Source organism: Humulus lupulus, chromosome 3 (assembly GCF_963169125.1).
Source record: "Humulus lupulus chromosome 3, drHumLupu1.1, whole genome shotgun sequence".
Taxonomy (NCBI): domain Eukaryota; kingdom Viridiplantae; phylum Streptophyta; class Magnoliopsida; order Rosales; family Cannabaceae; genus Humulus; species Humulus lupulus.
In genome coordinates this window covers 233,033,827-233,105,915 of record NC_084795.1, presented here as the reverse complement: position 1 = coordinate 233,105,915, position 72,089 = coordinate 233,033,827, and the positions used below count along the sequence as shown (strand labels likewise).

The 72,089-nt window shown below is 39.3% G+C and overlaps 2 protein-coding genes across 2 annotated transcripts; one reads left to right on the top strand and one right to left on the bottom strand.

The window, feature by feature from the left end:
- Positions 1–22,301: 22,301 nt before the first annotated feature.
- On the bottom strand, positions 22,302–22,889 carry LOC133821564 (dirigent protein 21-like). Its single transcript, XM_062253782.1, has one exon. The coding sequence runs from the start codon at positions 22,887–22,889 to the stop codon at positions 22,302–22,304; it is 588 nt and encodes a 195-aa protein (XP_062109766.1).
- A 426-nt stretch (positions 22,890–23,315) lies between these two features.
- LOC133823471 (uncharacterized) lies at positions 23,316–26,437 on the top strand. The gene is made up of 3 exons (XM_062256273.1): positions 23,316–23,533; positions 25,450–26,244; positions 26,352–26,437. The coding sequence occupies exons 1-3, from the start codon at positions 23,524–23,526 to the stop codon at positions 26,384–26,386; spliced, it is 840 nt and encodes a 279-aa protein (XP_062112257.1). The 5' UTR covers positions 23,316–23,523; the 3' UTR covers positions 26,387–26,437.
- Positions 26,438–72,089: the final 45,652 nt, after the last annotated feature.

Genomic DNA, 72,089 nt, shown 5'->3' with positions numbered 1-72,089 from the left:
TGTTGGGAAAGGATTTTGGAGGGTTTTGGCTTGAGGAAAACGGAGAAAAAACATGGTTTTCATGTCGAGTCGCGACCTTGTTCTTGGGGCGTCGTGGCTCTCTTGAACGCTGGGAGAAGGATGTGCCTTTGGGCCATTTGAGTCACGACGCGTGTTGAATTAGAGGAGAGCTTGAGCTCTCTGACTTGGGGCAGGTCGCAACTCCTTTGTTTTGAGCCGCAACACTTGAAGGGTTTTGAGCCCCAGGAGGGTTTTTGAGTGTGGGAACTCAAACCTAAGGGCTCGGGGTCGATCCTACTACCCAGTTTAGTAGAATTCCACATCCCGGAGGCTAGGACTCGGTTCATAAGCCTTTATTCACTCATTTTAACTAGATTCTCTAATTGTTGTGACTAGGTCATCGCTAGGGGCTCGGGACCAGGATCGTGCTAGAGGGTCATTCTTAATACACGTTGTAATCAGACATAAGGTAAGAAAACTGCACCCAATATGTGATATATGTGATTAGGGCTTGGTTCGATTGTTGATTATGAATAGGGCTTGGCCCCTAAGAATTAACGTGAATTAGGTTATGCTTGAATGCTTTGTATTTGAATAATTGTTTAATGAATGCTTGCCCATTTCGCATAGGTAGGGCTCGACCCCATTAAGGAACATGGTTATTACTGTGTTTGTGTTTGATTGGTTAAGATACCATAATTTAATGTATGCATACTTGTATTGTCTGAAGTATGCTCATCTGCATCTATATCTGTTTGTTTGGTTAACTAAATGTCTGATTAAAGACTTAACTTATGAGTCAAGGGCGGCAATTGCACGTTGCGCGCTGGTCAAGAGGCTTAGGCCCAAACAAGGACGTACTATTATTTTGGCCGACTCTATGGTCATTAGAAAACAAAGCACTTGGCTAACTCTATTGACAGTTACTTAGAGCCAAGGGCAAAGGCCCCAAGTGACTTTATGGTCATACAGCTTGGGCATAGGGCCCTGGGTTGACTCTATGGTCATATATTCAGGGAAGCGGGCCCCAGAACGATTCAATGATCATTTATTTGTAATTATATGCATGCAAGAGTAGGTTATTATTGCTGGGCGTGCTAGATATGTATTTGGAATCTGTATTTACTGTTCATGCACATGTTTAAGTTTTATTGCTAAGCCTTGGCTCACGGGTGCTATGTGGTGCAGGTAAGGGAAAGGGAAAGCTAGACCAGCCATGAGATTGAGAGCTTCGGTGGCGGCATGTACATAAGCGGCTACTAGTCCACCACGGCTGAGGATATCTCAGAGGAACTAGGGTTGTATCCCTTATTTTGCCGCTTAGGTCGGCTGGTTGTAACTTTTCATCTGTATATACCATTTTAAACATCTGTTTGTAACATTTTGGGATCCCATGTATGTATGAAACTTTTAAATGAGAAGTCAATGTTCCTTGACCAAAATTTTTAACCCTAACCCTTGACATTGACCTTAGTTACACGTTTATAACCAAATGACTTGATTAGCAAGTTTGACACTATTTAAAGTATATAGTGTAACGGTCCTGGATTAGGAGGACGTTACAACTTAGTATCAGAGCTACCAAGGTTTATGGGTTCCTGAAGATTGGCCGGGCATGCACACTCGCCACTAAAGACAAGCTCGACCTGGGGTTTGGTAACTACTTATGTGATTAATTGCTTAAATGTTTAAATAAATGCACATACCTTATTTTCATGCCTAATTAGGGAGCATGAGATATTCTAATAGGGTGTGGCCCTTGGCTATTGCATGAATGATAAAGAACATGCTTATTAGCACTGTTAATACTGGCAAAGATTAAAGAACATACTTATTAGCATTATTATATATGTATAAATGCTTGACCAGGCCTATTTATATCATTAATTTCTTATGAATACCATAAATGATTAATAACATTGTTATTTGCTGATGAATATCAGGAAGTGTTTATTAAAACTATGATTGAGTATATTTTGTGTTTGCGTGCTTATTAGCATTGCATCTGTTTGTTTTTTTGGTCTTGGACAGTCAAGTAGCAAGAGATATAGTTATTACTTACCGAACAGACGATTTGATCACTGTAGAGTGTAATAGTTATCAGTAGGCTTCCTCGAAGGTCAGAGAGATTGGCTACCCAAGAGAAAGAAGACATGGAAGAGAATGACCAAGGCAAGGCCCCACCGTCAGCTCAAGAAAACTGGCAACATGATCTTACTGATGTGCGAGCTAGGTTATAGAGACAGAAAGATGAGATTCGCCTCTGGAAACAACAACAGGTTCCAGCAGGGAACCTTTACTCCTCGGTACCGACAGTGTTACAGCCAGAGGTACCAGCAGCAGTACAGCCCCAAGCAGGGGGAGATAGATGGGAACCCCTATATGAGAGGTTTAGAAAACAGAACCCTCCAGTGTTTTAGGGCAGCTCAGACTCACTGAAGGCTGAATAGTGGATTACTATGATAACCACCATCCTTGATTTCATGAGGGTAGGTGGTAATGAGAGAGTAGCCTGCACCACTTACATGTTTCGGGAGGATGCCCGAATATGGTGGGATGTGGTATCCCAGGTCAGGGCAGTAAACATTATGGAATAAGAAGAATTCAGAACCTTGTTCATTGAGAAATACTACAACGACCCAGTTAAAGATGTGAAGGCTAAAGAGTTCAGTAAGTTGTTTCAGGGCAATATGTCAGTGGTTGATTATGCCTTGAAGTTTGACAGATTGGCAAAGTTTGATGGGGACGTGGTGCCCAATGATGGGACTAGGAGAGAGAGGTTTCTCCAGAGGCTACAACCTATGATAGCTCAAGATGTTCGTAGTACTACTGTGCCAGGGGTGACTACCTATGCACAAGCTGTGGAGAAGGCGCTTACAGTTGAGAGCGCAAATAACAAGATCTAGTGTAAGAATGTGACCAGAAGGGATTCTAGGAGGCCAGGACCTCCATTTGCGGGCTTTGGTATAGGCAGAGGCCCTAGTGACCAAAAGAGAAAGACTCCAGGTATAGTTTCAGCTCCAGGGCCAAATAGGAGGCCACGGGGCATACAAATAGACCGCCAGGGTGGCAGTGAGACCTGGCAAGCATTCCCAGAGTGTACTCGGTGTAGGAGGCACCATATTGGGGAATGTCGAGTGAAGGCTTGCTTCATTTGTAGGAGTGTGGGACACCTAAAGAAAGACTGCCCGAAAGCTAGAAAGGAAGAGCCCAAGAAGGTGGACAGCTTGACGCTAGCTCAGGTGTTCACCTTGACCCAGGCAGTGGCCGAGGCTAGTTACTCGGTGGTTACAGGTTAGCTTTCTAGTGTTGGGACCTTTTATACTGTTTTGGTTGACTCAGTGCTACACACTCTTTTGTATCTATTAAGATTCTGCTCGTGAGCATAATGGTATAAGCCTGCTTGACTGTGAGACTGACTGGTCGAAAGGATGATAAATGGATTTTGTAGACCATGTGACTTTTATCCTATGGGGTTTGGTACTATGATGCCTACTGGGAGTTAATGGTTTCCAGGAGATTAGTTAGTTCACTACCAGTGACAATGGATGGCAGGGAGTTGTCAGTTGACTTGGTAGAGTTGGTTATGACTGATTTTGATAAAATTCTGGGTATGGACTGGCTAGAGAAATATGGGCAATGATAGATTGCAAGAAGAAGATGGTAACCTTTGAGCCAGAGGGTGAAGACCCCTTTGTAATTGTTGACACTATGCATGGACCCCGTATACCTATGATATCAATACTTAGAGCAAGAAACCTATTACAGGGGTGATGCATATGGTTCTTAGCTAGCGTGGTGGATACCACTCAGGTAGTTCCAATAGGACAAGCATATACCATATTAGTTTGTGAGTTTCTGGATGTGTTTCCAGACAATCTGCTAGGGTTACATCCACACAGGGAGATAGAATTTGTGACTTAATTGGCGCCAGGGACAGAGCCAGTGTCTATGAGACCTTATAGGATGGCTCCAGTAGAGCTGAAGGAACTAAAGGTTCAACTACAAGAGTTACTAGACTTGGGTTTTATCAGGCCCAATATCTCGCCATGGGGCGCACCAGTTCTCTTCGTGAAGAAGAAAGATTGTTCTCTGGGGATGTGTATCGATTATAGAGAATTGAACAAGTTGACTGTCAAGAACAAGTATCCTCTACCAAGGATTGATGATCTATTTGATCAGTTCCAGGGTAGGAGGTTATTATCTAAGATAGATCTTTGATCTGGTTATAACCAGCTAAGGATCAAAGAGGAGGATATACCGAAGAAGCTTTTCGCACCAGGTACGGGCATTATGACTTTTTGGTGATGTCATTTTGGATTGTCTAATGCCCTAGCATCATTTATGGATCTGATGAACAGAGTGTTCAAATAGTACCTGGATCAGTTTGTGATCGTCTTTATTGATGATATATTAGTATACTCTCAGTCAGAGATAGAGCACGAGCAGCATCAGAGATTGGTACTGCAGAGGTGGAAGGAGCATTGGCTGTATGCAAAATTCAAGAAGTGCATGTTTTGGTTGCCACAAGTGACTTTCTTGGGTCACATAGTTAGTAAGGATGGAATTATGGTGGATCTAGGAAAGATTAAGGCGGTCAGATATTGGGCAAGGCCGAAGAATGCTTCAGAGATCAGAAGTTTCTTGGGATTGGCAGGTTATTGCAGACGCTTTGTGGAGGGGTTTCCAAGATTGCATCACCAATGACAGAGTTGACACGCAAGAATCAGAGATTCATATAGTCAGACAGGAGTGAGGACAGTTTCGAGAGACTGGAGAAGAATTTGATCACCACTCCAGATTTGAGTCTTCCTACAGGTGAGGACAAGTTTATGGTTTATTGTGATGCCTCAAGGCAGGTCCTAGGTTGTGTTCTTATGCAAATAGGGAAGGTGATTGCCTATGCATCACATCACCTGAAATATTATAAGTAGAGGTACCCTACACATTTTCTAGATATTGCAGCAATGGTTTTTGCACTGAAGGTGTGGCGACATTACGTATATGGTGAGAAATATAAGATATAAACAAATCACAAGATTTGAAATTCTTCTTCGCCCAGAAGGATTTGAACATGAGGCAGAGATGTTGGTTAGAGCTGGTGAAGGATTATGATTATGAGATCCTCTATCACCCAGGAAAAGCCAACGTGGTAGCAGATGCCTTAAGCCGGAAGGGTTCGGGACAATTGTGTAGTGTTAGGTAGATATCCAGGGAGTTGGGTGAGGATATGACTAGAGCAGGTATTGAGCCAGTGGTGGGCCAGTTAGCCAACATCACCATGCAATCTACTCTTTTGGAGAGGATCAAGGAGAAGCAGTTGAGCGACCCATAGTTGGAAAAGATGAGAAGGGACGTCCTAGCTGGAGTAACTAAGACTATACAGTGTCAGACATGAGCTTATTCAGATACAGGGATCAGATCTGCGTTTCGATGGACACTGGGATCAGATGAGAGATTTTGTATGAATCTCATACTACCCCTTATTCTTTTACATCCAGGCACCACGATGATGTACCAGGATCTGAAAGTTTTATATTGTTGGTCAGGGATGAAGAGGGACATGACTGAGTAAGTTGCAAGGCACTTGACCTATCAGTAGGTAAAGGCAGAGCATAAAAAACCAGCAAGGTTGTTACAGCTTCTAGATATCCTAGAGTGGAAGTGGGAGGACATCACAATGGATTTCGTGATAGGATTGCCCAGGACAGTGGGTCAGCACGATTCAGTTTGGGTCATCGTGGATCTGTACACGAAATTAGCTCACTTTTTATAAATGAGGACGAATTACACTATTGAACAGTATGCAGATCTCTATGTGAGAGAGATAGTACGCCTTCATAGGAGTCCGAGGTCTATCGTGTCTAATAGGGACCCTATCTATAGTTCCATGTTTTGGGGAAGTTTATAGAAGGTGATGGGTATAGAACTGAAGTTCAGTACAACTTATCATCCTCAGACCTATGGTCAGTCTTAGAGGACTATCCAGATACTAGAGGACATGCTAAGAGCATGTGTATTGGACTTTGAAGGGTCCTGGAGTAAATATTGGCCTTTGATAGAGTTTTCCTATGATAACATCTACCAGTCGACTATTTGAGTGGCACCGTATGAGATTTTGTGTGGTAGGAAGTGCATATCGCCCATTCACTGGGAAGAGATGGGTGAGAGGAAATATTTGGCTCCTGAAGCAGTTCAGAGGACCACTGAGCCTATTGAAAATATTAGAGCTCGGACGCTCGCATCTCAAAGTAGACAGAAGAGTTATTCAACCCAAATCGGAGGAACGTGGAGTTCCAAGTAGGAGACTATGTCTTCCATAGGGTTTCACCACTGAGAGGGGTGAAGAGATTTGGGAAGAATGGCAAGCTGAGCCCTAGGTTTCTTGGACAATTTGAGATCCTAGAGAGGATAGATCAGGTGGCCTATAGGTTGGCCTTATCCCATGCACTGTCTAGTGTGCACAATGTATTTCATATTTTCATGTTGAGGAAGTATATATCAGATGGGACTCATGTATTATGTTATGAGGATCTAGAACTGGAGACGGATTTGTCCTAGGAGGACCAGCCAGTTCAGATTTTAGATAAGGACAAGGTCCTGAGGAACAAGACTATACATTTAGTTATGGTGTTATGGAGGAACAACAAGGACGAGGAAGTGACCTGGGAGATGGAGGAAGATGTGCAGAATCACTATCCCGAGCTATTTAGGTAAAATTTCAACAAGGAGGGGATAGTTGTAACGTACCAAATTACCTAATAAGGCTTAGGGCCTTGATTAGGGGCCATGATAACAATTTATGGAAATTATATGTTAATATATATATGTATATATATATATATAAAAATGTGTGTAATTATGTGATTATGTGAGTTATATGATAATATGACTTGATATGCATGTTTAGGTGTATTAAATATGGATGTGGGCCCGTTTCTAATTAGAAGGACATTTTTCATAATTTGGCCCATTATGGGTATATTTGGAATATATGTGCAAATATGTGATATGTGTATCAAACCACATTATTATGTAGATATATTTGGGTTACTCGGCACGAGACGATCATAGGGAGCAAGTTAGAGGGAAAGTCACAACGAGACTTAATACCCGACTTAGGGTGAGTTATGGGGGAATTTTGGATATCTAGTTCATTACTGTGTTATCGGGCAACGAGAAAGAATATTCGAGGATATATTTGGAGTAAGTGAGATTAGGAGGGAATTCTACGAGTTTTGGCCATTTTGCCCTTGGGGGCGGTTTTGGTACCCCGAGCCTCGGGATTTGCTTAAGGTTACTTAGCATCTAATTAAACATCACAAACACTTAACATAACAAAAAACACTTTCTCCTTCTCTCTCTCTCTCGGCTACACACTCTCTCCCTCAAATTCTTTGGGAATTCTTGCGGCTTAAGGAGAATCGAGACTAGCTTAGGCTCAGGATTGCTTGGAGAAAGACATACCATCGACTAGGGAAAAAGAGGTAATGATTTCTAGCCCTAAATCTCTGTGTGTTTCTGGTTTTTAGTTAAGTTTTTGGGGTTTTAGAAACTCAATTATGAGTTGGGAATTTGATGGGGTTTTGGCCAAGATTTTGCTTGGGTTTTCATGGTGTTGGGCTACTGAATTGATTGGGGACTTTACTTTTGAGTTTAATCTATGTTGGGATAGGTTTTTTGAGGGTTTTGGCTTGAGGAAAATAGAGAAAAAATAGGGTTTTCATGTCGAGCTGCGACTCTGTTCTTGGGGCACCACGACTCTCTTGAATGCTGGGAGAACCAGGTACATTTAGGCCATTTGAGTTGCGGCGCATGTCAAATCAGAGGAGAGCTTGGGCTCTCTGACATGGTGTGGGCCACAACTCCTTTGTTTTGAGCCGCAATGCTTGAAGGGTTTTGATCCCCTAAGGATTTTTGAGGGCGGGAACTCAAACCTAAGGGCTGGGGTCGATCCTACTACCCAGTTTAGTAGAATTCGACGTCCTAGAGGCTAGGACTCGGTCCGAAATCCTTTATTCACTCGTTCTGACGAGATTCTCTATTGGTTGTGACTAGGTTATCGCTAGGGGCTCAGGACCAGGATCGTGCTCGAGGGTCATTCTTAATACACATTGCTATCAGACCTAAGGTAAGAAATCTACATCCAATACGTGATATATGTGATTAAGGCTTGGCCTGATTGTTGATTATAACTATGGATAGGGCTTGACCCCTAAGAATTAACGTGAATTAGTTTATGTTTGAATGCTCTGTATCTAAATAATTGTTTAATGAATGCTTGCCTTGTTGGCATAGGTAGGGCTCGACCCCATTAAGGAACACAATTATTACTGTGTTTGTGTTTGATTGGTTAAGATACCATGATTTGTATGTATGCATACTTGTATTGTTTGAAGTATGCTTATATACATCTGAATCTATTTGTATGGTTATTTGAATGTCTGATTAAAGCCTTGACTTATTATTCAAGGGTGACAATAGCGCACAACGCGCTGGACGAGAAGCTTAGGCCCAAACAGGGACGTACTACTACGTTGATCAACCCTATGGTCGTTGGAAAACAAAGCGATTGGCTAGCTCTATGGCAAGTTACTATGAGCTAAGGGCCAGGATCCCAGATGACTCTATGGTCACATAGCTAGGGTATAGGGCCTCGGGTTGACTCTATGGTCATCTATTCACGGCAGTGGGCCCCAGAATGATTCAATGATCATTTATTTGTAATTGTATGCATGCATGAGTAGGTTATTACTGGTAGGCATGCTATATATGTATTTGGAATCCATATTTACTGTTCATGAACATGTTTAAGTTTTCTTGCTGAGCCTTGGCTCATAGGTGTTATGTGGTACAGGTAATAGAAAAGAAAAACTAGACCAGCCATGAGTTGGAGAGCTTTGATTAAGGCGTGTACATAGGCAGATGCTCGTCCACCACGGCAGAGGATATCTCATAGGAACTTGGGTTGAATCCCTTATTTTTCCACTTAGGTCGGCTGGTTGTAACTTTTGATCTGTATATACCCTTTCAAACATTTGTTTATAATATTTTGGGATCACATGTTTGTATGATACTTTTAAATGAACAATCAATGTTCCTTGACCAAAATTTTTAACCCTAACCCTTGACATTAACCTTAGTTACACACTTTTTACCAAACGACTTGATTAGTAAGTCTGAAACTATTTAAAGTACACAATGTAATAGTCTTGGATTAGGAGGACATTACAATAGTCATTTAGTTTAAGTATAAATTTAGATTAATAATATTTTTAGTTAGGTTAAATTAATTTCAAATTTTGATATTTGTAAAATTAGGTTAATTTGTCAAAATGAGATTTTTAATAAAGATAGGTTAATTTTTCGAATTGGAATTAAATTTGAGAATTGAGATGTGAAATTAAGAAATTGAGAATTTGAGAAATTAATAGTTAGGTTAATTTTTTGTTATGAGAATTTAGAAATTGATAATTATTAAATTTTTTAATAAAGCTATGTTAATTTATGTGAATTGAGAAACTTATAGTTGTATGATTTTTTTTTATAAATAATTATGTAATTATTTATAATTGTTAATGTTTAATTGTGGTTAGGTTTGGCTTATTTTGTGGTTGATTAGATTTGGTGGTGATCCCATTTGACGGCTAAGCATTTTTCTTGGACGATGTAATTCATTGATACTTTAATAGTATATATATATTTATTGAAAGATATAGTTATATTAGTGAAAATAGGTTCTAGGACTGTGTGTTGTGGTGATATAATGTTCGAATTATGCATCTTGATTGATTGTTTGATATTTGTGTATTATATATGATGTGTATATGTACTTTTTGAAATTGGGAAATATTGTAAAAATAAGGGAAAATGAAGCCAATTTTTTCTCAAGATAAATTCATTGCTGGTTATGCATTTTTTTTATATTGATTGATACTTATGCATGTTGATTGATTGTTTGATTTTTGTGTATTATGTGATGTCTATATGTATTTTTTATCTTTGTTACTTTAACATTTTTTTTATATTAACTTATTAATTAAGGTCTATTATATTTGGTATAGTGCCTTGGATTCATATGAGCTACAGAGGGGACAACTTGCAAGAAGAGCAAAACTCTGCCACCCTTTGGTAATAAATTTTAATTACAACTTAGAAGTTTTCATGTAAACATATATATATATATTTATATTTATATAATTGAAGTGTTTTTTGTTATGTTTAATAGTGATGACAGCAGGATGATGACATCAAGTGTGAGTATTGAATAATGAAGTTCGCAAGTGACTTCGTTTCAGAGCCTAACTCAAAGAACAACTTGAGTCGTCACGTAAGTATTGTTTAATTTATTAGTTATTATATAGTTTAAATTCTCTTTTATTATAAAATCATATATAAGTTTATTCTAAATGGAAAATCAACATACAAAATAAACACTATCTAGTTACACATTGTTTCATCATCACCTTAATAATCTTAAAAAGATTAGAAACTCATAACTAGAATAGAAATTACAAAACAAGGAGAATACATACTTCAAAAATGATCTTAAAAAACACTAAAATGGAGGAGAGAATGGTAGTAAAGATGATGGTAATAAAAAATTAAGCACTCAAAAAATGGTCTTGAAATTACATATTTATAGCCAAAATGAGAGTATTAAAATAATCAACTTAAATTAATTAAATTGACTAAATTAATTAAATAAAGTAAATATGACATGTAGAGGTAAATTCTAGGGGTGTAATGATGATTTTGTGGTGAAATATGTAGAAAAGTTGGGTAAAAAAATGATATTTTTAGACATAAGGGGGCATTAAGGCATTTGTTGGGCTCAAGAAGAACAAAGGGGCTTGTTGGCTGCTGCAAGTGGGTTGTGGCAGACGTGGGCCTGGCAGGGAAGCAACTGGGCCTGGCTGGGTGGCTGGTAGGTGGCCCAAGAAAGGTGGAAGAAGGCAGTTGTGGGCCTGGGCTGAGTGGAAGTAGGCAGGCGGGCCTGGAGTTGGCTGGGCAGGTGTGGCCCTGGAGCTGGTTGGGCAAGCGTGGGCCTGCGTGGCAGCTGGGCTAGGACACCATTTTGGGCTTAAAAATTGCACATATCTTGACTTTCAACGATGCCATTTTTTTTATCAAGAAGGAAATGAGCTTTAATAAACAACCAACCAATACAATTGAACAGGCAATTCACCCGATACAATCCAAGCAAAACTATACAAACAAAGAAAGGAACAAACTAACCACCCAATCTAATTACATTGTAATTTTTCCTATAAATCTCTGTTCCTGAGATGTTAACTTCCTATTTTTAACAATGAATAATCTGTATTGGATAATATTCATGATGTCACTAGCTATACAATCAGTTGTCCAAGTAAACCCATCAAACAAACATTCAGTTCCTCCAGATGTAATATATAACAGTAGCCAAAATCATATTGGTAATGGAGGAAATGATTCCAAGTCTTCTACTAGCAATCCAAACTGTCCAACCAGTAAACTCAACAGGCCAAGCTCTAAACCCCATCCAAGCAAATATTAATTCAACTACCTTCTTAGAAAGATAACACTCAAAGAAAAGATGAGTGTGACTCTCATTATGGAAACCACAAACAGGACATAACTGAGTTTCAAGAGGAATACAGTACCTGAGCATATTGTCTCGAGTAAGAAGTTGAGAGTTAACCACTTGCCAAAGTAAGAAAAGATACTTAGGGATAGATAGCCTGCACCAAACAACTTGATGATAGCCCACAGGCTGTTGGATGAGAGTACTATTATAGAGTTTAGATGCCTTAAAACTCCCTGTTACACTTGCAACATTCATGTAACGACCCAAAATCGCTAATAAAGCTTAAGGGCCTTGATTAGTGTGCCAGGAGGGCATTAATGGAATAATTGTGGTTTAAATGAGTAATAATATGTTTAGTAATGTTTATATGATAATTGATGATATTATGTGGTAATGTGATATGTATATATATGTGATAAATGTGAGAACCACATTATTATGTGGTAGATTTGTAGGGCACGACTCAAGACGATCCTAGGGTCAGATAGCGGGGGAGAAGTCACAACGGGGTTTAAGATGTGACTTTGGACAAGTCAGGGGTATTTTAGGTATCGGGTAGTGAATTGGACTATCGGGTCATGAAAATAAATATATGGAGATATATTTGAGGTTACGATGTCTAGGCGGGAATATTGGGGGATTTTTCCATTTTGGCCTCGGGGACGGTTCCGGCACCCCGAGCCTCGGGATTAACTTAACGAGTAAGACAGACATAAGGAAGCCTTTAGAAAATATAAACCGACCTTATTTTCTCAGCCTTACCTCTCTATTCTCTCTCAAGGAAAACAAGGGGAAGAAACACAGAAACTTAAAGAGAATTTGCTAGAATTCAGCTGGAGTTTGGAGGATTGAAGGGGGGTGATTTGGAGGCTTAGCTCAGGAGTAAATCAAGAACTAAAACATGGTTAAGGTAAGCTTTTAATCTTCTTCTCTGTGGTTAGAATTCTGGGTTTTGGTTAAGTGTTGAAGCAAACATGGTTTTGATGTCTTGAGGCAGAATTGAGGAGGAATCTTGGGGACTTAGCTTGGCTTTGGCTTGGTGAAGTGGTTCATCAGAAGAGGTAAGTTTCAACTCATGGTTTACAAGTTTTAAACTGGATTTGAATGGCTGGTTTGAGTGTTTATAGCTCTTGAGTTTCAGAAATTGAAAAGAGAAGATTAGTGTGTGTTAGGCTGTGTTTTCTGTGGAATTATGTTGTTTAAGTCATGCTAAAGGAGTTGGGATTAATTGGTTATGAGTTGGGGAGCTTTGGGATGGATTAAGGTGAGGTTTCAAGCTTAGAAATGATGGGTTTTCTGGGCATGAAGGGGAGGGCCGCGGCTCTGTTCTAGAGCGCTGTGGCCCTAGGATGAGAAAGGGCCAAGGAGGCTCGGCCATGGGAGGGTGCCGCGGCGCCCAAGGCAAGGGTTGCGACACGTGTCTTGTTCAGGATGGGTTTGGTTTTGTTTTGAGGCTAGGGCCACGCCTAAGCTTCAAGGGCCGCAGCCCTTGGTTGCACACATGAGTTTTGAGGGCTTTAGGCACGGGGAAACGGTCTAGTATGGTCGGGATTGGTTTCACCACCGTGCTTGGTGGAATTTGGATTCCCGGGAGTTAGTTTTGTAACTGGAAACGTATATCTGAGTATTAATGGAACCCTATACTTTGGTTGTGACTAGGTAATAAAGGCTTAGGCTCGGGAACAGATCGTGCTTGAGGGGCGTTGCTCGTAATTCAATAGCTGTATAGACTAAAGGTAAGAAAATTGCACCTGGTTGGATATATGTGACGGGACTAAGGGCTCCCTATTGTAAACGCTTGAAAAGATGGTATTACGCCATGCAAGCCATTTAGTGAACCAACGGCCTAAGGGTGCCAAGGGTTTCACTAGCGCACAGGGCGCGGCTCGGCCACTGGTAGCCGAGGACAGCTTATTATGCACTGAGCTCGGTTTAAGCGGGCCGGAGTTAGTGGGTTAGACAGAGGGTGCGACCTAAGTTGTCGACCCTGAATATTATGTGATATGAGTGTAATATGTGATAGATTGTATCTTGAATCTGAATGTATGTGCTGAATATCTGTTGTGGATTATCTGATGGGAATACATGCTTAATGAGTTAATTGTCTGTTATCATTGATTGAGTTGTATAAGATGTTTTCTTGCTGGGCCTTGGCTCACGGGTGCTACGTGGTGCAGGTAAAGGCAAGGGCAAGTTAGATCAGCCTTGATTGGAGAGCTCAGCGAGCAATGTACATAGCCAGGTGCCCGGCCGCCACGGTTGAGGTTTAGGCAGGGACGCGAGACCTGAAGACTGTGTATTTTGCCTTAATATGGCTAGTGATTACTCATGTACTTTTGGGAGTCTGTAAACTTATTTTAACTCTGTTTTCTTATGGGATATAGTGTTTATAATAGTTTATATATATGAAATGAGTCTTTTGAGACCAAAACCTTTTTAACCCTAGCTCTTACATGTTTAGTGACACGTTTTAAAAATAATGACTTGATTAGCAAGTCTTGCACCTTTATAAGTACACAGTGTAGCGGTCTTGGCTATCCAGGGCGTTACAATTCACCTCAGCTGGACTAAATTTTCCCCTCAAATGACAAAGCTTCCTCCAATACCAGCTGGCATCAGGCTTCAGCCTGTAATTCCAAATATTTGAGCCTTTCAAGTAGATTGAGTTAATCCATTTGACCCAAAGCAAATCATGCTTCTCAGAAATGGTCCAAATATATTTAGCTAAAATAGCTCGATTCCAGTTAGAACCATCCCTGAAACCGAGACCACCATTAGCCTTAGGGACAAACCTTCTTCCAAGAAGCAATGTGGTTCTTGCTTCCATTACCAGTGATTCCCCAGAGAAAATCACGGCAAAGTTTTTCAACTTCCTTAACAACACTTTGGGGAAGCACAAATATGCTCATCCAGTAATTACGAAGCCCAAACAAAACTGAATGTATAAGCTGAATTAGGCCAACAAAAGACAGGTTCCTACTAGCCCAAGTATGAAGTCGCACTGTGATCTTTTGGATAATAATGGCATAGTCTTCATGTTTCCACTTAGTTGGCCGCATAGGAACCCCTAGATACTTTAGAGGAAAGGTCCCTTTAGTAAGTTGAATCTCATGAGCTATAGTCTGTCTACCTGCTCCATTAACTCCTCCAAAAAAGATGTGGGATTTACTAGTATTAACATGGAGCCCTGTAGCAGCACTAAATTCCTCTAGAGCTACTTTGAACACTCTAACAATAGAAAGTGTCCCCTTGCAAAATAAAATCAAATCATCAGCAAAGCATAGACTAAGGAGATTGAGACTTTTACACATGGGGTGAAATCTGAAAGTGGAATCTTGAGCTGCCATTTGAAGCCTTCGGGTAAGATATTCCATGATTAGAACAAACAAAAGCGGAGACATAGGATCACCTTGACGCAGCCTTTTCTCTCCCTTGAGCCATTTTTTTTTCTCTTGTATTTTTTTTTTCAGCTTTTCTTTCCTTTCTTTCTCTTCAAGCACAAAAATGCAACATATTCCCTACACAAATTAAATCATAATCAAATGTTTTCAATTATAAATAAATCATATTAATTCTTTGAAAATATTTAATTGAAAATTAATTTAATTTAGCATTTAAGATCAACAAAAAGTGCATTTTTCTTTACTTCTAACAAAACTCAATAACTCAAATAATTAAACTACAACATTTTACAATAACATAACTATAAAATTACACAAAAATGTATAAAATTAAAATAAATCTAATAAATTCAAAATTACTTAAACACTTAATAAATTAATCAAAAACTTAAGAACTTAACACAAATTGACTTATAAATAGTGGTAAAATAACTCTATTTTGTAGAGTTATCAAGACCATTCCAAAACTCATCAGAGTTACGCTGTCTATTAGTTATCCAACTCTTATCAATCGTCATAACTGATTCCAGTGGAAAATAAATTATCACAATGTGATAATCATAAAAAACTACATTTATTTGCTAATAATTTTTTTATCACCAATACAGTAATTTTTTCAAATAAACTATTAAATCTTATGAATAAATTATTAAATTTTATGAATATATATTATCAAATTTTATGAATATATATTATTGTTAGTTGTGAATATATTATAAAGTTTCGTTATATAATCAAATATTTAATTATAATTATTATTATGTAATTTAATAATTATCAAATTATTAATATAATTTTCACCTTTTATTTTAAAAAAATAACAATAAATTTTTATTATTTTAATTTTAACATAATTACCTAATTTATCTACATAAAATTAATTAAATAAAAAAATATTTAATTATAAATTTATTAATTTACCATTCAAGATTATTATTTTAATTTCTACTTATTTTATAAAAAAATATTAATAAAGTTTTATACTTGTAAAATTATTATTTTAATTTACATTTTATAATTTTTTTAATTGCTTTAAAATTTATTAATTAAAAATTTAAATCACACTATTTTTAAAAAGAATTTTTAATACTTAGTTTTTCTAATTCTACAAAAATTTCGGCAGCATAACGGCTATAATCTAGTCTATCTCAAAATTTAAAATCTGCATAAAAACATATAAACTAGTCCAAGAACATACATAAAATTAAATACAATCATTTGAATTCACAAATAAACAACAAAAACATATTATAAACATATTCACAAATCAACATATTATTTATATAACCTAACTTATATATAATTCAAAACAAAAATTTTATTTAACCTAACATATATACAATTGAAAACAAAAAGAATTTTTCTTGGATTTCGACTACATACAACGACGACTTTGGAGTCTTCGCAATAGATGTCATCACTGTAGAGTCTTTTTCTTGTAGTATGATATGAGACATTGAATGTATACAAAGTCTTTCCAAGGGAGACGTTGTAGGTACCCTACAATGACTCCCAGGGGGAGACTTTGTAGACATTCAACGTCTACCCCTGGGAGTCATCTTAGGTTGTAAACTGTACACCCTACAATGACTCCCAAGGGGAGAAGTTGAATGTCTACAAAGTCTCCCCATGGGAGTCATTGAAGGGTCACCTATGATGACTCCTCCAACAATGTTTCCCCTTGAGGGAGACATCAAATGTCTACCATGTCTCCCCCATATAGCCATTAAACACCTATTTTGTTGTATTGGTGATATTTTTAAGTTTGTTGAATTGAACAAACTTTATAAACATGTCATGTTATCTCATTTTTTAGAGTGTAACGAGAAAAAATTTCATTTGTAAAGAATACGAGCTATTTTTGGGAGAGAGATTTCTTTGTACATGGTCAAGTGTACTTATTGTTTTTGCTTGCGTTCAAGGCATTGTAGTCCATAAAGTGTTGAAGTTCTCAAGTGGTGACAAGCTGTAATCTCTATAGTTGTTTCATAGTCAAGAGAATAACATCCCAAGGGGAGTTCAAAGAGGACGTAGACTCAAGTTTATTTGTGCTGAACCTCTAAAATTCTTGTCGTTGATTTTATTGTTTTTCTTGCTGATTTTATCTTTAATTTTTGCAAGTGTGTCTACTGGTTTGTTGCTTTTGTGTGTGTAGATGAAGCTAGTGTGAGACTAATATTATTACAACCCGTGCCCTAGGTAGTGACTAAACGACAATTTCATCTGTCTATATGGGTTAGTAGGGAATTCTCCTAAACATCCTAACCCAATAACCAAAGTAAGGAAAATATTTAGGAAAATTGATAATAATAATTTATTTTTTAAGATTTTATATTTTTCTTTAAATATTAAGATCAATTATATATATATATAATCTTACACCAAATCATAATAACTAACCAGAAATGAAAACAAGGAGAGTACAAGTATTTAAACTTAATCAAACATATAATGGGTTATACTAAATCCCCACAGTTATGTGACCACATATTAAGCATTTATTTAAATATAAGTATAAAATAAAATCCTAAACAGTGCCATCCATGCATCATTGTCAATAATCTAAAAAGATAGCACAAATAAATATAGACCAAATGCCTTATAATTCCTGATTAGTGGTGAAAAATACACATTTTTTAATTTTAATAGTTAAAATAAATTAAGTTTTAATTAATATTTTCATGGAATTAATATGATTTATTTTATAAATGAAAATATTTGATTATGATTTAATGTATTATTATTTTGTAGAATTAAAGTGTATTTTGGCACTTGGAAACAAAGAAAAAAGAAAATAATTAAATCTGAAAAAAAAAGAGAAGAGAAAATGGTATTTTTGAAGATCAAAGCCCAAGAAGGAAGCCCATTTTTTTGGCCCAAGCCCATCAGCAAGATCCCTCTTCCCCTTGCCCAGCCGTTAGGTGTCACCGCCACATCCCGCCACGTGTCCAGACACCCATTACCTCCTTTCATCCTTTGACCCACATAACTCCTCATGGCTTCATTCCTTCCCAGCCTGCAAGGCCCAAACACCTCCAAGGCCCAGTTCACCAAAGCCAAGTCTTCCTTTAGCCATGAGCCCAACCTCCTTCAGCATCTTAGCTCCAGCATAGCCCTCCAAGCCCAGTCTGAAACCGTTGACCCAGCCAGTCGCGCCACGTGTCTTCTTCCCATTGGCTGCGCCTGGTCAAAGCCCAATTCTGCCACCAGCCACTTTCAACCCATGTTTTGTGAGTATTGGGCCTTGCAAATTACCACTTTGAGCTTTAAAGCTCATCTTTTTTGGTGTTTTTGAAAAAGAGTATTTTGACCATACACCAAAATAACTAGGTTAATATTTATAATAAGATTTGATTTTTCAAAATTATATTTTATTATTAATATTTCAGATTTATTTTGTAAACCCCAAATTGTTGTTTAATTTCTTTTTAGTCCCTTTCTCCCTCTATAAATAGGGACTCTCATTTCATATTTTGTATGTAATTTTTAGGTAGCAAAACTCTACCAAATTTTAGTCTCATTTCTCATATTTTCTCTCTATAATTTCATGAGAATGTCTAGCATAATAGGCTAACCTTCTTAGGAAGGTTAGGATGATCTTATATGCACTATGAATTTGTTTGGTATTTTTGATTCACCATGTACTTAAAGTTTATATATTTGAGTGATTTATTTTCTTTCATCTCTACTTCTTCATCTTATTATCTATATTTATGTTTACTAATAGTATATAGATTTTGTCATGCACTTTCTATGTATTATCAAATTAGTAAAAATAATATAGATAATATCTTCATCATTTTCTCCATCTCATTCATATATATTTACTTTTGCTAAAATCTATATAGAATTAGTCATGCTCTTTCTATGTATTTTATAAATGGTAAAAGTAATATTTGTGTTAAGTTTTATGTCAAATCTTTTATTGCATTATTGTCAATGGTATAATGTCATTTTTAGATTTCTCATAAGATTTATCCCATCTTTTCATGGTAAAGAATAATAATCTCTTGAATACATTTTTGTTAAATATATTTGTGCTTCAATGTTAAATCTTCCAAATGAATAGTTGGGATGTGAACTATCCATTTGTGTAATTTTGTGAATCAAATATCCAAATAAATAAGTATGCATATTGGTGATTCTTGATCCTTCCTACTTGTTACCTATTGTTACATCACACATTATTCTATCCTTTATTTCTATTATTTAAATCTCAAAAACAACAAAAGTATCACTTCTTCTATTTTCCTCACATTATTTATCTCTAACATTTATTTATTGATTAACTTGTTTCTTTACCTCCTTGTGGAATCGACCGCCCATCTATACTACGGCTACCGCTAAGTGGAAGTCACGTTTGGGCGTTAAACAATTCCAAATTCAAATTTCAACATCTTTTACATTAGGAGAAAATGATAACTAAAATATTAGACCTAAGTCAATACCAAAGTTCTCTTCACATTTCTAGTTAGTCTCCTAATCCGTTGGAGGGTGTCCTAACTCACACTGGTAATCTCCTGAAATGGGGAAAAAATAAAAGAGTGGGCTAAAAAACTCAGTAGGAGTCTTATCTTTTATTCTCAAATGAACTTTAAAACCTGCATCGTTAGTATCTTTAGCAAAACTAGTATTTCTCATGAAATTTATTAATCTTTCTCACATAAAGAGCCAAACACGAAACTCGTCAAGTAGTCGTTACCCTGTGCCCAAATAATAAATCATAAGTGAAAACTAGGCACAATCCCCTTTACACCAAATTATACAATAAGGTGTATTAATCTATACTCTGCACAATGACCTGACTATAAGTTAAAAGATTGGAACCGGTAAGCCACTCCTCATAATTATGTATATCCATGACTGCGATGGTACCAATGCATATTAAGTTTAGTTAAATCTTTTATTTTCCTAACCATAAATACTCATTCTATAAAATATTAAGAAAAATACACTTTATGATTCATAATTATAGAGTAAAAATATTTTTATGTTTCTAGAAATTTTTTGATAGCATAACGATTGTTTTTTCATCATTCAAATTTTTTTAAAACTTGTAAATAGCTTCACAAAATACCTAAAACAGTCTAGTATAATCTAGGATACATTATAAACCACGATATTTAATAATTATATAGATAGCTAAGATATGGTTTATGAAATTTTCAAACTTTTAAAACTACTAGAAATAGTGTATTAAGAACTCCTACCTTGTATATATGGAATCCTAATATTTCAAATCAATTTTTGAAGCTCTTAAAGGTAATAGTGATTTCTCTTCCTCAAATGAAGTCTAACACCGCTGCCCAAATGAGTTTCTATGGTTAGGTACGAATTTAAAATGTCAAAACGATTCAATAACAATATCTAACATAAACTTTTACACTCAAAACTACATAATACTCACTTTGGGTGTACGGACATCGGTGGTGGTTGTAGTTACCGGCGAGTCATGGTGGTGGCCAGAATCAAACCCAACAATGTGAAGCCCTTGGGTCGATATACACGATAGTGAGGATGGCTGGAACTAAAGACCACTATTTTAATCATAAAATAACTCTAAATTCATAGTTTCCGGGGTGTTTTTCGGCGGGTCTCCACCCACTTTTTCGACTAGTTTTAAAGCGTCCCTTGGGTGAAAAGTATAGTTCTCGTGACAAGGATCATGTTCGTATTGTGCTTGGCCAATAAGTAGGGTCTTGAATGGCATTGGAATATGGCCTGAAATGGTGCATAGAACAACAAAACTCTAAGGATGGGCTCGCTTGTCGACGATGAAAGGATTGGTGGAGTGTGCGTGAGTCATCGGCGCTAATTGTAGAGGTTAGTGGTGGTTTCCGTGAGGTTGGAAGAAGAAGAAATAGGAGGAAAATAATAGATGGGGATGAGTAATGTGCAAGAGAAGGGAGAGAGAAGTTGAATATTCTAGATGGCTCTCTTTGCTAAATGGTCCCTCATTTAAATTAAAAGAAAATTGCATTTAAGTCCCTCATTTATTTAAATATTTGGGGCTTTATAAATACATATATCACATGTATATATTTTCAAAAGAGAATAATAAATATTATTTTTCACTACTAGAAATATAGGTTTTTACTTCAGTTTTTATAGTGAGCATACAAAAAAAGCGAAGTAAAAACCTTTTCAAACTCTTTTACTTCGCTTTTCAAATTGGCGCTCTGAAAAAAAATTACTTACTACTTCGCTTTTTTAAAAAAACGAAGTGAAAAATTCATAGTGGAGAGGGCCGTGTTTGTTTGCACAAGCCCTTATATTATGTTTAGAGATAGTAAAAATGCAAACAACTGGTCAAACCAAACGCGGCCCTTGTGCACTTTTAACTTCGGTTTTTAGGTAAAAACCGAAGTAGAAAGTGCCCTTTTACTTCGGTTCTTAGATAAAACCGAAGTAGAAAGTACACCTTTTACTTCGGTTTTCCCTAAAAACCGAAGTAGAAAGTGCCCAGGATGCTAGCGTATATACACTTTCTACTTCGGTTATTATGTAAAAACTGAAGTAGAAAGTGGGGATTCTACTTCGGTTTTTAGCTAGTTTTTACTTCGCTCCGAACTACTGCGGTTGCGAATTTTAGCAAAAACCGAGTAAATCAAGCTTAAAAACCGAAGTAAAAGCCCCTTTTCCTTGTTGTGTTTCTAGAAGATGAGCTCTGTAAGTTACTAAGAGCACTCGCAATAGATGAGCTAAACTAGCTAATTTTTGTAAAATACAGAGACGAATGGTAAAACTGAGTTTTCAATGGGTGAGCTAAATTTGATCCATTTTATACATTTTTGTTCTTAATGAACAGTATTAATCTACATGTATAGACAACTATTCATTAAGTCAAATTATTTTATTATTTTTTCTTTTTTTTTTTCTTTCTATATTAATTATATTTTATTTTATTTTGTTTCTTTCTCTTTCTTATTTTAATATTTTAATTAATAAATAAATAATATTTAAATGATGTAGAGAAAATATAAAAAAGAAATAGAGAAGTTGATATATGATGTATGATGTACTGTAAATATTTTATAAGATTTTAGTGATGTTTTTGAAAAAAATAGAGGAAAACATACATTGGTTCTAACAACCTATTGTGTAACACACGACACAACAATTAGAGGGAAGAGAGCATTATTATTACCACAATATTTAAATATAAATATATAGAAATCAATATGATCATTATTGGATGAGATATTACAATCCCATTGTTATGATCAAATAATTAAACATGAAAGAACAATCACATATATACATACATACATACATACATATACATGTCTGAATGTATACAGGCATGAATGTAAAGATATGACGAACTCTAACTAATAATGCAAGACATAGACATCGTACTCCACAATAGCATCAAAACTAGTGGCGTTGAACATATAAGTCTTTGCTAGAGCATAGCCTCTTGCGAACCTAAAAAGTCCAGTTCCACCGACGACAGGCATCTCCCTAAGGGCCCAAAGTATGGAGTTGTGTCCCAATATGCTAAGGCTACTACCATTATATTTCCCTTCCGTGAAAATATAGTTCAAAGTCATTAAAAGTCCCACATCGGACTGCGAAGTCGCCGCAACGATTCCTTGAGCTCTTCCCACCTGCTTCGAGGTTGGCTCCGGCCCCACCGTCAAAGGGTCATCTAACACCGCCACCATCCCGAAAAACGTTGACGAAGTGTTTGTCGTTGGTGCCTCCGCCACTTTAACGTTCGTCGGTTTTTTGCCACTGACTGTGTCGTGGAAGTAGAAGTGAAAATGGGTCAGCTTCTCCCGCTTAAACCCTTGACGTTTTCTCTGTACTACAGAGTTGTAGTACTCATCATTTGCGGTCGTCAGTATCAAGAAAGAGAAGAAAAACGTTAGCGAGATGAGTAGGTTGAGGGTGGTTGTTTGGAAAGCTTTGGCCATGTTGAAGATGATGAAAATAAAATAATGCTTTTGTAACATACTATGCTACTTATTATGATCAATGAATTTGTATGAATCATATGTATAGACTTGTGTAACATACTTTAGTATATAGAAAAATATCATCTAGCTAGGTGATATGTCCATTTTATGTAAAATTGAATAATAATACATGTTTTGCAACAAACAATAATGTAATTAAAAATGCAAAATCATGGAAGTTTGAAAGTGGTTACCATATAATATTAATTAACACTATTTTTTGTATGGTTTGTTAGAATATTATTTATTTGGTATATAAAATCAACTAATTGATTTAATATATTAAAGTCAATATTTAATTTATTGACAAAATATTCTAATTAATGGTCAACATTGTTTGTTACCTGATTTGTTGTTACCCGATTTTTCATATCCCAACTGATTGAGGAAATATCTCAATCTGTGGCAGAGACTCTGATGGTAGGTCTCACTCTATAAATATAGAGTACCGGTCCCCAAGCTCGCTGCTCATTCTGACTTTCAGTAACTCCATCTAAAAGAGTTAGTGAGAGCTTGGAAGCCCGTGTACTCGTTCTAACTTCTGTTCATTTTCTTTTGTAGATCTAAAGCTAGATCGAGGTTATCAATAGCAATGGCTGGAGGTATACAATATTCGATTCTTTTTTGCATATGTTCATTCATATATTAATTCCGCCTACATGTATATAGAATTGTTCATATGTCTACTTTCATATTAATTCTAACATTTGGTATCAGTCGCCAGTCTACATCTCTGCTTTGCTAATTTTATCTGCATGTATATTTATTTGATTTATATATGCCTTCATATTCATATTCATATATATATATATACATATATCTTCGGTTTTGGTTGGCCTACATTTAACAAAATTTCTTTTGGTAATTTTATTGTGTTTGTATTGTTTTGTGTTTACATATATGTTATATCTAACATATTTTGGCAATATAAACAAATTATACACATATATTTTTTTATGATTTATAGATGTGCCTATGTCTTCATCTATACACATATATTATATATTCGTGTATATAGTTTTATATATTGTTTGAGGGCCATATTCATAATTTTTATTTTTATTTTTATTTTGATAGAGAGTTTTAATGTCTCATATTTTTTGATTTTTTGTTTCAAAACTAATTTTCCACATAAGTACCATTAGAAATCCTTCAGATTATTTTTTCTAATGATCTATGTTTCCAAATCAAGTTTTGAGAATCCAAAATCAGTTTTGCAACCTTCATGTACCCGGTTATGGCCAAAAACAATTTTGATATTAAATTTCGATTTTTTGTTGTTGTTTAATCAATCTAACGTCATGAATCTCTTTAGACATGAATTTCGAACCAATTTGGACAATAAATTTTATCTTGCCAATTTAATTAAAACATATAATTTTGGTAAATTATATATTTGGAAATTAATTAAAATGTGCACTTACTTGATTTTGGTGTATGGTATATTTCTTTTATTCATGCAATATTAAATAATTGTGCTATTTTAAGAATGTAAGAAATTTTTACAATTAAGTTTGTGCAATTATTTTATTAATTCACGAAATCAGTAAATGATGTTATTGTCTTATTAAGCATGATTTTTTCTACCATTAAGTATATATATGGAATTATTGTATTTTCGTACATATAATTAATTATACTAATTTGTATGATTATTTTGTTCTCATTCATGCAAAATTTATTTTGAGTATAATTATCTTTAATTTTATATGTATGCCTTTATAATTTTAAATACATTATATATATTTCATTATTGTGCTAGATATATTTAGATTATATTCAAAACATTAAGATAGGTTGAATAATATTTAGCACATTAATCTCCATAAATTATTCATAAAATATTCATAAAACATTTAGGGTGAATAAAATTATGAATAATTCATAAACAATTTTGTGGTTGACATAAGAACGCATGAAACTGAGACAAATGCTCAATCTAGAACGGTTTTTAATGATCTTCGGACGACCACACTAGGAGCACTACTCTCTGTGATTGCCTATTATGTTATAACGAAATTGTTCTTAGGTCTTCCTAGAGCCTAAAACATAATGTCTAGTGAACCATATAATTTTACATAATTAGGGAGTAGCCACAGCATCTTTAATTATATAAAATTATATATTAATTTGAAAGGATCACATAATGGACAAAATTGTGATTGATTATATAAATATAACAATTTTACCCCACAGGGATTTTATTATATTTATATAATTAATTAGGATAATATATTAAATTAATTTTCTTAATTTACCCACAGGAGTTATGATAATTAATTTAATAGTTTTATCATAAAGTTTAATAAAGATAGAAGTTTCAAACCTTACTTTATCCCAAATAATTCATTTGAATAATCTATCATCCTTTACATCCAATTTTATTAAATTAAAAATTTAGCCCACAGGCAACTTTTGTTTAATAAAATTTCAATCTTCAGCATGTTATACATTGGTAAAACATGACTTCATTAAGCCTCAATCTTCTAAATCTAAGTTTGTAATCCTATTCATGCAGCTTCTTCATCATCCTCTAGTTTTGCTGAAATCCTTACCGAAATTCCTGAGCTTAGGGGTGATAATTTCAAAATCTGGAAGGAACGAGTTCTTCTTCATTTAGGCTGCGCCGACATGGACTACGCAATAAGGAAGGACGAACCTGCTGCAATCACTGCGACTAGCACTGCTGCTCAGATCGCACTATATGAGAAATGGGAGCGGTCCAATCGCCTCAGCATCATGTTCATCATGTCCAAGATCCCTCTGGGAATGCGTGGATCGGTGGAGCAACCTGAGAAAGTCAAAGACTTGATCAAACTGATCGATGAGCAGTTCGACACTTCGGACAAACCACTTTACAACAACCTCATCCACCAGTTCTCATCCACAAAACTCACCGGTGTCAAAGGAGTTAGAGAACATATTTCAAAGATGAGGGACATTTCTGCTCAACTGAAGAAACTCGATGTAGTCATTCCTGAAACCTTCCTGGTCCACTACATCCTTAACCATCTTCCACCTCAATATGGGCCTTTCAAAATTTCCTACAACACACATAAGGACAAATGGACTATCAATGAACTGATAACCATGTGTGCTCAAGAAGAAGCAAGGCTCCTGCAGGAACAAGGTGAAAGTGCTCACATGGCCACCCAAGGCAAGAAACGCAAACCATCCAAGAAGGACAAGGGGAAAAATAAAGTGCCTCCCCAAGGCGATATAAAGAAGGATTCCATCAAATGTTTTTTCTGCAAAAAGAAGGGACATGCGAAAAAGGAATGCGCCAAGTTCAAGAAATGGATGGACGACAAAGGTAATCCAATTTCATTCGTATGTTATGAATCTAATATGGCTAATGTTAATATTAACACATGGTGGATTGATTCTGGATCGACAATTCACATTTCAAATTCCTTGCAGGGTTTACAAAACCTAAGGAAGCCAGTGGGAAGTGAGCAAAGCATCTTATCTGGAAACAAGATGGGCTCACATGTGGAGGCTATAGGAATGTGCCATTTAGTTTTAAGTAGCGGTTTTGTTTTAAAGTTAGAAAAGACATTTTATGTACCAAGTTTCTCTAGAAACTTGATTTCCGTTTCAAGACTTGTACCTTTTGGTTTTTCCTTTACATTTTCAGACAAATCTTTTAATTTATATAATAAATCTGAATGTGTTGGAAATGGTATTTTGTCTGATGGTCTTTACTGCCTTAATTTACAAAACAATACCGCTTATAATACTATGCACGTTCACGCTGGCAATAAAAGATGTGTTATGAATGAGAATTCCTCTACATTATGGCACCGGAGATTGGGACATATCTCTATTGATAGAATTAGAAGGTTAGTAAATGATGGGGTACTCAATACCTTAGATTTTACTGATTTTAATACTTGTGTGGATTGCATTAAGGGAAAGCATACCTCCAAGTCTAAGAAAAGTGGTGTCCATAGGAGTTCTGACCTATTAGAAATCATACATACTGATATATGTAGTCCAGACATGGACTCATATGGTCAGAAATACTTCATCTCTTTCATAGATGATTACTCACGCTACATGTATATCTATTTACTTCATAACAAAAGCGAAGCGTTAGATGTCTTTAAGATATTTAAAGCTGAAGTAGAGAAACAATGCAACAAGCAAATTAATATAGTAAGATCAGATAGAGGTGGAGAATATTATGGTAGATACACTGAAGATGGACAAGCACCTGGTCCTTTTGCAAAGTTTCTTCAAGAAAATGGGATTGTTGCCCAATATACCATGCCCGGTACACCCGAGCAAAATGGTGTTGCAGAAAGGAGAAACCGAACATTGATGGACATGGTGCGAAGTATGCTTAGTAGCAACCCTAAAATTCCTAAATCCTTGTGGACTGAAGCTCTAAAGACATCCGTGTACATATTAAATCGAGTTCCAACCAAGGCAGTCTCCAAAACTCCTTTTGAATTATGGAAAGGTTGGAAACCGAGTTTGCAACATGTACGCATTTGGGGATGCCCATCTGAAGTTAGGGTATACAATCCACAAGAAAAGAAACTGGACCCAAGGACCATAAGTGGATACTTTATTGGTTACGCTGAAAGGTCTAAAGGTTACAAGTTTTATTGTCCATCTCATAGCACTAGGATTGTGGAATCAAGGAATGCAAAATTTCTTGAAAATGCCTTGATTAGTGGCAGTGATCAATCCAAGGACTTAGGTTCTGAGAAAGATCCTTTAGAACCCTCCACCTCAAGAGCAAGATTGATTGTGGTCGATAACACCCTTGCAGTCCAAATGGATGTTGAACCACCACAGCCAATTGTTGAAGATCCACAAGTCAATGATGAAGTTCAAATGGATCAAGTTGTTCAAGAGTTGCCTATAATTGTTGAACAACAAGCTGAACCACCCGCTCCTCAAGAGCCTGCTGGTGTAGCCTTAAGAAGATCCACTAGGACAATAAAATCGGCGATACCTAGTGACTACATTGTGTATTTGCAAGAATCTGACTACAATATTGGAGGCGAAAATGATCCAGAAACGTTTTCACAAGCTATGAATAGCAAAGAATCGGAACTGTGGTACAATGCCATGAATGAAGAAATGAATTCTATGAAAAGCAACGGAGTCTGGGATCTTGTTGAGTTGCCTAATGGGGCGAGGGCTATTGGGTGTAAATGGGTCTTCAAAACAAAGAAAGACTCATTAGGCAACATTGAGAGACACAAAACGAGACTCGTTGCTAAGGGATTCACTCAAAAAGAAGGAACTGACTACACGGAGACCTTTTCTCCGGTATCTAAGAAAGATTCCCTCAGAGTTATCCTGGCATTAGTTGCTCATTTCGATTTAGAGCTACAGCAGATGGATGTGAAAACTGCCTTCCTAAATGGTGACCTAGAGGAGGAGGTATACATGAAACAACCAGAAGGATTCTCCTCTAGTGATGGTGAGCATTTGGTGTGCAAGCTTAAGAAGTCCATCTATGGTTTAAAACAAGCGTCCCGCCAATGGTATTTAAAATTCCATGATGTCATCTCTTCTTTTGGATTTGAAGAGAATGTCATGGATCAATGTATATACCAGAAGATCAGTGGGAGTAAGATTTGTTTTCTTGTTTTATATGTGGATGATATTCTTCTTGCAACCAATGATAAGGGCATGCTACATGAGGTGAAGCAATTTCTCTCAAAGAACTTTGAGATGAAGGATATGGGTGATGCGTCTTATGTCATTGGCATTAAGATCCATCGAGATAGATTCAAATGTATCTTAGGTCTATCTCAAGAAACCTACATTAACAAAGTTTTAGAGAGATTTCGGATGAAAGATTGTTCACCAAGTGTTGCTCCTATCGTTAAGGGTGATAAATTAAATTTGAGCCAGTGTCCAAAGAATGATTTTGAAAAGGAAGAAATGAAGAACATCCCATATGCTTCTGCTGTTGGAAGCTTGATGTATGCTCAGGTGTGCACACGACCCGACATTGCCTTTGCTGTCGGAATGCTAGGAAGATTTCAGAGTAACCCGGGATTAGACCACTGGAAAGCTGCAAAGAAAGTTATGAGGTATCTTCAGGGTACTAAGGATTACAAACTCATGTTCAGACGAACCGACAACCTAGAAGTAGTTGGCTACTCAGATTCAGACTTTGCTGGTTGTACTGATTCACGTAAATCAACTTCTGGTTACGTGTTTATGTTTGCCGGTGGAGCTATATCATGGAGGAGTAACAAACAGACCTTGACTGCTACTTCTACTATGGAAGCCGAGTTCGTTTCGTGTTTTGAGGCTACATCGCATGGTGTATGGCTAAAGAGTTTCATTTCAGGCCTTAGAGTTGTAGATTCTATATCTAGGCCATTGAGAATGTTTTGCGACAATTCAGCTGCTGTATTCATGGCTAAGAACAACAAGAGTGGTAGTCGAAGCAAGCACATCGACATCAAGTACTTAGCCGTGAGAGAACGTGTTAAAGAAAATAAAGTGGTCATTCAACACATTAGCACTGAATTGATGATTGCTGATCCTATGACGAAAGGCTTGCCACCTCATAAATTCAAGGATCATGTAGTGAACATGGGACTTGGTTCCCTTATGTAAATTTATTGTACAAACTGAAGTTATTATCAATGAAACTCTCATTTTTGATATTTTCTCATATTTATGCGCATCTTAATTTTATTTGAGAAAATTTTACTTTCATAGGACCTGAATAAACATAAGGTTTATTCGTTTAAGTACATAGCCACATAAATTACATTGTTATGTAATAAATATATTGTAATACATGGAAGATAATACTCGTCATAAAAAGAGGACCTATCGCCATGATTCATGTGTTTATTATCTAACAGGGATGATCGTCGGGCTTAAGTAATAAATTAATTTAAATGCTGACCAAGTGGGAGAATGTTAGAATATTATTTATTTGGTATATAAAATCAACTAATTGATTTAATATATTAAAGTCAATATTTAATTTATTGACAAAATATTCTAATTAATGGTCAACATTGTTTGTTACCTGATTTGTTGTTACCCGATTTTTCATATCCCAACTGATTGAGGAAATATCTCAATCTGTGGCAGAGACTCTGATGGTAGGTCTCACTCTATAAATATAGAGTACCGGTCCCCAAGCTCGCTGCTCATTCTGACTTTCAGTAACTCCATCTAAAAGAGTTAGTGAGAGCTTGGAAGCCCGTGTACTCGTTCTAACTTCTGTTCATTTTCTTTTGTAGATCTAAAGCTAGATCGAGGTTATCAATAGCAATGGCTGGAGGTATACAATATTCGATTCTTTTTTGCATATGTTCATTCATATATTAATTCCGCCTACATGTATATAGAATTGTTTATATGTCTACTTTCATATTAATTCTAACATGGTTAATAATAAATGAGTAAAGATGTGTTGACCTGAAATATATCCCTAAATATTACACGGTGATGTGACAGTTTAGTCTAGCCAATCACATTTATTAAAACTGAGACCTAGTATTTTAAAAAATAGTTACGTCACTATATGTAATATGTGAGTATATAATTGAGGTGCACATATCATTACTCATAATAAATATTTACAATATTCTTGTATGTATATCGATTTATATAGTTCAAAGATATGATATTCGCTGTCATGTATTTATTCAATAATGTTTCAGTCATTCTGAAAGATAAAACAAATAACCACATTACATCAATCTCATTAATCGGCTCCGGACAGTGGTTCGACTCTTCTTTGTCCCTCCTCTCACGAAACTATTCGTATAGTGTATAATCCTTGATTTTGGACAAAAACACGTTTTTTTTTTATACCACTTACACTGAGCATTTCATTTTGTTGGAAAATTATTATTTGAGTCCTTTACAATTTTAGCTAAATAACGAATTTAATAATTTATTTTTAATGATAACATTCTATTTTAAAAAATATATCAAAATTAACCCAACACCTAAATTTATGTCAAACTTTTGTTTATATAAGACATTTTTACTTTTGGGTCAAAATCTCCCATAATAATAACTTTCTAAATTAAAAAAAAAATCGTTGAATTAAATGTTAATAATGATCTTTAGGATTACATATTCAGTTGACTTAATCAACTTGATGAATGTGTTCTTCTCTTAAATTGAAAGTATGAACCAAATAGGAGTACCTACGAAAAAGTTTTCCAATGCTTAAGTTAGTCTTTGGCTCACTCTTTAATAAGACTAACCAAAATGGAAAAATAAATCCATGGTCCAAAAAATGTGTACCTTCCCTACTATTTTTATAGAGAAATATATGAGAGTAAGGATAGAAAAATTTATTCTGATTGGTCCAGTTCAGTCACAAAGCATTTAATCTTCTTCTGTTATTATTAAACTTCTGCTCGCTCTTTATATTCTTGTTTTTTCTCTTATTTTTAATTAAACAACTTGTTAAATAAAAAATTTCCCTTATGAGCTTTATTCTACAACCGAGTTCTTTTGAAATCTTTTGTACAAATAAGATCTTCTGAGCTCTTTTCATCAATGAGCTCTTTTGAGCTCATATTTGTGGTCTTTCGAGCTCTTTTCTACAAATGAGCTCTTTTGAGTTCATATCTGCGATAGAGCCCTTCTGATATCTTTTCTACAAATAAGTTCTTCTAAGCTCTTTTCTTCGATGAACTTTTTTGAGCTCATATCTATGGATGAGCTTTTCTAAGCTCTTTCTACAATCAAAATCTTCTTATTTTACTTAACTAGGATTAACGATTTTTTAGGGAAAATTATCCCTTTACAATTGCCCCTTGTCTTTAGATATGATGCACTGAGCATCTTTCTGAAGACGATTTTTGACCTCTACAGTCTCCCACTTGAGTTTTTTTTCTCAAAATTTGTTCTAACGACTACATTACATTTAATAACTGCCATTCCTTTCTTTTCAATCTAATCACGCAAGAATTATCTCCCCATTTCCCAATCACCCCTCTATTTAATGTCTTTCTATAAATACTATCATTCATTTAAAAAAAAAAAAATTCTTTCGAAATTTTTGAAGTTTTCTTGCCCTAAATCATTCTCTTTCATCTTTTTCGTTTATGCTTTCTTGATCATTCATCTGAAATTCCTTCTTCAAATTATCACATTGATCTGGAGTGGCCCCCAAAAGTTCTTCAAAATCTTCGAAAGCCAAAACGCCAAAACCATTCGAAACAAGATACGTGAATGCATTTGAGGAGATTCAAAGGTGAGGTATAATTACGTCCGCTATTCTCATATGAATGCTCAGTGTCGATGATCTCAAGAGATGACGCACTGATGATATTTTTGCGCATGGGGAGATAGTAATCGAAGCAAAATATCTAGAGTTGCTTTGATTTCCTCTCCCACCCATTTTCATCAATATTTTGGCCATTTCCAAAATTCACATCATGCAATTAGTTCCCAATGCTGTGCAAATGATCTGTGGTGGTGCTATGTTTGGAATTCTGCACAAAATCAAAATCACGACCCATAATATTTTCTTTTGTTTGTTGAAAGCTATCGTTCCCCCTTCTGAATGTTAATTATTTTCCACCTTCTACCTCTCTCCTAAGAAGAATTGCTACTTCTTCAAAGATTTTCCCACAATGAACAGAGGTTGGGATGAGTTTCCTTGCGTTATTGGTTGGAATTTGTACGCACAATATGTTCCTTCTCACCTATTCGCTTTGCCCAAAACTTTTAGTTAAGGTTATTTCTACTTTTCAATGCCCTTTATTTCTTCGTTCCATTATTTTGACTTTTGATTTTCTATGTCATGTTTCTTCTTCAATTTACTTGAAATTTTTTGTTAGGGATGACATGGCCTACTAACTTCGAATGGTCCAATAAACGTGAGGGGTAGTTAACATCTCATGGCATTGTTCACGCGTCAAAAGATAATTTTATCAACATCAATCTAGTCTTCAACAACCACATGATGAATTACATGATCCTACTTTGTTTTCACTGTTGTATTGATAGGATCGCCACTTCTTTCTTGGTTGAATTTGATGTTCCTAAAGAATAAAACTTCTTTGACTGCTACAAGAAGTGTGTTAACTAGTTTTTTTGCTGACAACTTATAAACATAAAGCTTGATGAATTAGAGATTTAGACATAGACTTTTACGTGGTTCAGGTTGTGAATCAACCCTAGTTCACGATTCACTTGTATTTAAGATGCTAAGAACTTGCAAATGTCATGTTCTTGTGGAGGTTTTCATGCAGCGTATAGGCGTGCTCTAAAAATAAGAAATAGAATTTGGGATCCTTTACAAAGTGTGCCCTAGACCTATTTATAGATGGTTGGGGCATTTATTTCCCTAATGAGGGAACTATTACAAAAAATTTCTTTTAGAATACTTTTTTAGGGCACTCGCTTATATGCGAGCCCTAAAAATATCTCCTAGACTTTTTAGGACACTCAGTGAGAGTCCTTAAAAAAATACCTTTTAGGACACGCAGTTGGAGCCCTAATTACTAATGTGGATCCTAAAAGACTATGATGAAATTTGAGTTAGTGGAGACATTTAAGGGCACACTTTGAGTGTCCTAAAAGAGTATTTAGGGTGCTTAAAGTGGACCCTAAAAAAAATAAATAAATTAAAGTTTTATAAATAACTATTTTTTTTAAAAATCACTCATCTCCTTTTTTCTCTTTCTCCACGGACACCCCTCTCTCTCCCAAAGCTCTCTCTACGTCGTCTCTGCCAAGCTGAAAAACAGCCCTCACGTCGCCAACCATCGGAACACGCCATCCCAGTCAACACACCCTCCCTCGAAAACCCCAACCCTTGAAGACCAGTTTCTTACGCGTGGCCTAAGTCCTTAACAAGGTTTTTGAAGTTCTGCGATTTTGGATTTCTCCCAAAATTTTTGAGCACTTTTCGGGCCCTTCGAGCTACCACAAGTTGAACCACAACCATACTCCTTACTTCATGGGCTCCAAAAGCCACTAAAGAATCAGACTTAACGCTCACTAGAGTTAGAAGTCAATCTTCGTCAGAATCCATGGTGATTTCCGAATCTTCAAGCGTAGATCCGAGCTTTTCTAAGCTAATTAAAACAAAACCACCGCCACCACGAAATTTAGCATGGATTAGGCTTTAAAACCCAGTACTTTGGTTTCCGAACCACCATCTTTGAATGGTGGCGCCGCCACCGTTGCCTAAGCTCTGCTCTGGGTCTCGGTCGGCGACCACTTAGAGTGAACAAAGACTAATTTCAAGCTGCTTGGATCACCGTTCAACTTGTATTGTCACTCCGACACTATGTTATAAAATCTATCTCCGGTTGTTAGCTATTTTGAGTCTTAGAAATTAAATATGATTTGGATCTAAGTGTGCGTTACATACTATTTTGATGAGTCACTTTGTTATGTGAATTATCTTCTTGCCGTGGGTTTATATAGTATATATGTGTTTATTGCAGGATTTTAATTTTTGGGATATCCAATTTATAGTCGTTATTCTTTCGGATTTCTAGTAGAAATTAAGATTATATGTAAGATAACCCTCTAAGGATTTGTTCCTTGTGCGCATCAAAAATTGCAGTAATGGTAGCATTGTATACAATAATTTTTTTTCATATAAAAAAGTACATATGTGGATCCTTTTATATGCAATATGTTAATAAAAAAAATATGTATACATAAAATTGATACGAAATTATTTCTCTCTTGTAGCCTATCAAGAGTCCTTGAACTTTTTCGTATATAATTCGATCTTCCTAATCCTCGTTAGAGTACTCACACCAAGATCTTCCAAGGCGTTCTCTATACCTTAAGATGTGGGTGGGCACATAGAGAACGAGAATCAAATTTGTGAATCAAAAGTATTCTCAACATATGAAACTCTTGATTATAAGCTAGAGAGAAATAGATGTTTTTCTTTACTGAGAAAATGGTGATCACTTTTTCCGATACTTCAAAAACTACTTCTTAACCCATTTTCTATCATATAAAATATATATGCATTATAATAATAATAATAATAAAAATAAAATAGTGATCATTTTAATAATAAAAAAAAATGATAATTGAAGGCAAAGTCTTACATTCCATTTTAAAACCCTTTTCAAAATATTTTATTAATTAATTATATAATATAAAAAAAAACCAATAGTTTGCATGACACAAACCCTAATGGGTGTGTCATAGTGGGCGGCAGCAAAGGAACCCGACAATGGAGGAGGGCACGATCGGCCATTGGTGGCGGGCTCACGTGCCTTGGGGTGCGTGCGACAAGAGGAGGCCGAGAGGTAGTCGAACCAAAATGCACGCAAGTGGTGGACGGAGCACAAAGGCCGATCGCCTTGGGACTTGTGCACGGCCACGGACGGCAGAGGAGGGGGAAAACCCGACGATGGTGAAGTCTCCTCGGCCTACGGGCCATTGATTACAATATTTTTATAATTTAAAATACAATAAAATGAATTTTATAAAAAAACCTATGCTCCATAATGGCTTACAATTTTTGTATATCTAGAAAATTTAAGAACTTTTCCTGACCAAAAAGCATCATGAAAAACAACCCTTAAAAACATCAATAATTCATACATAAACATTCATCCATTCATATATTACACATAATATAAAAAATGCATATGATACGCACACAATAATTAACATACGCAAGGATTAAAGACCGCTCTAGTACCAATTGTAAGGAATTATTCCTAGTGCACAGCAAAAATTACGGTAATGGTAGCATTGTATACAAGAATATTTCATAGAAACAACTTTATATGTGGATCCTTTAATATGCAATATATTAATAAAAAAAATATCTATACATAAAATTGATATGAAATGATTTACCTCTAGTAGCCTATCAAGAGTCCTTGAATCTTTTCGTATATAATTCGATCTTCCTATCTTCGCTAGAGTACTCACACCAAGAGCTTCCATGACATTCTCTACACCTCAAGATGTGGGTGGGCACATAGAGAACAATAATCAAATTTGTGAATCAAAAGTATTCTCAACACATGAAACTCTTGATTATAGGCTAGAGAGAAATATAGGTTTTTCTTTTGCGAGAAAATGGTGATCACTTTTTCTGATACATCTAAAACTATTTCATTACCTATTTTATATCATATAGAATATATAGGCATTATTATCATAATAATAATAATAAAATAATCGTGATCATTTTAATAATAATAAAAATAAAAGATAATTGAAGACAAAGTCTTACATTCCATTTTCAAATCATTTTCAAAATGCTTTATTAATTAATGAAATAATATAAAAAACCAATAACTGATCACGATCAGTAGTGGTACACGCATAGGGTAGTCCACAATACCCTATGCATGTAACACTTCCTAAAATAAGGGGATTTTGATTTTTTTTATACATATTTATTTTAATCAATTAATAATTAGAAATTCAAATAAGGTGTCGTCTTTTTAAAAAAAAGATAACAACTCGAAATTCAAAATTCGAATTTGAATTTTCATTATCATCTTATTATTAATTAAATAAATATAATAATCAAAAGCAAATTTGACTATCCACATTTGTCCTTTCTCACTTTAATAAAATAATTTATTAAAATCAATTTCTTTTATTTCTATAATTTCGAAAATTGCATTAATGCAATAATAAATTGTGTAACTTCAATTATCACATAATTGTATATTTATCCCGAAGAATAAATATTATCTCAAATGACTCATTCACAGTTTGACCTTTGTATCAACTCTCACCTTGAATAATGTTGATAGAGCCGCCTCGACGACTTATAGACCAATAATTCGAAGCTCCAATAAATAATAGATTATTAACCAAAACTATTTTATTCAATAATCATATTTGTTAATCTCATTATTACTCCACTATAAATATGACACTGCACTCTTGAGAATTAAAGACATATATTTACTGAGTACTTTATTGTAACCGTAAAGTGTCCATTAATATAATCCTTACATACAAATTAATCATCTATTGATGATTCATAATTAAGTGGGAATAAAATTACTGTTTTACCCTTTTAATTATATCTTGTTTCCTAGTGTACCATTGATTTCACTAGTGAATGTTAATTTATAATCTGATTGTCAATAACCTTTTCTGTTCCAAAAGCCTACCCAACAGGGAACCATCATTCAATCTATAAGAAGGTACAAATTCCATATCTGTTAAGCTGTCCCCAACTGTAACGCCTTGGATAGCCAAGACCGCTACATTGTGTATTTATAAAGGTGCAGGACTTGATAATCAAGTCATTTAGTTAAAAACATGTTTCTAAAACCATTAATGAGCTAGGGTTAAAAGGTTTTGGTCTCAAAAGATACTTTTTCATATAATCAAATATTTTACACAAGGGATCCCAAAAGAAACAACGTTTAAAAAGGTAGTTTACAAAATTTCCAGAGTTCGAACAACCATTAGCCACTCTAAGGAAAAACAGACGTTTATAGTTCTCCTGTTCCTGTCTCCTTCTCAACCATGGTGGCTGAGCAGCTGATCATGTACATTCTGCTCTAAGAGCTCTCCGAATCAGGGCTGATCAAGCTTGCCCTTTCCTTTACCTGCACCATGAAGCACCCATGAGCCAAGGCCCAGCAAGAAAACATAACATTGCATAACAAACAATGATAACCATTGAATAACCTCTTTTAAGCATGTTCATACACTTAACATACCACATTAATCACATAGCACGTAGATATAACCAAGGATTCAACCAATCAACACTCAGCTATTCAGTATGACAAACCCACCAATCAATAATAACAATCAAATCACATGATAATCAGGGTTGACACCTTAGGTTGCATCCTCTGTTTACCCCACTGACTCCGGCCCGCTTAAACCGAGCTCAGTGCATAACAAGCTATCCTCAGCTACCAGTGGCCGAGCCGCGCCCTGTGTGCTAGTGTAAACTTCGGCACTCTTAGGCCGTTTGTTTACTATGTACATGGCATAATACCATCCTCTATAAAGCATACAAAACAGAGAACCCTTAGTCCCATTATAAATCCACAACTGGATGCAGTTTTCTTACCTTTAGTTTCCAAATGTACTGGTTACGTGAGATGCCTCTTGAGCAAGATCTGTTTCCCGAGCCCCAAGCTTATACCTAGTCACAACCAAGATAAGGAATACCATTAATAATTGTAAAAGGGCCTCTAAATAAGGTTCTAGTCTCCGAAACATCGAATTCCACCAAACACGGTAGTAGATTCAATCTCGAGCACCCTAGGTTAAATTCCCATGCTTAAAATCCAAAAACCCCTAATTTCCCTAAGGGTCGCGGCTCAAGCCTCCCATGTTGCGGCATGGCCCCCAAACAGAGCCCATCCAAGCTTAGAACCAGACACGGGCCGCGACCCTACATAGACAATGCCGCGGCCTGCCCTCCATCTCCAACACCCATCAACTTCAGAGGGCCGCGGCTCACCAAGAACTATGCCGTGGCCCGACTCTTTTGAACCCATAACAACCTCCATTTTTAACTCTCAAACTTCACTCAAAACCATCCAAAACCATCCCAATTATATAACACGACTATCACAAACATTCATGCATGATTTTAGAAGCTTAACCCAACAGAAACCTAATCTAAAAACTCATCAAAACTCCACTTTGATTTCTGAAACCCACACACTCAAGAACTCTAAAATCAGTCAAGAAAACACTGAAGTTCAGCCATTAAACCATAAATTCAAGCTTACCTTCTTTGATGAACTAGCTCTCTAAAAGATTTCTAAGCTAACACCTAGGTTCCAAGCTTCAATTCAATCCTTCAATGTGAAAACCCCTAACACCTCAAAACTCAGCCATAAACACAGAATTTAACCACCATGCATAAAGCTTTTAGCTTACCTTAATTCTGGTTGAACTCCTTAGTTGAACACTAGATTAATCCTCCAGAACTTCAGCTCAATCCACTGAATTCCAGCTAAGTTCGTCTAAGTTTTCTGTAGTGTTCTTTCGGAGAGAAAGGGAGAAAGAGGGAATGGTCAGTTTAACTTGTGTTCTACTATTTTCTATAGTTTCTTTAGTCTATCCTTATGCAATTAAGTTGATCCCGAGGCTCGGGGTGCCGAAAATGTCACCGAGGGCAAAATGGTAAAATTCCCCAGTATTCCCACCTAAGCTTCCTAACCTCAAATATATCTCAAATTATTTATTTCCATAACCCGATAACCTAAATAACCATTCTATACCTGAGATACTCCTTGACTTGCCCCAAGTCAAGTATTAAGCCCCGTTGTGACTTTCCCGCTAACTAGCTCCCTAGGATCGCCTCAAGTCGCATGCTGCAGATTTACCCACATAATAATGTGGTTCTCACAATTATAGCACATAATCACATTTACATTCATATAACCATACAAGCATGCTTATCATAAAATCATGCATTAAACTTAATAAATTCACACATAAACCAATTATGCCCTCCCGCCACACTAATCAAGGCCCTTAAGACTTATTAGTGATTTTGGGTCGTTACATGTCAAGACCCTCATTACTTCAGAGAACCTTAGGAAGGTCAGGTTGTTTCCTCCTACTATAGCCGATGTTCTGGATGACGAAGGTCCCGAGTCCGTGACCGCCATAGACTCACCGGGACCCATTCATATCGACGAGGTACCCTCTTCGCCTATGCTAGCTAGACAGGAGGGTGATGAGGTGGGTGCATTTGTCGCGTACTCATCGCTTGCTTCAGACGACTTTGATGAGACTACTTCGAACCTGAATCTCATTCAGAAGGTTCAACACTTTATCACCTTTATTTAACGATTCATTTGTGCTTAATATCCTTCTAACATTTGATATTCTTTTGCATGCTCAGATATGTTTGGTTTTGTTCATACCCAGTAGAGGTCGACTCCCACTGAGGCCAGTCCTCCTATTCGAGTGGCAAAAAAGGCCAGGATTGAGGCTGAATCAGTAATGGAGGTTCCTCTCGAGGTGTCTCCTTCGACTCCTTTGCTGTCTATTTAAGTCCATTATCTCAATCTCGATCCTCTCATACCAATATGAGATTGAGACCACATAGATGAATTTGAGAATTTTATGATATTTACTTAATATTATCAACAATAATACAGTACATAAGCTACATATGTACAATAATTCAATTCATTTCTTCATTTCATTAAATATATTATCAACTACAATCGCTTTAAGGACACTATTCTCAACAAGCCCTTGAATATGACTATGAATGCACTTTATGAATATGGCATGAAATAAATTGTTATCTAATTTATGATTTTTTTTCTCCATTTCCTTGTGTATAGTGTGTAACGCCCTACTTCCTTAGAGCCGTTACTAAGTGATTTTTAAGACAAAACAGTGTGCAATGAACTCGCTAACCGAGGTTTTGAGACAAAAGTGTGACTAATTAAAATTTAAGGCTGTAATCTTAGAAAATGCGTCGTTTCATTTAAAACTGCTAGTATTAAACATTTGGGATCCCAAAATAAGGTTTGAAAACTATTTACATCTTGAAATAAGTTTACAGTTGGTAAATCATAAAATCATAGATTATTACAACCATTTTCAAATAAACCCCCAACCAAAGCAGTCGGGCAGGCCAAACATGTACGCGTCGCTTCACGCTCTCCGTACTCATGGTTGGTTGACTCAGCCATTGCCCTTACCTGCAACACAGAGCACCCGTGAGCCGAAGCCCAGCAAGAAAACTCATGCAGAACATAACATATGCAAATATACAGTAAGTCATAACAGGTAACCCATAGAAAAACAAGTCAACCATTAGACTAAGCAAACATGGCCATGCCGCCCCAGAAACCTTACCAAAGCCCTGGGGTATCGGTTCTCACCGCGAGGATAACTCATGTATCCCTTGGGTCCCACCCTGAATATAAGCATCCCATGTGCTGTGTGTTACTTTCGGCCCCACGGCCATACCCGGCCTACGCCGCATTCGGCCCTTGCCGTTCATTTCATCATAATCACACATAGCATAAATCAAGCAACATTCAAACAAATGCTAATTCAATTAAATCTGCACCCTAACATGTAATGCAGTATAGGGCCACGCCCGGCAATCATCTCATCATGCAACATGCAATATAGGGACGTGCCCCGCAATCACACTATGGGCCCACGCCCCATCCTACGGGTGTTATAGTTTTCTTACCTGTATTTCGAGCCTCCTGATGCACTCACGCCGCGAGCACGGTCCTCTAGCACGAGCCTCTCTAATAACCTAGTCACAACACACAAGAAACATCCCTCAACACTAATCAAATCAAAGACCGCTTCCCGGGACCAATCCCGCACTCCCGAGACCTCTAAAACCTTAAAACAACACCCCGGAGACATCCCCCGAACCCCCGGAGCAAAGGCCTAAAATTGCCTAAAAATGCCATCCTGAAATTAGCCTTGTGCCGCGGCACCCAGATAACCAGAGGCTCCTTGCCGCGGCATGCAAAACCCGTGCCGCGGCACGCCCTCGCAGACCCAGAAATTCTGGGATTTTCCTTCGCGTTTTCCCGAGCTTCAACTTCCCCAAATCACCCCAAACCAATTCCTAATCCCCAAAATCAATTTCAAACATCAAATGAACCATCCAACAACTCATAAACTCTAGATTCAAGCTCAAAACACAAACATACCCAACAATCCACCCTTAGATTACAAAAATCAGCAACTTCAAACTCAAACATTAAAACTTAACTCAAGCTATAGATTTCACAATTCAAAACAGAAATCAAACTTAAATGCTCATAAAATCCATACCTCAAGTGGAGAATCCACCCAACAAGCTCCCTTGATTCACCTCCTAAGCTCCCACTTCAGCCCATTTTCCTCTTCTTCTTCTTCTTCCCATTGCCCTAACTCTCCTTCTCTTTATTTTTAGCAAAGCCATCCTATAACCCAAATGCCCAAACCGTGACCCACTAAAACCCAGCTGAGAATTGCCTATTACCCTTGCCAAATGACCATTTTACCCTTTCCTACTAATCCTCCTTAGCTAAACCTCAAAGGGCACTTAAGTCTTTACACTTCATTTCAATTCTATCACTTTTTACCTTAAAACTTGTTACCCACAGCAGTAACTAATGGTTACCCAGGTTACTAAATCTCCAATAACCATTACCCGCTAAATCTCAACTTAACCATAAAATTCCCGAGGTACCCCTAGGCTCCTCCTGAGCCGGGTACAGAAATCCCGTTGTGACTCTTGAGTTAACTAGCTCTCTAGGACCGTCTCGGCACGTGCATCACAATAATAAAACCATACTCATGTGGTGCAATTCACAGAATACAATTATCACATATCAATACAGTTATGCCCAACATGGCCAAAATTACAATTACGCCCTTCTAACACGATCCGGGCCTACATGCATACTAGTAAACATAGCCATGCATCTCAGTTAAACAAATAGCCAAATAACATGCTTTAAATCATAACCATGCATTTAACTCACAAAATCACACAAAAATCCCAACCTGCCCTCCTGGCACACTAATCAAGGCCCTTAAGCCTTATTAGCGATTTTGGGTCATTACATAGTGGATTTATCAATTCATGTGGTCAACACACTTTTCGTAACCCTTGTCATATATGCATGCCTGTATGAACTAGAGTCATGTTGTAGTGACTTTGAATTGTTGTTTTTTTCTTCTTCTTTTATGTGCAACTTCAGATTATGAGAGAGCAAGAGAGTCCTACTAGTGAACTAGTCACCTCAAAGAAGTGAACATTAAATGATGGGTTGATGCTAGATGAAAGAGGCTAACATAGATGGACTTGATAGGAAGAAATAGTTAAAAAATGTTGTAAGGCTTATCCTATTTGCTATATTTTTAATGCATAATGCGAACATCATGATTGTTTCTTCTCTTGGATTGGGTAGAAGTTTAACAAATTTAATGTATAAGTTTCTAGAATATTCATATTTGTTCCAATTTTTCTTTTTAGATTTGTAACTATCTCATTGAATGTATAAGTTTTGTTATTTTTAATCTATAAGTTTTTAGATTTATATATAAATGTTTCATTAAAATAATAATTTTAATTTAAAATAAATATAAATATTTTTTTTAAAAGTTAAAAGTATAACTTTTAATGGCCTGTATTGAGAGCCCCAAAAACATTATTTAAAGACATTCAACTAAATCTTTTAGGACACGCAATGCGAACCATAAAAACATTCGCGAGCCCTGAAAAACCTTACTTTTAAAGGCTCTCAAATAGAGGGCTTGCGCGGGTTGCGCCCTAAGAGCTTTTTGTGAGCCCTAAAAAGCCTTTTTGTAGTAGTGGGGCTAATTATAATTATTCTCCACTAATGGAGACTTAAATACATAATAAATGGAAAATCGTCCAATAAATGAGCTAGTGGGCCCATGCGTTTCTCAGTGAGCCCAATATGAGGTATTCCATCCCACTGCTTCATTCGGAAACACGCTCCTGATATTGTCAAAAGGGTAGCAGCACATTTTCCCATGTCAGGGGCCATCGTGAGACATCCTGCTTGTCACTTGTACGGGATCGACACCACCATTTGTGGAGCCTAAAGCAAGCTCCACTTAATCAACTTCAGTGGAATCTAAATTCCTCTTAATGTGTGCCACGTGTCACTTGGTGAAAACACAGACAACATTTGCCACCCAAGACTTCACTCGTCCTCGGGCAGTGGAGACTTTAATTGAGAAGAGTTATTTTTGGGGAACGTACTCAGGCCAAGATGGATGGGCGTCCTCAAGACCTGACATTTCAAAAAAGGTGATGCCACATGTCAACTCCCTATTGTTAGGTCCATCAACCAATTCCATTTAATGAGGGGTCTTTTCCATGCCCAAGACGTTTGTTCCATACCCAAGATGTCCTTTCACCTTTTGAGTATGATTTGTTCCTTGATAAATGTGATCGTTGGATCGTGCTCGAGTACCTACTCTCTAGGTGATCAACGACTAGGGTTGAATTTATTTTCACCCACGCCTGTTTGTATATATTTGAAGGCTTGCCTCCATTCCCCCTCACTTTTTCTTTCAAAATTTTCGATCCAGAGCATAAGAACTCTCAATCCTAAACATTCTTTGTCTTTGATTATGGCAAGTTGGAGTAAATACTGCTATTTTTGGATAAATTGAATGCAATACCTGCACATTCAAACTAGTCTAAGCACCTACCAGTGCTATATCTAGAGTAATTTCTCTCCACCGACTCTATTTTTCATTTACGTGTTCTTGTGAATTTTTGGGTTTTTGAATATTTGTGTTTAGGCTATTAGGTTAACCTTAGGAATAGAGATCATTTTACCTCTTTTTATCTTTGTTTGAGCCCTTTTTGGTGTCAAAACCAACTATAAGTGGCCACTTTGCATTTTTGCCATTTTCCATTACCATATAAATTTCTAGGAAATTCCCAGATTTTGGTCATGTTCTTGAGCTTCCGATGGTGTCTCTAGGGGCCAATCTAGAGCTCAGAGGACACTCCTTGATTAGAAAAAAAAATCCTCCATTTTCTTGTCCTCGAGCAGCTGTCTTAGGGTATTCTTATGCTTTAGCCACTTTTCTTTGGGTCAAAATGCTAACTTGGTTTTGTTATAGTTTTTCGAGGAGCTTTATGAGCTACATCAGCACGATCTCCATGCTTTTGATAAAGAACTGAAAACGATGGCCTGAGAAGGTGGTTGAAAACTACAGGAAGCAAGGGTACTTATAGTGAGGGAGGTTACTCCGGTGCCGGAGAAGCTGATATCTAGTGGTCGTTTTATGTTAGAGGGGGATGTAGTCCCCCACCCGACACAATGATATGAGGCCTCAGGATTTTAGGCAAACCAAATCCAGAACAAGTTAAAGCATCCTTATGCTTTTTCCAGCATCATCAACCATTTCGAGATTAGGGACGACCATGTCGTTCATCTATGTCCATAGACAAAAAGATCGAACCGTAGCATCTGCGGTTTCGAGGCCTGGAGCCAGTCACACCTCAAATCGAGAGCAACTCTACCTCTCAATCAATACTTCATGAACTTTGTGAAGTTTGTGGGGATTGCTCCATTCAAACTATCCCCAAACTACTACAGGGCCCTCGTGGGCTTGTATGTTCGATATGGAGGAGGAACTAACCTTAACCTTCTACGATGAGATCTTATATCTTTATAGCTTCCAGCCTTGCCCAAAGAAGAAGGGGTCTGATCTCGATGGGTTCTATACCCTGATGAAGTAGGCCAATGCTTCATAGAAGGCTCCTCACCTTAACGAGAGCCATGCGCGTGACTATAAGGATCACTTCTTCTTCACTAATGACTTCCCACTCCGGACCAACCAAACTCTTATCCTGGAATTCACTAGAGTTGATAAGTTCTTTATCACCATCCGAATTTTTATTCTCTGGGGTTGGTAAATTCTTTGTTACTTGGCAAATTTCCTTTTGTCAGGTCCCTTATGTCGTATCCTCCGTGTCTAGGCATTCCAAGATTACGTGAAGGCGATGAACAAACTTCCAGAAATAGAACTAGAGCTAAGTCAGTTGGTGGCGGAGGATAATCTAGTTTCTATGGGGATTCTCAAGAGAGGGCATCGACTTGGACCTAACAAAATCTAAGAACTCCACGAAGTCCCGAGCAGTAGCTGCAATCCACATCAACTTTATCGATGGACTAGCCCGCAACCCGTATAATCAGTGGTTAATGGAAGAGCATATGGAGAATGCTCTCGCAGCCTAAGAAACTCATAGGCTCGGCTGGACCAGGAGCTCGAGGAGGAGCTTCAGGTAGGCTCGAAGATTCCTCCCAAGTCCAAGGTAAATCTTCCATAGTAATATACAATGCTAAGTCTGTGGGAGATGGGGTAAGTCCCGAGCACATTTGGGCTTGTCCATCCCTCCTTAGCTGCAAACTTACCTTGGATCGTCGCTGGACTCAGGTGGAGTACCAGGACTTGATCAACCTTATCTTTGCCACCAAAAGAGACGACTGTCTCCTTGGGGGTTTGTTCCTTTGGATGATATGACATCCTTCCACGCGCAGTGGTTTTTCCAGTACAAGACTCACACAACTCAGGAGATGGGGAGGCTCATAAGGGAGTTTACGCATTCGATGCTTCACCCGGAGGAGCCGTCTAGTGGCAGGGCTTCCCGAGAAGCCCACGTGCTTTCAAGATTACTGTTATTTTTATTTTAATAACTGTTTTTCCCTTATCATTATAAGTGCTAACACTTATTGTTTCTCCCTACTAGTCACATGAGTTTGTCAAACATTGCCTGTGATACTAGGCGAGTTGGTGAAGGACATAGCTAATCTACGGCGTGAGGGTCCCAAGGACCTAACAAGGGGGTGGAACCTTCTTCTCCCCTTAAGAGATAGTAGACCTCATCGACTCAAGGTAAGGTGGCTCGGGAGGAGGACACGCCCGTACTCAAAGTGTCCCTATCACCATCTTTCCCTGATACTGCAAAAGGAGTCTCTGGGATTGTTGAAGTCCCCAAAGCTGCTGGAGTCCCCGAGGTGGTGGAGAGCCCAGTAGACACGAATATCCCTCGCCTTCTGGTGAAATTGGAGAAATACGAGGGGGCGCTCCTTGAGCGTTTCCAAACATTGTTGGCCCTCCTTGAGCATTTCAAATAAGAATTCACATGCATCGACAATGCTAATAAGCATCCCAATAGTTCACACGTATACAATCATGCTAATAAGCACGGAGATTCATATTCATGCTCAAACAAGATGCTAATAAGCACGTTCTTAACTTTCACAAGCATTAATAGTGCTAATAAGCATGTTCCTAACATTCATATGCATAACATAATGCTATTAAGCAGTGCTAACATTCAAGAGAGATAACGATGCTAATAAGCATTTTCTGGCTTGCATAGACCAATAACGATGCTAATAAGCATTCCTTTTAACATTTAACGGCGATAATAAGCATCTTTCTGGCATACATGCACATATAGCAGTGCTAATAAGTGTTTCTGACATTTAAGAGAAATAATGAAGCTTATAAGTAATCCTATAGCATTTACAAGCCACTATTGTGCTAATAAGTACATCTTTAACATGCATACAGTAGTCAAGGGCCATGCACTGTCAGAATAGCTCATTCATTCTATTTAAAGAAGTAGGTAAGGCATATATATTTAATTTAAGCAGTTGCACACATAACTATATTAATAGTTACCAAACCCTGAGTTGAGCTTGTCTTTAGCGGCGAGTGTACATGCCCACTCCATCATCAGAACCCTTAAACCTTGGCAGCCCTGATAACAAGTTGTAACGCCTTGCTAATTAGGGCCCGTTACCACGTGTCTTTAATTTAGTGCTGGACTTGCTAAATGAGTCATTTGGACTAAAACATGTGATTAACCACTAAAGGTTTTGGTATTAAGAATCTTGGTTAAGGAATAAACATTTCCATTAAAAGAAAACTTTAGTAATTACATGGGAACCCAAAATACAAGTTTAAAAATTATTTACAACGCAGGGATTACAAAATAAGTCGACCTAAGCAGCAAAATAGGGTCCAACCCTAGTTCTCCTGCGATATCTCGGTCGTTGTGGTCGAGCGGACTGCATATGTACACATTGCATCTAACGCTCTCCAACTCATGGCTGACCAAGCTTTTCCTTACCCTTACCTACACCACATAGCACCCATGAGCCAAAGCTCCCAAATCTCGTCTCAAACTTTCCTTAAAGTCCTAAATGATTTTAAAACCCCAAACAACACATCTCAAGCAGTACAAATACCTCAAAAACCAAACTCAATCTCTAAGACAAATCAAAAGCCACCCATCGATTTAAAATTCTGCAAGAACTTAAGCAATGCCAAGAATTCACCAGAAAATATATTATACTCTTACCTCACTGAAGAACCATGCCCCTTATCTTCCACGTATTTGAATTCTCAGCTTGAACCTTCCATTTCCAAGACTTTCTTCTAAAAAAACCAAGATCCTCAAATGGTGTGTGAATGTGTGTGTGTGTGTGAGAGAGAGAGAGAGGGAGAGAATCACAAGAGAGAGAGGGAGAGCTGAGAGGGTTATCCTAAATGTTATGTTTTCTTTCCCCTGAAACAGCCTAGTGACTAAGTCACTTCAAATTAGCAAAAGACAAATCGCCCATTTTCCCTTAGCCTACTTACTAATGCTCTTGAGGGCAACACTGTCTTTAGCCACTTTTTCTCGCAAATTATAATTAACGTCTCATAAATCTTGTTATCTCCAATATCCTCAAATAATCACTAAATGATTCCCCATTACCCGATAAATCCCGACAACGTGCTAAATTACCAAAATACCCCTAGGCTCACCCCGAGCAAGGTATTTGACCTCGTTATCACTAAACCACTGACTTGCTCCCTTCGATCGCCTCATGAAAAATAACTAAAGTATATCCACATAATAATTAGTCACAATTATATATCACACATATTCACAATTATACCCTCAACGTATTAAAATTACGAAAATGCCCTTATTATAATATACTGGCCCACATGCATATTTAACATACTTAATTATGCAAGCATAATCATGTCATAATACAATTCACATAATTCACACAATAACATGGTTGTAACACATAAGCAACTAATTTGGGAAATTGGTGCGTTACAACTCCGGCTTTTGGAGGAAATGCCTAAGATGCTCGTTGGTGAGCACTTTGGTGGGATGTTTCTGGAAGTAGGGTCTGATTTACCGAAAAGCTATCATCAAGCAAAAAGTTAACTTTTCCATGAGTGGATATATGGACTCTGCTCTTTCCAGTCTATTACTCACATAGTAGACGAGATGTTGGGAATGACCCTCCTCGCGTATTAGAGTTGCACTGATGGCGTTCTCCATGACAGCCATGTAGAGGATTAGGGGTTCTCCGTCTATGGGCTATGAAAAAATCAGAGGATTTTCCATGTGTGCCTTAAGCTGCTGGAAACTTTCTCACATTCCTCTGTCCCTCCAACTCTTTGACCTCCTCGAAGGGTGTTGAAGAAAGTGATGCACTTGTTAGTGCCCTTCGACACAAAGAGACTAAGAGCCACTATCCTACCGGTCACACTTTACACATATTTATGCTTCCTAGGGGATGGAATCTTGATCAGTTCTCTGATCTTCTTGAGGTTTTCCACTATTCCACGAGCGTTCACAATAAATTTGAGGAACTTCTTGGAGGCTACATCCAATGTGCATTTCTGTGGATTCAGCTTAATCCTGAATCTGTGGAGGACCAAGAAGGCTTTTGTCAAGTCTTTCACATGGTATGAAGCTGTCCTGGGCTTGACCAACATGTCATCCACATACACCTCCATGTTCCGACCAAGTTGGTTCTTGAACATTTTATTCATCAACCTCTGATAAGTGGCTCCTCCATTCTTTAGGCCAAAGGGCATTACCTTGTCGCAGTAGACACATTTTTCTATACAAAAGCTGATGTGTTTTTGGTCTGTGACATGCATGGAGATCTAGTTTTACCTTGAATAGGTGTTCATGAATGTGCGAAGCTTATATCCAAAGGTAGCATCCACCATCTGCCCAATCTTTGCCAGGGGAAGCAATCCTTTGGGAAAACCTTATTTAGATCGAAGAAATCAATACAAGTCCTCTAGGTCCCATAAGGCTTTGGGACCAGTATCGTCTTTGCCAACCTCTTGGGGTATTGGACCTCCCGAATGATCCCGTTTTCAAGGAGCTTGTAAACTTTCGCTTTCAAGGCCTCTGCACTTGTCGGGTTACTGTCATTCTTTTTTGTTGCATCGAGGAAATGTTGGGGTCTATGTCCAAGGCGTGGCAAATAATGTTGGGGTTGATCCCCATCATGTTTGCATTAGACCAAACAAAGATGTTTTGGTTCTAGCCACAGCTTCTTGGACCTCTGCCTTGAGATTCTTCCCAATCTTTGTTTTCTTCTATACATTGGCTTCATCGAGGATAACTTCTTCAATTTCCTCAATGGGCTTGATAGACCTATCATCTCCTACCTTGTGGTCAAACTCATTGGACTCTCGCTCCTCAAGAATAGTACTGGCAGAGGAGGCTACTCAGGAGTTGCTACCTCAATCACCATTAATTTGAAGCACTAGGGCATTTTTCTAGTCCCCGTGAATAATACTAATCCCCAAGTCTGTGGGGAACTACATGCACAAATGGAAAATGAGAATGGCTACTCTGAACTCCACTAGGGTCGGCCGACCCGAGATGGCGTTATAGGCAGAGGAGTAGTCCACCACTACGAAGGGGCAATACTTGAAGGCCGGTCGACTTACCTCTCCAAGTGTCACTGACAACTTGATTTGTCCCATAGGGATTAATCTTTCACCAAAGAACATGTATAATGTTTAGGTGCACAGCGACATATTGATTTTCGTAAGTCCAGAACTTCTCGAAGGATGGCCAGAACAGGATGTTCAGTGAAATCCCATTGTCCACCAAGATCCATGCTACCATTTGGTTGGAGATTTGACTCTCGATTGCCAATGGATCATGGTATGGAAAGTGCACTCTTCGAGTATCATCTTCGGAGAAAGTAATTATCTGGTCCATCATCCAAGGCATCTGTGCCAGGAACTGGACTAGTGCGCACACTTCATCCTCATGGTTGAGGGCCCGCGTATACTTGTTCTACGAGCTCCTTGTTGTGCCTCTCAGGTGAGATCCCCTTAAATGGTCCCTACTCGTCCGTTGATTGGAGGAGGTTTTTGGGCGATGGGTTGTGGGGTAGCTGGCACTTGGCCTTGAACTTGTGGAAGTGCCACATGTTGCTTTAGGGGTCAAACTCGCTCAGGAGCTTGCGATGAGCATGCTCTGACCCTACCAGACTGATGAAGATTCCCCAATTTGATGAAATTCTCTATCTTATCATGAATTTGTCTGCACTCGTTGGTAGGATGACCAACATCATTGTGGAACTTGCAAAAATTTCTTGTATTTTTTCTTTCCATTTCTCGTCAGATGGGTTGCAGCCTCCAGTAGTGAACTTGCTACTCCGTGGCTATGAAAATATTCTCCTGAGTATTAACTAGATCAGTGTACTCAGAGTATTGAGGAGTGTACTTCTCAACAAGAGCACTAGTTCTCTTTGGCTTTTTGCTCCCTTTGCCTTTATTCCCACGTTTACTCGGGCCCTTGCTACTGGGCCGGAGCAGCTGTTATAGGACTGAATGTAGGCTAATAAGCACGAAATTTAGTGGGAGTTGCTCCATGCCCGATGGGCATGGTGCTTTAGCCGGCATGAGGAACAATATGATTGTATTACTGAGTACTCATTACACTCATTTGTATAGGAGTGTTGGGAAGAATTGAGGACTAGGAGTGGCAACTACAGGGACAGTAGAAACTGGAACAAATATTGGTCCTCCAAACGCTCCAATGTGGGCATCTTTCCTGTAACGACCTAAAATTACTAATAAGGCTTAAGGGCCTTTATTAGTGTGTCAGGATGGCATAATTGGAGGTTATGTGAATTAATGGTGTGAGAATGCATGTTTATGAGTATTGGATAAGCATGCGGGCCCTGTTTGGCTTGTAAAGGCATAATTGTAATTTGGCCCATTAAGGCATAAACGTGATTATTTGTGATAAACTGTTGAGACCACATTATTATGTGGATATATGTGTTTGCAACTTTCGGCACGAGGCAATCCTAAGGAGCAAGTAGTGGGAAAGTCACAACAGGACCCGATACTCGACTCGGGCTAAGTCAAGGGGTATTTGGGATATTAGACAGTCATTTGGGTTATCGGGTTATGGAAATAAATAATTCGAGATATATTTGAGGTTAGGATGCCTAGGTGGGAATATTTGAGAATTTTACCATTTTGCCCTCGGGGACGTTTTTGGGCACCCCGAGCTTTGAGATAAACTTAAGTGAAGTAAATAAGGTAAAACAAAACAAAGGAAGGCAGCATAAACAGCTAGAATCGACCCTCCTCTCTCTTCTCTTTTCTCTCAAGGAATCTCTTAAGCTAGCCATTGAACTAAGGGATTCTTGGGCTGGGTTTATAAGAATTGGAGCTCTAGAATTGGAGATTAACTCAGAAATTGATGGTGGATTCAAGCAGAGTTTGAGGTAAGATTTGGATTAAGGTTTTAATGTTTAAGTTCTGAGTTCTAAGTGTTTTTGGGTCTTTGATGTTGAGAGTTAAATTGAATCTTTGGGTGAGGATTTGAGCTGAATTCTTGTTAGGTTCTACTGTTGGGAACTTGGGGATTAGCTCTACAACTTCTAGGTTGATTTGCTCTTCATAAAAGGTAAGCTTCTAACTGTGGTTAGCCCTTGAATTCCATGAATTTCTGGATGTTTTAGGAGGTTTATGAGCTTCTGAATTTCAAGGATTAAAATGTGATTTTGATGAGTCCTTGGGCTAGTATTCCTATAGATTTTGCTATTGGAAGTATACTTGAACTGTTGTGATGATTAGAATATGTTATTGGGATGATTTTGGGGTGAGTTTGGTTGAGATTTGGTGGATGAAGTGGTGTTTCTCTGGGTTCGAAGGGGTCGGTTCGTTGCATAGTTCTTGGTGCGCTGCGGCCCTCTAGAACAGATGGTGCTGGAGAAGGAGGGCGGACCGCAACATGGGGCATGTAGGGCCGCGGCTCGTGTCTATTTCTGGGCGAGGTTGAGCCTCTGTTTCAGGCCATGCCGCAGCATGGGGAGGCTTGAGCCGCGACCCTTAAGGATATTTGTGTTTTTGGGTTTTAAAGCATGGGAACTTAACCTAGGGTGCTCAGAATCGATCCCACTACCGTGTTTGGTGGAATTCGATGTCCCGTAGGCTAGAACTCTATCCGGAAATCCTTATACAATTATTGATGGAATCCTTTATCATGGTTGTGACTAGGGGTACGCTTGGGCTTGGGGTAGGATCGTGCTCGGGGGTCGTCTTTCCTAATTAAAGCACTTGGAATTAAAGGTAAGAAAACTGCACCTGTATATGTGGATAGGATGGGACTAAGTGTTCCCTATATTTTGTATGCATTGTTATATGATTGTGATAAACAATGTGAATATGTTGGGACTAAGAGTTCCCTATAATTGTATGAATGTCATGAGGTGGTATTATGCCACTGGGACATGTAATAAATGGCCTAAGGGTGTCGAAATCAATACTTGCGTACAGGGCGCGGCTCGGCCACTGGTAGCTGAGGACAACTTAATAATCACTGAACTCGATTTAAGCGGGCCGGAGTCAGTGGGATGAACACTGGGCTTGGCCTAAGTGAGCCAAAGAAAGTGGGTTAAATATAGGGTGCGGCCTATGGGCGTTAACCCTAGTTGTTGCTTGACATATATACCTTTGTTAAATGTTGTGCATGATATGCTGAGTATCTGGAACTAGACCATTGGTTATTGACTGATATCTTGGATTAAATGAATGCTATGACCTGTTGGGTAATTGATTAATGTCTTGTAAATTATTTGGTTATGCTCTGTGAATTACTTAGTTGTTAATACTGGTTATGTTATGATATTATGTTTTCTTGCTGGGCCTCGGCTCATGGGTTCTACGTGGTGCAGGTATGGCAAGGGCGAGGTGTACATTGTCAGCTGCTCGGCTGCCACGGTCAAGGGATTGTACAGGGATGGGAACCTGAAATGTGTATTTTGCCATTAGAGTGGCTTGGTTATTTATTTGTTTTGGAAATTCTGTAATTACATTATTTAAACCTTGGTTTGGGATCCCATGTACCAAATATTTTTTTTAATGAAAATTATTCGTTTATAACCAAAATGTTTTAAACCTAACCGGTCTGTGTCGTCAGATTAACATTTTTAATCAAATGACTTGATTAGCAAGTCTTGCACTATTTCAAATACACAGTGTAACAATCTTGGTTATCTAGGGCGTTACAACTTGGTATCAGAGTGTCGTAGGTTTAAGGGTTCCTGGAGATAGGCTTGACATGTACACTCGCTTCTAAAGACAAGATCGACTCAGGGTTCCATAATTGAATATATGAGACTATATGCTTAAATTTTTTATTGAAATATGAATGTATTATGTTGTATGACTATAGGGAGCATAAGAACTGATAGAGCCTGGCCCTTGACTATTGTGTGATGAGATTGAGGCGTGCTGATCAACATTGCTGTTGCATGTGAATGAATATTTGGATAATGGTTTGCATACCGATTGTAAGTGGTTAACTGCCTGAAATGAATTTATATGTTATGCTTGTTTATTGGTTTGTAGGAAGCATGGTAGAGTGTGAATATACATGGTAGTAATAAATTTGGTAGCTAAGTGCGTAGAATTGTGGATTATGCTTGATGTGTGCATGAATATTGTGGTTATTTGGACCTGGATGTGGTTTGGTTCGGAGTGTGAACCTCAGGGCTGAGGAGTTTAGTCAGTAGTGGTGGATGAATTCAGATTGTTTGCATCCAGAATGGTTAAGTTGACCTGACATTGTATTACACGAGGGTTGCAAATGATAGTTGGGGTTGGAAACCTCCATCTGCCCCTGAAATTCGCAGAGATGTTCGCTAGCATATGAGTAAACGATGTTGGTTTAATATAGGGATATAGACAGATAAAGAGTATTAAATGGAAGGCCTAAAAGACATTATCCGCTGGTTTGAGGAGGAAAGTTTGGGTTTGCCCAAGAATTGTTTAGTGGATGGGCAAAGCTAATTCCATCCTTGGGTATATGAAGATGAGAGGTCATAAATAAGGAGTTGCGCTAAGTACTTGTGGCAGAACGATGCCAGGAAATGGTATTCAGATTGAGATATTAGCGTGATGGGTTGGAAAGAACTCAGATGGTGATTTGATAAAAGAGGTTATGAAGGCATAGTCTGAGCTGCAGAGACTATTAGGCTTCTAAGCTTGATTTAGAATGATAAAGTAACGATAGTGTATGTCAGTGAGTTTTGTGAGTTGGGTAATTCGATTTGGAAATTGATACAGGTGGGTGTAGCTAGAGAGGATGACCCATATAAGGATTAAACTCTGGAATAGTCCCGAGCATCAGGGTCGCACCAATGCATGAGATCTTCATTTGTGTTTAGGCAGCAGTGAGGGCCATGCTATTTGAGATTTGGGGAATAAGGTATAGAGCATTAATGTCGTAGGGAAAGAGATGAAAAAGATGGTACTTCTAGTGGTAGAATTCAGTAAGGACAGATTCTTGGTTATCGAGGTAGAATAACCCCAAACAGTGCTATGGCACCTAGTTTTTGATAGGAAGGGGTCTGATTATGAAGGTAGTCGTCAGGATGGTGACAGGAACTAGTGAGGTTGTTTGGTATGCACCTGAGCCAGAGGATGCCACCTGGAAGGATGTCAGGTGAGGGCACGACTTCTACACGAATGGTTTGATATGTTAGGATGGATTTCCCATGGTTAGGGAACGGAAGACTGGAATGCCTTGTTACATTCGAAGCTCGAGGCTAGTTCCTCGAAGATGATTAGTTAACTAGATAGTTCATGTTTCTTGTTATGTAACGAGCTGGAAGAGTTTAGTGTTGAGAATGTCCCAAGAGAGATTCAGACATAAGGAATATGCCTCAAGGGTATTGTGCGAGAGGCTAAAAATATTAGTATTTGTTGGGGAGGAATTAGAAACTTCTGGCAGAGGAATTGGGATACAAGTAATTGAGAGGTTCATGGTGAGAGCAATAGAGCTCGACATATGGAAGCCTCGACATGAGTTAGAGTGAGAGTGAATCTGTTGAGAGACAACCATGGGTTGTAGGGGATACCATTTGGAGTACTTCAATTGGACTGAATGGAAACTAAGCTGACCAGTAGGGAATACAGATGGGTAAACAAGGAAAGATTGGGTATGCTTCAGGATCAGGCTAAGGGTAGGTTCGGTATTAGGGACATTGTGGAAGATGGTTTGACAAAAAGAATTACAGAAGTAGTCGAAGAGGTTTGACCTTGGGGTGAATCAAACAGAGTATCATATTGTGGGAATGGTTGGCCATGTCTGTTAAGGATGAAGAGTTTAAATACCCGGTTACCAGACAGGATAATGTTTCCAAGAATTGATCAACGATCTGGTTATTACCAACTGGAGATCAAGGAAAGAGACATTTCAGGAGTTACTACTTGCACCGAGTAGGGTGTGATGAATTGGTAACAAAGGTCCTTAATTGGTTCAAGCTTCAGCAACACAGGTAAGTTCTTCAAGCAGAAAATATAAGAACGGTATGGACAAGTCTCCTTCAGGTTTACGGGCAGTATGTTGGATTAGTCTCCAGTCAGTAGTGGCAAGCGAGCGACTATTATGCTAATGATGTTAGTACTAAGGAAGCAGGGTCACAGGTAAAACTCCATGAAGTGTCAGTTTGGTCTTGCCAGGGGTTTTCAGAATAATGCTACAAGAAGAAGAGGGGTCATGTATGAAGAAATTTGATTTGAAGCCACAAAGAAGCCACTGAAGAACGTCTGAAGGGAAGGAAGCACAACAAGACGGGCAAGTGTGTTATCTACCACATAAATATCTTTGCAGATAGCTACACCAGAGATTAGAGGAATAGTAAAACTGAAAGTTAGATTGAATGGATAGTGTCAGATCAGAAGTTCAGAAGACAAGGTAAGAATTGATCAACACTTGGTGATGCAGGAATTCACGTGTTATGGTTGGATATAGAAGGGTAGCATAAAGGACCTAAGTTCTGATAAAGTTATGAAACTGTGAGGGTGCATCACAGGTTGGGGCACGCCCAGACTCAGGCCGACGTGAGGATGGATCAAGCCTCGTGGGAGGTAAAATGGAAACATGGTCGATATACTTGAAAAGATATGTAGGCAGTGTATGCACAACGGAAGGTAATGATCGTTTGGTCATTTGTAAGAAAGATAATGTTGAGACCAAGATTTAGTGAAATGTAATGGATGGGTGGTTGGTGTTGGAAATCCTCGACTGTACGAAGGGAAGGTTTGATTGTAGGCAGATCTCTTACTTGGGAGGTATGTGTCAGTTAAAAAGAACGTCATGAATTATAATGGTGGTGATGGACAGGTACGTATTCCTTTGGGCAATGGAATCCAAAGTGATGGTTAGGTGGAAACAGGGAACAATCCTCTTAAGGTATTATGAGTTAGGGTACCAGGATCGGATGAACGATCCGATGAAAATTTGGTGTGGAGATGGGTATTCTAAATCGATATCATTCCACTTCCTAGGGTATGTTGTACCGGGAATTTTGAGCGGGTGACAGAATCTAGTAAGCTCGAATGTTGAAAGGTAAAGTGATATGATGGTAAATCATAGGAATGGACCACATTATTAGAAGTAAGGTGATTGGACAGAGAAAATTATAACTCAGCTGAATGAGTTAGTGTAATTTGGTTCGTATGAACTTGTAATGGGGCAGAGCACTACAAACGCTAAATTGAGACCCTATAGTTTTCCAAGTTTTGGAAAGGGATCAGAGAGCGAAGAGAACAGAGTGGGAATCTAGAATTACTGATTGATTGCATATAGGATAACAATCTGAGGGCTTAACAGTTATGTTAAGGGACTAGGTGTTGAATGTGTAAACATTTGGGATATTGAGGGAAGTGTACTCTTTGATGAGACAGTCACAGTAAAGGATGCTGGAGTACAGCTAAGGTGACACGACATAGGATATGGTAAGATAAAAAGCAAGGGGTGCTATGCAAAGTAGAGAAGGGAAAGATAGTGGATACTGCGGTTCAGTATTAGTTCAGGGGGAAAACCAAGAGGTCGTTGGAATTCTTAAGGCAGGAGTGCCTGCCTATCTGAAAGGACATAGGAACTTGTAAATTGTTAACTTTGGAATACAAAGTTCCAGGATGAGAGATTTGTATCTCTCCAGGTAAGTGCAGACAAGTAAAAGTATGTTATTCTGGGGAGGAAAGGGGAGTTCTGACTCCCGATTCAACAAGAATTCTGAGGTTGTACCAAGGGTTAGGCCGAGGGCCTATAAGCCAATTTCACCTTGGTAGGGGTGATGACTCATAAGTATTTCTAGCATTGAGAATAAATCAATGAAGCGATCATTATGAACTAAACAGACTCTGGAGTTTCTGCAGATCTGATGTGCAAGTAAAAGTTAAAGAAAGTATAGTTATTAGACAAGATCTTGTGGAACAATATTGTTACTCACGTTTGAGTGTTATCAAAGATTAAGAGTAAAGGCGTTGGACCTTTGGAATTATAGTTAGAGGTATGAGGTTTATTGTCTGATATGTTCGAGTAAATTTCGAGGACCAAATTATTATAAGGATGGGATAGTTGTAACAACCCAAAATTACTAATAAGGCTTAAGGGATTTTATTAGTGTGACGGGAGTGCATAATTGGAGGTTATGTGAATTAATGGTGTGAGAATGCATGTTTACGAGTATTGGATAAGCATGAGGGCCCAGTTTGGCTGGTGAGGGCATAATTGTAATTTTGGCCCGTTAAGGCATAAACGTGATTATTTGTGATAAACTGTTGAGACCACATTATTATGTGGATATATGTGTTTGCAGCTTTCGGCACTAGGCGATCCTAGGCAACGAGTAGTGGGAAAGTCACAACGGGACCCAATACTCAACTTGCGGTGAGTCAAGGGGTATTTGGGATATTAGACAGTCATTTTGGTTATTAGGTTATGGAAATAAATAATTGGAGATATATTTGAGGTTAGGAATCCTAGGTGGGAATACCGGGGAATTTTACCATTTTGCCCTTGGGGAAGTTTTTGGGCACCCCGAGCTTTGAGATTAACTTAAGTGAAGTAAATAAGGTAAAAAAAACAAAGGAAGGCAACAGAAACAGCTAGAATCAACCCTCCTCTCTCTTCCCTTTTCTCTCAAGCAATCTCTTAGGCTAGCCATTGAACCAAGGGATTCTTGGGCTAGGTTTATAAGAATTGGAGCTCTAGAATTGGAGATTAGCTCAGAAATTGATGGTGGATGCAAGCAGAGTTTAAGGTAAGATTTGGATTAATGTTTTAATGTTTAAGTTCTAAGTGTTTTTGGGTATTTGATGTTGAGAGTTAAATTGAATCTTTGGGTGAGGATTTGAGCTGAATTCTTGTTAGGTTTTATTGCTGGGAACTTGGGGATTAGCTCTACAACTTCTAGGTGGATTTTCTCTTCAGAAAAAGGTAAGCTTCTAACTATGGTTAGCCCTTGAATTCTATGAAATTCTGGATGTTTTAGGAGGTTTATGAGCTTCTGAATTTCAAGGATTAAAATGTGATTTTGATGAGTCCTTAGGCTAGTTTTCCTATGGGTTAGCTATTGGATGTATACTTGAACTGTTGTGATAATTAGAATATGTTATTGGGATGATTTTGGGGTGAGTTTGGTTGAGATTTGGTGGATGAAGTGGTGTTTTTCTAGGTTCGAAGGGGTCAGGCCGTGGCATAGTTCTTAGTGAGCCGCGGCCCTCTAATACAGATGGTGCTGGAGAAGGAGGGAGGGCCGCGGCATGGGGCATGTAGGGCCACGGCCCGTGTCTATTTCTGGGCGAGGTTGAGCCTTTGTTTGGGGCCATGTCGCGACCCTTAAGGATATTTGTGTTTTTGGGTTTTAAATCATTGGAACTTAACCTAGGGTGCTCAGGATCAATCCCACTACCGTGTTTGGTGGAATTCGATGTCCCGGAGGCTAGAACTCTATCCGTAAATCCTTATACAATTATTTATGGAATCCTTTATCATGGTTGTGACTAGGTGTACACTTGGGCTTGGGGCAGGATCTTTCTCGGGGGTCGTCTTTCCTAATTAAAGCACTTGGAATTAAAGGTAAGAAAACTGCACCTGTATATATGGATAGGATGGGACTAAGTGTTCCCTATATTTTGTATGCATTGTTATATGATTGTGATAAACCATGTGAATATGTTGGGACTAAGAGTTCCCTATAATTGTATGAATGTAATGAGGTGGTATTATGCCACTCGGACATGTAATAAACGACCTAAGGGTGTCGAAATCAATACTTGCGCACAAGGCGTGGCTCGGGCACTGGTAGCGGAGGACAGCTTTATAATCACTGAGCTCGGTTTAAGCAGGCCGGAGTCAGTGGGATGTACACTGGTCTTGGCCTAAGTGAGCCAAAGACAGTGGGTTAAATAGAGGGTGCGGCCTACGGGCGTTAACCCTATTTGTTGCTTGACATATATACCTTTGTTAAATGTTGTGTACGATATGCTAAGTATATGGAACTAGACCATTGGTTATTGACTGATATCCTGGATTGAATGAATGATATGGCCTGCTGGGTAATTGATTAATGTCTTGTAAATTATTTGGTTATGCTCTGTAAATTACTTAGCTGTTAATATTGGTTATGTTATGATATTATGTTTTCTTGCTGGGCCTCGGCTGCCACGGTCGAGGGATTGTACAGGGACAAGAACCAGATAACGTGTATTTTTCCATTAGAGTGGCTTGGTTATTTAATTGTTTTGGAAATTCTGTAATTATGTTATTTAAAACGTGGTTTGGGATCCCATGTACCAAATATTTGTTTTAATGAAAATTATTTGTTTATAACCAAAATCTTTTAAACCTAACCGGTTTGTGTCGTCAGATTAACATCTTTAATCAAATGACTTGATTAGCAAGTCTTGCACTATTTCAAATACACAGTGCAACGGTCTTGGTTATCCAGGGTGTTACATTTCCAATGGATGTATACTTGGGCACAACAAATGAAATCATCGATTATGTGGCATCCGCGTCTTTGCAGGTCATCCTATAGTGGTGAACCTGGTCGGATACTGGCCTGTAACGCGATCAACTATTGACCATCATCGACCCTCATGCTCCTAGCATTTTTTTCCTTAAAGCATTTAATATACGCTTTGAGGGTCTTGAACATCCCACACTTTATGTTAGCCAAAGCATTGACTTCAAAGCATATCTTCCAAGCTACAATAAACTATCTTCAGAAGGCGAAGGAAAATTGGGACCAAGAATGAATGGAACCTGGTTTGTGCTTCTTGAACCACTCGTGAGCTGGTCCCGTCAAGGTTAACGGGAAGCAGTGGCATCTGGCGTTTTTGGAGATACGTTGCATAGACATTCGGCGGTTGAATCTAGACAAACGGTTGGAAGGGTCTGTAACTCCACTGTAAGGAGTAACTTTTGGCATCTTGAACCCTCGAGGTAATGAGGCTTCAACAATGTGTGGAGCACATGGTTCTCCATCCTCATTTTCTGAATCAGAGTCTTGGACCTATCTTATGGCCATCTTCAACATAATCTATTTCAAACTCTCAATCTCTGTGCGGATGGGATCATTGTTGGCACTATGTTCCAAGTATGCCTTCTGGTCGGGAATTGCTTCTTTCCTCCGAGCATTAATAATTTCTCAGAGGTCCGGTTGTGGGTATCTCCCAAAGAGGTCCTCGAGACCAGCCCTATTCTCGCGATCATTAGGATTATCTTGGAAGTTAGGTTGCACGACCCAGTGGCAGCTATTCTCGAGGAATCCTAATTCTGTATCCCAATCATATTCTTCATAATCATTATTTACCGAGACGTTGATTTTCTGTCCTCAATTTATGGAGACTTCTCTCCCGTTGGCTCACCGCTCGTGATTTCCCCGCTGCTACTAGGGCATAAAATGATCTCTTTATCAAGGCTTGGCACATAAAGTCATAGGGTGCCTGGGCTCTGCGGACATTGTGGGCCTGGCAGTTTACTCGGGCCTCGTGAACATATCGGGTTCATATGCCTCTCTCGGGAAATCGAAGGGCTCGGAAGCCAGATGAGTCCTATTCTGTTTGTTGGGAGCCTTAGCTTTTTTGTTCCCATGGGCTGAAGGCACGGGTGGTACTTCAACTGGGTGCATAGGAGGCACGCCAGCTGTAATGACCCAAAGTAAATATTGAAATACATAAGTGTGGGGTATGGGATCCCATTATTTTAAAATAAAACATAACTTTAAACTAAAAGAAATTGTTTACAAAACTAAATGCAGAAAATACATAAAATCATAATTTAAAGAGAATAAAATGACGTCGTCCTCGAATAGTTCACGCAGTCCATCTAATCCCTTCATCCTTAATACACAAACCAAGCTACCAAGAATCCTTCCACCACCATAACTATTTTCCTGCATTCATAAAAAAATAAAGGAATGAGGCTAACGCCCAGCAAGGAAAATCTACTAGCACATATATCATAAAACATAAACATAAGAATACAAAACATATGACTATAAAACATGCATTATAATGGCCATCATACTTCCTAGGGCTTGCTAGTTAAGCAATCATATGCCCATAAATTTACGGGGCTTAGTTATCTAAACAAGTCATATAAATTTATGGGGCTCGTTATCTAAACAATCATATGCCCAAGGAATAATTTATTGGGACTTGTTATCTAAACAATTTATATTCAAATTTTGTGATTGTTATCTAAACAATTCATATAATAAACAACTAAAAACATATCATACATATAACATAAACATATATCAAAACATAAAAGCATACAAAATCTATCCTATTTTCCTTACCAATACCGGGATTTATGAGAACAAGGACGGGATTTGGAACACTCCTAAAACCAACAATAAAAATGTGAGTATTTCTAAAGAAAGAGATGATAAAGAAATGAAATAAACCACCAAGAGGAGACTTACCGAAAAGAACCCTTATGTTCAAAGAACTTGAATACCTAACCAAGAATGGAAACAACGAGTTAGGATTTGAGTAAGGAAAACTAAAGGAAACTAAGGAACCATACAGAAATGAACTTAAGATTAGGAATACCTTTGAATGTACTAGAACCGAACTACACCTTGATATTGAAAACACACTATAAATCTCACTTCCCAAGTGTTTATAAAGCTTAAGATGATAAAGCTTTTATCCCAACCCAAGTGTTTATCACTCTATAGCAATCCTAGCAGCTTGAAGGCTCTGAATACAACTGGAAGAATGAGAATAATGGCCGGGTACTAGGTCATATTTATAGAGTTCAAGGAGTGAACGATCTTCTTTTAGCTTGAATAAAAATAATGAGTATTAATTGAAAAATATTTGAATATTCATTCAGCAGGTGCTGAAGACTCGATGAAAATGTTTAGAGGCTAGTCAAGAGGTTAGGGAATAAATCAAGCTCGCTTTCGACATTGTTTGAAAATATGGCCCTAGGGCCGATATATCGCCCATCATAGGCGATATATCGCCTGGCCCCATGTCCTGAGTGCTCGTCGTTTCGTTTGTGTGAAGTTGACGTGTTTTTTGTATTCCCCGTGTGGTGATACATCGGCTCCTATGTTGCGATATATCGGCATACGTTAATATATTAAACACGTAATTGCACATTTTCAGCATAATTTGAATTGAGTAATCAGGTTTGACTGAGTAATACGAGTGTACGCCCTGATTTTCCCATGGGCTGATTAGCGAGCTAAGGTACGACCTAATCATTGTTACCAGGCAGACATCCCCAGGACCAGAGTTGCCATCGTAAGGTTCCCCTTAGCTCGGAGTAACCTAAGGGTTCGCCAAGATTGCCTAAGGATTGAGTCTGAACTCGGAGGCTGAAGATCCAGCTCGCTATACGAGCTGGATTTGGAGGCTGTGGCCTCTTATAAAGTCAACCACGCAAGGTAAACGTGCATATATCAGACATCGCGTGTTGGATATATCCCTGACTTCTCGGACACGCAGCAGGAACGTGCGTATTCAGACTCCCACGACTGATTTGGGCCGTGTGGCCCATTATCCCCTTACCTGTTGATTTGACCACACTCATGTGTCAGGTTTCGGAATTAATCATGAATGTCACAGAGTTGACATGATAGGTAAGAAGGTCACGGGATGACCTTCTTACCAACTCCCAGGTGCCTTCTCCTATAAATAGGGAGACCTTGGGAGTTAATAGGGGTTGGATGCTCGATTGTAAGAAATACATTGTAATCAAATACCCAATATATAGCAATAATACTGACTAGTGGAGTAAAAGGATTTTAACCTTTGAACCACTCAAAAATGCATTTGGTGTCACCATCTCATTTCCAAGATCATTCATCTGTTTCGGTTCAACATTAGCACTAATCCCTTTCTCTTCTTTTCTTAATTACCTATTGGCAAAGAACCACGTCAACAGTTTGGTGCTTTCATTGAGAGGAAGTTTGATTAGTGTTGTCGTAAACATCCAACTATGGTGACTACTCGATCCAGGCACGGTAACGAGATAGAACAACATGATGGGCAAGAGGCTCATCATACGGCCATCCCTAGTGAACAAGTTCCTGAAGCCTAGCAGTGGCCAGGAAAGCAGCCGGCGGGCAAAGATGACACCGGAAGTTTGGCGCCTCGGCCACCTAATCCAAACCCGAGTTATTACACTGCGGTGGAGATGGAGAATGCTCAGCTAAGGAGCCAGCTAGCAATAGCTAACCAACAGATCAAGGATGTGCTGGCCTGACTACCCCTTCTCACAACCGACGCTAACGTCGGAGAGAGGCAAGGCAAGGCTCCTAAGTCTCTCCGAGGTAACCGGTCCAGGCATAGCCGCTCGGACAGACTTCCGACAGCCAATTCTACTCCTTCATCACACCATCGAGAAGCAAACTTCGAAGAAGTGCCTAGAGCCGGACAACAGCAATACAGCCGCTCGGTCAGAACTTCGACTCCTAGCTTCGAACCAGCCTCGAGCGCGCCCAGGGCAGCTCGAAGAAATTCAAGAAGGAGGTCCGGGGAGGGCTCGCAGCATCGGCCCGTCCCCAACAACCGTCCTGCGCCTCGTCCAGATCGCCAGGCGCGGGACCAGCATGTTGGCAGGGCCGAAAGGCCCCCACCGAACTTGATCCGTCCTGATGGAACCAGGATCGCCTCTCCGGTCAGGCATCTTCCGTCTCTAATCAGATATCCATCTCCTCCTCGGCCCGTCGAAGATATCCCAACCTATGGGAGTAGCAGGAGAAACCCGCCATCAGCCGGACCTTCCCGACGTAGCAGGGCGCCAAGGGAAAGCTCAGATCCTCAACACCAAAGTTAAGCTCCGAGCCTCTCTAGCAGGAGCTACTGGACCGGCAGTCGTCAGAGAGACCTTTCTGGCGGGGACCTGCATCAGCTCCTAAGTTCGGCACAAAGCCCACAAGCCACTCGGGGAGGCGATCTGCAGGATCGCCTTAACTCTCATAGAGGGGAGCCAGCAGGAGGAGATAGCCATGCTCGCTGGAGGGGGGCCTTGTCCGAAGTACGTAACGGCGGGAATGCCCCAAATAACCTGTCTCAAGATAGGAGGGACAATAACCCACCAAATATGTACAATGGAGCCAGAGTTGTTGAACAGCCCCGGAATAACCAAGGACATCAGTACCAAACCCTCGAGCGCCTGGCCCAGATGGAGGAACTGATGAGGAAGCTCCTGTCAGAAAAAGAAAAAGATGAATATGATTCAGGGGACGAGATGGAGCTCTTCGCCCCCAGCATAGCAGCAATGACGTACCCACCTGGTTTCCGTATGCCGCACTTGTCCAAGTTCAATGGAGACAGAGATACATCGGATCATCTGGGGATGTTTAATACCCTGATGATGGCCCACAACATTGGCCCCGAGCTGAGATGTTTAATCTTCCCTTCCACACTGACTGGACCTACCAGGCAGTGGTTCAAGCAAGGTAAAAAACAGTCAATCAGCTCCTGGAAGGCTTTCTCGGCAGATTTCAAAAGGGCATTCCGAGCTTCCCAGGCTGCCTGCGTTCAGGCCGACTCCCTGGCTAATGTGAGACAGCAGCCCGACGAAACTCTGAAGGCCTACCTGAGCAGATTTGTGAACGTCATTGCTCGAGCCAGAGACGCGGATGATATCTCCAAGTTCATGGCCATGAGAACTGGAATCCTCGTCGGAGGGGATCTCTGGAAAGACATACAAAGAAAGGGAGTCAGCTCGGTTAACGAATTCCTTAACAGGGCCCAGGAATGGATCAACTTGGAAGAAGCTGAAGCCTCAGCCGCAGGAACCAGCCAGGTCCCTGATCAGCCCGCTGGAGTGGGGACCGAGGTCGTGGTAGCGACCCAAAATGTCACACAGAACAACCAGCTTGGTGGAGGCAAAAGAAAGGGGAATGGTGAAGGCAGCCAGCACAGCCAAAAGAATAATAAGTTCGTGGACAAGTTCAAGCCCGTCTACGCGACTTATACAGAGCTCACCCAGTCTAGGGAAAATATTTTCCTAGCTAATTCTACTCGCCTCCCCTGGAAGAGGCCGGAGCCATTGAAGCACCAAAAGGGGAAGAGAGACACCTCCAAATTTTGCCGCTTTCACAACGATGTTGGCCACAATACTGATGATTGTAGGCATCTAAAGGATGAGATCGAGACTCTCATCCGAGCCGGCTCCTTGGCTCAATACGCGCGGAATAGAGTCCCAGCAGGTCGACCTGCTCCAGAAGTCCCAACCAGTCAGTTCGTGTCTCGGATAGATCAGGACGTCCCCCCTCCCGTGGTAGGAGGGTAGATATCCACCATCTCTGGAGGACCGCATATGGCTGGCACGAGCAGGGGTGCCCAGAAGAGATACGTGAACAAACTTAAGGTGCACAACGGAGTAGAGTTCGTCCCAGAGCAGCGTCAGCCAAAGCAGCAGCGATTGGACAGGCAACCGATCATTTTTATAGAGGAAGATGCGGACCATGTTCAGTTCCCTCACAATGACCCTTTGGTCGTGGCAGTTCAGCTAGCCAATCGGAGAGTCAGGAGGGTGCTGATCGACAATGGGAGCTCTGTGAACCTCCTATTCCGGTCCACATTGGAGGAGATGGGTTTGACCATTGCCGAGCTTAAGGCGACCTCCATGATGCTGTACGGTTTTTCGGGAGAAGGATCAGCAGCAATAGGGACGATCTAGCTAGTGATCACCCTGTGAGAAGGGTCTCGGACAGTCTCCAAACTCCTCGAGTTCGTGGTCATCGACTGCTCCGCTGCATACAACGCAATTTTGGGACGACCTACGCTCATAGCTTTTGAGGTCGTCACTTCCATTTGCCATCTCACGATGAAATTCCCTACTTCCAAAGGAATATGCACTGTCCAGGGCAATCAGCTCGCTGCCAGGGAATGCTACAGCGTTTCCATGAAGGGAAAATCTATACCCGGGCAGGTGGCAATGGCCATCCAAGGTGGTGAAGAGGAATCTCGGGAACCCTTAGCTGATCCTGAGATTGAAAAACCTCAAAGCGCCGAAGGGTAAAATATCGTCTTAAGTGAGGATATTGACCCCCGAATAGGCGAGGACAGATCCGAGCTCTAAGCTATTGAGGAGCTCGAGGAAGTAAACATCGATCCGCAGAATCCATCACGGATGGTCAAGCTCGGGAAAAACCTCTGTAGCGAGAGGAAGGTAGAGCTGGTCAGATTTCTGCGAAGTAACCTGGATGTGTTTGCATGGTCACACGAGGACATGGTGGGAATCAGCCCGAGTGTCATCATGCACACACTTCATCTGGATAAGGGCGTTCCTGCAAAGTCCCAGAAGCAGAGACGCCTAGGAATGACCCGGGCTGAAGCCTTGGAGGAAGAGGTGCCCCGGCTAAAAAAATGCGGCTTTATCCATGAACCCAAGTTTCCAATCTGGGTCGCCAACCCCGTGCTGGTCCCGAAGCCCAACGGGAAATGGCAGACCTGCATCGAATTCTCCGACCTGAATAAAGCCTGCCCTAAGGATTGTTTTCCACTGCCAAGGATTGACCAGTTGGTGGATGCCACGGCGGGGCACGAGCTCATGTCCTTTATGGACGCATATTCAGGCTACAATCAGATCCCCATGAATCCGGCGGACCAGGAGCACACTAGTTTCATGACCCCAACTAACGTTTATTGTTACAAGGTCATGCCCTTCGGGCTGAAGAACGCCGGAGCTACGTATCAAAGGTTGGTGAATAGAATGTTCGCAGACCAGATCAGAAAAAACATGGAAGTGTACGTCGATGACATGCTAGTCAAGTCAAAGACTACCGATAACCATGTTTCCGACCTGGAATAATGCTTCAAGATCCTACGGGAGTATGGCATGAGGCTAAATCCACCGAAGTGCACCTTTGGAGTCGCATCGGGAAAATTCCTGGGTTTCATAGTCAATACCCGAGGAATCGAGGCAAACCACGACAAGATCAGATCGTTGCTCGAGCTTCCCTCACCCAGGTCGCGAAAAGATGTCCAAGGCATGACAGGGAGAGTGGGAGCCCTCAATCGATTTATTTCCAAGTCCACCGATAAGTGTTTGCCGTTCTACAACCTACTCCGAGGGAATAAGAAATTTGAGTGGACATAAGAATGCGAAAGTGCTTTCCTTGACCTGAAAGCACATCTGGCCGAGCCACCCGTACTATCCAAACCAAAAGCAAGAGAGCCTCTCTTTCTCTACCTAGCTGTCACAGAGGACGCAGCCTGTGCCGTGTTGGTCTGGGAAGAAGACCGGATTCAGAAGCCAGTCTACTACATCAGCAAAAGACTTCTCGGGGCTGAATCCCGGTACCCGTTGATGGAGAAATTGGCGTTCTTCCTTATCACAGCCTTGCGAAAGCTCAGGCCGTACTTCCAGTCCCACTCAATACACGTCATGACCGATCAGCCTTTAAGGCAGGTTTTGCAAAAACCTGAAGCATCGGGACGTTTGTTAAAGTGGGCAATCAAGCTTAGCCAGTTAGAGATTTTGTACACTCCGCGAACTGCTATAAAGAGTCAGGCCCTGGCTGATTTTGTAGTCAAGTGCACAGAATTCCGGGAGGATCCTGTGGCAGACTCGCCCTAGGTCACCTCGTCCCAGGCGTCATGGAGGATATTTGTGGATGGTTCATCCAACGAGAATGGCTCCGGGGCTGGAATCATTTTGATATCCCTTGAAGGACATAGATTCCACTCAGCGCTAAGGTTCGGGTTCAAGGCCTCCAACAACGAGGCCGAATACGAAGCTTTGCTGGCCAGGCTAAGGATAGCTCAGGAGCTGAAGGTGAGCTCCGTCCAGTGCTTCAGTGACTCCCAGCTCGTGGTAAACCAGGTTCTGGGCGAGTATCAAGTACGGGGACCTAGGATGGCTGCCTATCTAGTGAGGGTAAAGGTTGAGCTGTTCGCGTTAGGGCGGGGCTCGATCGAGCAGATACCTCGGGAGCAAAACGCTAATGCAGACGCTCTCGCCAAGCTCGCCACCTCTGTGGAGACGGAAACCCTGGGGTTAGTGCCAGTAGAATTCTTGGAGAAACCAAGTATAGAGGAAGCCAGGGCAGAGGTCGAGATGATCGACGCCAGGCCGACCTAGATGACTCCCATCCTTGAGTATCTCGTCGAAGGAAAGCTACCTGAAGGGCGTAATGACGCGCGGCGAGTTCTATATCAAGCTCCCAGGTATACGATAGTAGACGGGGTGTTATAACGGCGTGGGCGCTCCCTACCTCTCCTACGATGTGTTCTTCCTGGTGAAGCAAAGGCCATCCTGCAGGAAGTGCATGAGGGTTTTTGCGGAGGTCACACTGGGGGACAAAGCTTCGCCTTAAGGGTCCTGAGGCAAGGTTATTACTGGCCAACTCTGTCCAAAGACTCAGTCTCGTTCGTGAAGAAGTGCGACAAATGTCAATGGTTCACCAAAGTTGCCTGAGCTCCCCCAGTCGAGCTGAAGATGATCTCTTCCCCATGGCCGTTTGCAGTTTGGGGGATCGACTTGGTTGGCGCCCTCCCTATTGGAAAGGGCGGGGTTTGTTACGCCGTGGTGGCCATCAACTACTTTACGAAGTGGGCTGAAGCAGAACCTTTGGCAACGATAACTTCCAAAAAAGTCCTTCACTTCGTGGTTAAGAGCATCATTTGTCGGTTCGGTCTGCCCAAGAAGATTGTCTCCGACAATGGGACTCAGTTCGATAGCGACCTGTTTACCGAGTTTTGTGAGAGGTACGGAATTGTGAAAAGTTTCTCCTCCATGGCCTATCCCCAGGCGAACGGCCAAGTCAAGGCTGTCAACAAGAACCTCAAGGCGAGCCTCAAGAAGCGACTAGATGAGGTGAAGGGGGTCTGGCCGGAACAGCTCCCCCAGGTTCTCGGGGCATACCGGACCTCGCATCGGACTACTACGGATCATACTCCTTTTTCCCTAACCTTTGGGAGTGAGGCAGTCCTCCCCGTGGAAATTAAGGTGCTTTCGCATAGGGTCCAGTCTTAAGACCAGGACCGCAACCACGAGCTACTATGCAATTCCCTTGACCTAGTTGATGAAAGGCGAGAAGATTCGCAACTCCAGCTCGCCCATTATCTGCAGAAGATCACTCGCTATTTCAACTCCAAAGTCAAAAAGCGCGCCTTTAGCATTGGCGACCTGGTCCTAAGGAGAGTCTTCTTAGCCGGTAAGGATCCCAAAGATGGAGTCTTGGGACCGAACTAGGAGGGGCCGTTTCAGATCATCGAAGTCATTAAAGAGGGAACTTACAAGTTAGCTCGGCTCGACGGAGGGGCAGTCCCACGAACTTGGAATGCCATCCATTTAAAGAAATATTATCAATGCTTCCCTTGTAAGGCCTGAAAGGCCATTTTTCATGTATTAAGCAATGAGAATTAACTCTTCGTTCATTTTTGTACATGTTTTTCAAGTGTAATGTAAAGTAACCACGAAAGACCCTTTCCCAGTTACTTGGAGGGCATATGGTACCTGGATATAACTAGGTTGCCTTAACGACTTAGAAGTTGATTCATATTGATTGACCGTTGTTTTTCTTAAAAAACGCGAGATATTGATAAGGATTAACGTGAACTAAGTCCTATCCTGGATTTAACCAGGTCGCCTCAAAACTTTGAAGTTGATTTAAATCTATTGATCGTTGTTTTCCCTAAAGAGCTCGAGATATGGATAAAAATTAACGCGAACTAAGTTTTCAAATTAAGTTCCTGGATATAACCAGGTCATAAAACGTAGAAGTTGATTTAAATCTATTGATCATTGTTCTCCCTAAAGAGCTCGAGATATGGATAAAAATTAACGCGAACTAAGTTTTCAAATTAAGTTCCTTGATATAACCAGGTCATAAAACTTAGAAGTTGATTTAAATCTATTGATCGTTGTTCTCCCTAAAGAGCTCGAGATATGGATAAAAATTAACGCGAACTAAGTTTTCAAATTAAGTTCCTGGATATAACCAGGTCATAAAACTTAGAAGTTGATTTAAATCTATTGATCGTTGTTCTCCCTAAAGAGCTCGAGATATGGATAAAAATTAACACGAACTAAGTTTTCAAATTAAGTTCTTGGATATAACCAGGTCATAAAACTTAGAAGTTGATTTAAATCTATTGATCGTTGTTCTCCCTAAAGAGCTCGAGATATGGATAAAAATTAACGCGAACTAAGTTTTCAAATTAAGTTCCTGGATATAACCAAGTCATAAAACTTAGAAGTTGATTTAAATCTATTGATCATTGTTCTCCCTAAAGAGCTCGAGATATGGATAAAAATTAACGCGAACTAAGTTTTCAAATTAAGTTCCTGGATATAACCAGGTCATAAAACTTAGAAGTTGATTTAAATCTATTGATCGTTGTTCTCCCCAAAGAGCTTGAGATATGGATAAAAATTAACGCGAACTAAGTTTTTCAAAAATTGTAACTAAAATGTGTGGGGGCAAAGGAGAGTAAATCAATTAAAAATAAAATTGAGTTAAATTGTCTCGAGGTGGAGGCACCTCATGCAAAGGTTACACACAAAAAAAAAAGTTAAAATTGTTGAAGGAAAGGGCATGAGAGAAGAAGTCCCTAAGCTCCGCCAGGTGGCCCCTTGGAGGTCGCCGTCTCGCCCTGCTCAGCTGTGCCGGAGCCTTCCCCGGCCTCGAAGGGCGCTTCTTTATCAAGGCGAGCTTGGAACTTCACCAGCAAGCGCTCCCAGATGTTCGCTGCCAGGAAGGAGAAGTCGGCGTCCTGGTTATAGGCCCAGCAATGGTAGAACATGTCTTCCATGGCGGCCTCTGAAGTTGCCCGCTCGGTCGCCAGCTCGGCCTTGGCCTCCGCCTTCGCGATATCTAGGTCTGCCCGTGCAGTGGCGAGGGCGGTCTCGAGCTCTTGAAGCTTCGGGCAAGTCCCTTCCAGCTCGGCCTGCGACGCCGCCAAGGCATCCTTAGCTGCCTGCAGAGAAGCCTGGTGGGTGGCCACGACCGTCTGGTGCTCGTTCCTCATCTCCTTGAGCTGAATTTTGGTCTTGGTGATGCTCCGATGAAGGGCAACGGTGCTCTGCGAAGGCGGAAAGGCAATTGCCTTAGAAAAAAGAGAAGAAAGAAAAAACAGGGAAAAGTGTAATAATAAAAAACCACAAAAGGT

Excerpts from the sequence above, each read along its gene's own strand:
- LOC133821564 (XM_062253782.1), bottom strand. The coding sequence starts at position 22,889 with ATGGCCAAAGCTTTCCAAACAACCACCCTCAACCTACTCATCTCGCTA.
- LOC133823471 (XM_062256273.1), top strand. Across the intron at positions 26,245-26,351 it reads GAAATGGATGGACGACAAAG|GGTTTACAAAACCTAAGGAA; the intron begins GTAATCCAATTT and ends AATTCCTTGCAG.